The sequence below is a fragment of the Rosa rugosa genome, chromosome 6 (genome assembly GCF_958449725.1).
Source record: "Rosa rugosa chromosome 6, drRosRugo1.1, whole genome shotgun sequence".
Taxonomy (NCBI): Eukaryota; Viridiplantae; Streptophyta; class Magnoliopsida; order Rosales; family Rosaceae; genus Rosa; species Rosa rugosa.
In genome coordinates, this window is record NC_084825.1 from 27,384,504 (window position 1) to 27,456,592 (window position 72,089).

At 40.7% G+C, this 72,089-nt stretch overlaps 2 protein-coding genes and 3 pseudogenes across 2 annotated transcripts; 2 read left to right on the forward strand and 3 right to left on the reverse strand.

Annotated features, from left to right (window-relative positions):
- LOC133718012 (probable disease resistance RPP8-like protein 2) overlaps positions 1–2,170 on the reverse strand; it is a 6,868-nt pseudogene extending 4,698 nt beyond the window's left edge.
- A 2,869-nt stretch (positions 2,171–5,039) lies between these two features.
- Positions 5,040–8,543, reverse strand: LOC133713920 (cucumisin-like). The gene is made up of 9 exons (XM_062139947.1): positions 8,385–8,543; positions 8,031–8,232; positions 7,647–7,890; positions 7,026–7,536; positions 6,824–6,927; positions 6,341–6,574; positions 6,155–6,266; positions 5,838–6,036; positions 5,040–5,699 (listed from the first exon to the last, which is right to left on the reverse strand). The coding sequence occupies exons 1-9, from the start codon at positions 8,475–8,477 to the stop codon at positions 5,170–5,172; spliced, it is 2,229 nt and encodes a 742-aa protein (XP_061995931.1). The 5' UTR covers positions 8,478–8,543; the 3' UTR covers positions 5,040–5,169.
- Positions 8,544–9,162: 619 nt separating this feature from the next.
- LOC133716509 (uncharacterized) lies at positions 9,163–12,800 on the forward strand (annotated as a pseudogene).
- A 5,801-nt stretch (positions 12,801–18,601) lies between these two features.
- LOC133717505 (cucumisin-like) lies at positions 18,602–22,196 on the reverse strand (annotated as a pseudogene).
- A 43,264-nt stretch (positions 22,197–65,460) lies between these two features.
- Positions 65,461–70,099, forward strand: LOC133718054 (probable dolichyl pyrophosphate Glc1Man9GlcNAc2 alpha-1,3-glucosyltransferase). The gene is made up of 4 exons (XM_062144849.1): positions 65,461–66,295; positions 67,597–67,803; positions 68,388–68,625; positions 69,502–70,099. Exons 1-4 carry the CDS (start codon positions 65,537–65,539, stop codon positions 69,900–69,902), a joined length of 1,605 nt encoding a protein of 534 aa, XP_062000833.1. The 5' UTR covers positions 65,461–65,536; the 3' UTR covers positions 69,903–70,099.
- The last annotated feature ends 1,990 nt before the right edge of the window (positions 70,100–72,089 follow it).

Here is a 72,089-nt window from a genome sequence, read left to right on the forward strand (position 1 = left end):
TGCACCACATCCCACTCTTTTTTTTTGGTAAAACCACATCCCACTCTTGAATTGTGCCTTTACGCGCGAGCTAGAAGTCCTGCCAGCACGGTAATGGCTAATGGCAAACCAGCACAACGTTCAACCATCTTCTTTCCTAGTTCTTTCTTCCTTGCATAAATTTCGAAGTCTCTCTTTTCTGGAGGCTGATCTGAAAAATAACCGAAGAAAAACCTTAGCTGAACACACTTGGGTTATATTTGTTTCACAGGACTATTATACTCCACCTTAATTTCTATAATAGTCTAGGACTCCTCTAGCCTGACTTATGCTATCTTAATACTTGACCCATGTTTGGTATTGCGAAAGACTAAAGAGCAGAATAATCACAATAGTGATATCCCATGTTTGATAGAGTACTGGACTAAATTAATTTTGAATACCACAATATTTTTATTTTTGAGCAAAATATTATCTATTAATAAGAGACTATTTTTAATGTAATAAAATATCATTTTCATTGAACATTTTAACATATATTGAAAGTTTGGTGACTCAACTTTACAAAATATAAAACTGATAGCAAAATGTTCATATCTCCGAAAGGCAAGGGCCCATGTTCTTCCTCTTCCCTTTGAACTGAAATGGTGAGACCTCAGTCTCTTCTTTCGCACTTCAGTTACAGGGCCAATCTCTCTTAATGGCATCCCCATTAGAGACAAAAGCGTCTGAGCTTCTTAATCTGTCTTAGCAGTTGTTTTGATGCATAAAACCCAAGTCAATGAGCCGAACAAGGAATGCATACATCACCTGCAAAAAACAACAGTTGGTGCATGAGATTTCATGCAATTGGAATTATTAGATGACATATACATTATCAATGGATCTGATCAAGCACACAAATAAAGATTGAAAGAAAAAGATTTATCATATCCATTATTGCTCTCATGGGATGCAAAGTGTTGAGATGCTTTATGGAAATATGTTTAACCTTTATAATCCATCAGCAGAATATGTGCCCGGCCATGACAGGCAGCAGTCTCAGATTGGCATGAATGAATCGCAAATTGGACCAGCAGATGAAATCCCTACACAAACAGTAAGAAATGGAAATGAGATTACTGGAGGAGATATACAATTGTATGCAACCCATTTCAGAGTGAGCAAGACAGAACGGTCGATGCTAACTTTGGCTTTCCAATTGACAGCCTGTCATTAGATTATGGGGGACTATTTAATAACCCATTCCAACTTGACCTTGGAATTGAGAGCACTAGTTCATTAGATGACCTGAATGTGGACGAATGCATACTTTGCAGCATAACTTGTAAGATTTGAAGCCACATAGCTTAGATAGTAAGACATATTTCTCTCTTATATGCTACCTTTTATAAATTGTGTCGAAATTGTTATAAGCATAGGCCATTAGTTTTTGCTATCTAGAGGATGGGATCATAGGTTCAGTAAATTAAAGTGTTTCCAGCAATGACAGCTCTATCAATACGAAATTGGCAACACAACAGACTTCCTGAGCAACAACAAAACCATAGAATACTCTAAATTGTAATCAGTATATAGCAATCAGTTGAAAAAAAAAAAATATATATATATATATATATATAGCAATTCTAACTCGACGACATACAACAATTCTAACATTCAAATCAATGAACAACAAAAAGAGAAAAGCACATACGTGTTTAGAAGAAAACAAACCCAGTCATGAAATTGATCAAAATTCTTAACAGATCAAGCTACCAAGACACCAAATCCTTAATCAATCCGTATAATAATCACAACCCATAAACAAATTACAATAGATAATCAATCCATAGTCTTTGATAAAACAAATCACAGTAGACAGAGAAAGAAGAAGGTAGAGGGGGTTGAAGGGGAGCACTGAACAATGATCTACGCAAGAGAGAGAGTATGAGAAAGGATAGAAATTGAACCTGAACAAGAGCAATCGAAGGAGACTGAAGTGGAAAAAAAAATGAGGGAGAGTCGACGAGGCTGAAGCGAAGAACGAATGAGAAGAGAGTTTGCGTTGTATAAGACTGGCTTCGAGAGTCCGGTGAATTTTGGCGTCTTTGTGTAAGAAGGTGTAAAGGCAGATTTGGGGACTGCATAGTCTCATTTAAGTGAGTCCGTGTTTCAGCCAAACATGGGATATCTCTTATTTTAATAAATAAGACAGTCCACTCTCATCCAATCCCTTGTAACAAACGTGCCCTTAATTGTATGTTCGCAATTGTACAACACAAAAATATGACATCATCATCTTTAACAGAACTATATATAGAAGGATTTTGACAAGGACATTGTTATATATTCATGGGAGAGGATGAAAAGAGGACTATTGATAAGGATGGCAATGGGGCGGGTTGGGGATGGGGATCACAATACCATCCCCATCTCCAGGGTAATTCTCCACCCCCATCCCAGCCCCAATCCCCAATAAATATATATTGGGGATTCCCCGTCCCCATCCCCACTGGGGACGAAGCCTCCAAACCCACCCAAATCCCCAATAAGAATTTAAAAAATAGAATAAATTTTTTCTCATATTGCCTTTTTTAAATCAAAATCTACAACAAGTAAAATTAAAACATGATTAAATTCATAAATCATAATTCCGTGAGTGCAAAAGTCAAATACCATTAAAGTAAAAGTGTAGCAATTAAAGTAAAGTAGTAAATGTATATATTTGTGATTTATATTATAATAAATATATATATATATATATATATATATATATATATATATAAATTAAAATATATAAAAATTAAATATATGTATATATCATTGGGGCGGGTTTGGAGATGGAGATCATAATACCATCCCCGCCCCATCCCCGATCTTAGATAGCGGGGATTGGGGATCTCCATCCCCATTCCCCATTTGTCCCCTAATTATCCACCCATTAGGGGCGGGTATCCAACGGAGCTCCGCCCCGCTGGGGATTTTTGTCATCCCTAACTATTGATTTGGTGTTTAAATGCAACTTACGCGTAATAAAGGTTTGAAGAAGGGTGGTGCTATTCACACACCCTTTTTAATTTTCAATTTCTTTAATTCAATATTTTTTTATAAATTATTCTAACTACCCTCCCTTATAAATCTGTTTTTTTTTTTTTTTTTCTTTTTTTCTATTTAGCAATTCGATTATGTATCAAATATGATTATATATAATGAATCATTTTTTTTACCTATAAATGAAGGAAAAATAATACGTTTATTAAGTTAAATGATCTGTATTATTAGACAAAGAATATGCTAGTTCCCAGATAATCACCTTCACCCAACTAAATCCAAATTGTAAAGTCTGTCCTCATACTTTGTAAAATACCAAACTCAATGCTTGTTTGTTTATGACTCTTAATCCAGGTGCATCATCCTCAGGTAAAAAAAATAAAATAAAAATATGGAATCAGCGTTTTATCCACTTTAGCCACAAGGTTCTACACTGCAGCTTATGATGTACAAAAAAATTAGAGATGCTCTACATAATATTGAATGCAACGAGTTGCAATCTTCGTGTGGAGACAAAATTATGTTCTACTAGCATAATATAGTAGAACAAATCATGTTTATAATCATAAGGCCATCATTATTAGGCCGTTGTAAAGTTATATAATTGCTCAATGGATTCAAATACATCAAATAATTTCAGTTAGAATCTTATCAGGAATAATGAATTCAAAGGGGCTCGAATGATCACTGAACATTTTTTTTTTCCTTCCCATGTCGCCATTGCAAATCAAATGCAAAATTTTCTCAAAAGATGGGTCTAAAATTTCTTGTTCTACCATGATTAAACTTCAAAGGATCATATTAGAGAAATAGAATGACTATGCTAAAGAAGTTGTTGATGAAAAAGAAAAGAGGGAATCGAAAAGAGTTTTGAAATCCTCTGTGTATGCGGGAAAATAAAGATTTAGGATTTAAGAATGATTGACTTGTCAAATAGAAAAAATAAAAAGAAACATGATTATAAGGAAGGGTAGTTAGGGTAATTTTTAAAAGAAAATTGAATTAAAATAATAGTAAAATGGAGGGGGTATGTGAATAGAGAAAAATGGTGTGTAAATATATATATATATATATATATATATATATATGCTAAGGATATCCTTAACTTAGCTTACGGTACGGATTTCCATATTTTGACCACTTTTAGATCACATATTCACATCTTAAACATTTAGTTTTTAGATATATATATATGAGTAGATCACTTTTGCAAATTTTTCAGCAAAATTGATGATCGTTAAGGCATCCTAAACTGCAATTTACACGAACGGTTCAGGTTAGACAGATTCGGTTCGTTCGTGTAAATTGCAGTTTTGGATGTCTTAACGATAATCAATTTGGCTGAAAATTTGCAGAGATGATCTATACATTAGGATCTAAAAACTGAACAGTTAAGATGTAAATATGTGAACGAAAAATTGTCAAAATATAGAAATCCGTACCGTAAGCTAAGTTAAGGACCTCCTTAGCATATAAGGACTATATATATATATATATATATATATATCAGTCCAGCTACACTAAGGATGTCCTTAGTTTTTCTTAGGTACGAATTTCTGGTTTTCACCCACTTTCCGATCAAATTTTCACATCTTAACCATTCAGTTTTTAGGTCCTAATGTATAGATCACCTCTGCAAAATTTCAGCCAAATTGGTGATCATTAAGGCATCCAACACTGCAAATTACAACAATGTAAACGAACGGTTCCGGTTCGACAGATTCGGTTCGTTCGTGTAAATTGCAGTTTTGGACTCCTTAACGATCACCAAATTGGCTGAAATTTTGCAGAGGTGATCCATACATTAGGACCTAAAAACTGAACGGTTAAGATGTGAAAATGTGATCGGAAAGTGGGTGAAAACAGTAAATCCGTTCCATAAGAAAAACTAAGGACATCCTTACCTGAGAAAAATCCTATATATATATATATATATATATATATATATATATATATATATATATATATATATATATAAAAGATCTACCACTAGTGTATATGTAAAGATCTTCATACAATTATGTGGATACTCAAAAATGTTTTTATCTAATTAACAGTACATATACATATAAATTGACAAATATAGACTTGAAGCACTCTCCAAATTTAGCATTTTCTTTCGCTTACGTTTCAATTCTCACACCCCTAGCCTCTTGATTAAACTGTAACATAGACAACAATCGGGCTCCTGACTTGAAAATCACCATTATCCCACACCAAAGATGCAGAAACTATATTTGATTTCTCAATCAACCCTTTTACTATAACAACAAAAGATTTCTTCTGGCCGAGAGATGTGAATGATAGCACATTTGGATTCACATTGATTTCGAGTCCTGATGGAGCCACCACTTTAGCTCTGTATGTGGAATTTGACGATCCAACATTAGTGACAGTCCTATGGAAGACCCCATTGATGAATTCTGGATCCTTGATTGAAAGAGCAAAAGAAGGATAGTTCAGGTCATTGGCTGTTTCATTATTAGATTTTGATGAGCACCTACTCTTGTCGCCGGTTATGATTTCCAATAGTTTGCCACTGTATCCTTGTGAACACAAAAAATATAAGTAGTCTTGTTCATCAAGATCGTATACCAAACCAGGATATGGAGCCCTAGAAGGGTTTAGTAGGCCAGCTCCATATGCGAATTCAGCGTGCGGGCTAGTTTTGGCACTCATAGGTTTAGCTGCGAAAGATTGGAAATACACAAGAATGGTTAGGTCTTTTCTTTCGTGGTCCGATAACTAGTCCAATATTCAGCAACATAACAGTACTATCCCTACAAGAGATCAAAAACTATTCTTTGCAAATTACACAAACAAACCTGTAGTGATGAGAGCCGATTGAATAGCAGCCGGTGACCATTTAGAGTGAAATGATTTGACGTATGCAGCTGCGCCTGCAGCATGAGGGCACGCCATTGATGTCCCACTATCCAAATTATATTCAGTTCTGCTATCACCAACTACCAGTTGGTGATCATATGCTGCTAGAATGTGAGTACCTGGAGCTGCTAAATCTGGCTGCAAGGCCATATATAACTATTAAATATGTTTTGCTTCATCACTTGCAATATCATTCCACGTGCTAGAGTCTAGATATATAATTAAGATTTCATTACGATCTAATCAAGCTAGTCACCTTGAGAATGTTAGGATTCATCGGATTTGGACCCCTTGACGAGTAGGAGGGCACGTATGGAGCCAATACATCATTAATCTCTTCACTTTTGAAAATAGTTGCAATTGGGTTCCTATAAAGATCAAGATTAACATGCATATTGTAATATCGATGGTTAATTAAGCTTCTCCTTAGTTCTTGAATTACCTTGTTTCGCTTATGTATTTGTAAATTTTGCTGTTTTCTTCCAATCCGACGTGAGATGCAGGCAGGGGAAAAGGGCCAACCAGCTCCTCGGCAACTTTTACGCCCGTCAGAATAACTCCGGTTGCACCACCCTCTATGGCCCCATACCCATCCCCACTGCCATCGGGGCCTCTATCGCAAAGCACAATTTTACCTCTGATCGAATCATCTTTTAAGCTATTTGTGGAACAGAACCTGTAATTAATTTAGTAACATCAAATATCAAACAAGATACCTTATGTAGTTTTATGAATGGTCACATTTTGATGACATAAAATCTAATACATGATGTGTGGATGATAATTAGGGTCAGCTTCAATATATTGAACAACAATAACCAATTAAGTTAGAAACAATATTTACCCTTTTTTTTTTTTAGCAGAGAATATTTACCCGAGCTTAACAAGTCTTTAATGGATGACGTCCTAATTGAAATGTCAATACCTTGACATAGTCGCGTTACCACCTTCTGTTGTATTAGGTGCGTCTCCACCATATATTAAAGGATAGAATTTACCCTGGAGGTCATGTATGTTTGGTAATAGTCCCTGACAATTAATATACAAGCAAAACTTACTATAGTTAAAATGTAGAGAGTACTAATTAATTGTGAGTAGTAGTTGCGAAGCTAGATTTAATTAATTACCTCATAGACTTTTCCGTTCCCCAATTGAACTTTGGTGATGAACTGACGGTTTATGGTGGTAGCAGCCACAGAAAGCAACCACGGTGCAAAGTTTATCACAGTTCTTTTTTTCGGACCTTCGTTACCACTGCAAGTTGAAACTAGTATCCCCTTTCTGGTAGCGTGAAATGCCCCAATTGCAACTCCGCTTCGAAAATAATCATTTGGAACTTTGCTTGCAATGGAAGCAGAGATTATATCGACACCGTCAGCAACGGCGTCATCGAATGCCGCTAGAATGTCAGCATCTGAACAACCGTTCTTCCAGCATGCTTTGTACACCGCAATATGTGCTGATGGCACCCCTCCTCTTGCGTTTCCAAACCCTAAACCATTTATGCTCGTATTTCTCACTATGTTCCCAGCTGCTATTGATGCGCAATGGGTTCCATGACCTTCAGAGTCTCTTGGAGACTCAAGTTCTTCTTCAAAGGATCCCAAATGACGGTAATACCGTGCTCCGATAATTTTACTGTGCCGAGATAATAAATTATAAATTCATATAAGTACAAAGAGTACGTTATTTATTTACATGCAAGTTAGTATGATGAGTGTTTTATATGGATAAATTCATTAGCATACTTGTTACAAGTAAAGTTGTTATTGCCTTGACATATGCCTTTCCATTTCTTGGGTGGAGGACCAAAACCAACATCAATAAAGCTGTGCGATTCTGGCCAAATTCCAGTGTCGATCACACCGATAATGATATCTTTTTCAAGGTTGCTTCTTTTAACTGTTTCTGGAAACTCAAGGAAGTTCCATGACTTTGTTGTTTTGACGCTCATTTGTTTGCTTGGGAAGACAGACACTACACCATCCATTCCTGTATACATACATTGGATCATATATTTTAACACATACGTACATAAATTGTAGTATTTATACGTACGTACACTATGTCATCCATTCTCGTACGAGTACTAGTAATATTTATTCAAGGGAAGGTAGGGTTGCAGAGAATACCAGCCAGTTTTTGTGCTTCTTGTTCTGTGAGCATTGCAGCAAATCCATGGAAACTTCTCTTGTAGCTGTGAAGAAGAAGAGCTTCATGTGCAATATTATTATTAATGTTGTTGTCAACTACGTCTCTTAGAATATTCACATGAAGATCAGGTGTTATTGGCACCCCGTTCTTTGGCTTGTCGCCCATATACACAATATAAGCCTGCATCCAATTACAAGACCAATTGACTTTAAGTAATACGAAGCTTTGCAAGATTGACACAAAGTGATCTGATTGAAATTTTACATATTAAATGTATAAGCTAATATTAGTTAATTTTGCTGAATATGACTAATAGAACTTGGGAGATATACCTTTCGGGCATCCTGAGCAGCTGAGTGAGTAACATGAACAAGAAGTAAAATACTGCTAATGAGGCTGAGAAGGAGAAACCATCGAAGAGCCATGCTATTACTATATGTATGGTGCTACTAGAGTCTATAAAGGACAGTGCTTTTATCCAAGAACTTCAACATGTTTTTATAGCAGGACAACATCAAGCAAACATAATTAAGAATGTAAGCTAGCCTCTTTTACAATTTAGGACGCGTGTAATGATTTCAGAACAATAGTAAATATCATGGATGTCATAAGGAATTGGAGAAACTCAAAAGCGGTTCTTAATGCGAAATTGTTGCAACAAAACTTTGGGCATGTTGACCATTTTCTATCCACAAATAACAAAGATTGAAATTTCAATAGAGAACAGCTCATATAAGATAGAGATAAATCTACGTTTATTGAAAGTTAATAGGTTTAATATATAATAGTTAGCTTTTGGAACCAGCAAAAAACTATATGATTTATTTAAAAAAGAAGAAAAAATTTTGTATAGGTATAGCTATGGTATTGTCATATTTGTCTTGCTTAAATTGATTTCAAAGAAATGGTCAATTAGTTTAATTTTAGGAAAATTATTTCTCAACAACCAATCAGTCTTCTTACAACTCTAAGTTAGGTTTTGTTCTCTAATGGTCTTTTTCTGTTCATTTTTTTTAACTATTTTACCCTCTCCCCTTTTGTCACATAGAACGAGAGAGGGAGAGAGGGAAACGTCATCAGAGAGCTTGCTGAAGTTTGCCGGAGAGGTCGATGGCTGTCGGAGGTCACCGGAGAGGTTGCCGAAGTTCTCAAAGGTCATCGGAGAGGTTGCTGGACATCTCACCAAAACTTTTATTGACCCTCTGATTTAGTGCTCAAGTGCAACTTACGCGCAACAAAGACATGGTCATCAAAGAATTGAGAAATATTTAAACCCGGAAATATCGTATCTTGGGGATCTTGAGTTAACTCCAATCCAATAGTTTATGGGTCACAAAAATCACTCACTAAACTAAAAATAAAATTGGAAAATGGCTTAGGTCTCCCAAAGCCTAAAAGTAGCCAAGAACATACACTACTAGAATTATGCTCATAGACATCATGACAATTAAATCGGTGAGAAATACACGCGATGTAAAACAATGTCATTAACATCGATTCCTCAAAAACCGATTTCTATGCATATTACTAACATCGGTTTTGAAATTAGCCGGTGACAAAACTTTTGTTTGAATTTTGAGAAAAACGCTGAGCGGCTAAGTTAAAAAATTTTAAAGAAGCGCGGGGGAGGAAAATGAGATTCCCACACTTAGACATATTTGGACTAACATTGACTTCAGCTAGCCCTAACACTATTCGACCAAACCTCCATTTTCTCCTTCGTTCTCCTCCTCCTCCTCCGACAAAAACTGACCTCGCATTCTTCGTTCTTCGCCTCCGACCACAACCCTCCTCCTCCTCTCCGTTCTCCGGCTACAATCACAACCCGACCCTCCTCGTCCTCCTCCTTTTCCGCCTCAGACCAGCGCCTCTGCTCGAAGACGGTGAAGAGAATCAACCTCTTCGTTCTCCGGCCGCCTCCGACCACAACCCTCCTCCTCGTCTTCATTCTCCGGCTACAATCACAACCCGACCCGCCTCGTCCTCCTCCTTTTCCGCCTCGGACCAGCTCCTCTTCTCGAAGACGGTGAAGAGAATCAGAGATCGAGGTCGACCTTTTGGAGAAAATTTGAGCTTTTTGTCATAGGTAATTGACAAATTTGTTCAATGCATGTCTTCGAAGGATTTGTGAGTCCTTAATTCACTGATCTGATTTTGTTTCTTATTTTGCTTCCAAGGATTTGTGTTTCATCTACCGAAGCTTTGTGGGCTGCATTAGAGCTTTCTGGGCATTCAGGTTCTGAGCTTTCTGGGCATTCTCCATATCTGGTTTGCTCTCTCTCGATTCTTCTCATTGTTTGTGATTGATTTTGGTGGGAAATTTTTGCACTTTTGTTGAGTTATAGGTTTTGGGTTTTGCAGAAGAGGCTTCGAACTGTGTTATCTAGTCATGAAGGTTTCTGTAGCCAGGGCTTTGATGTTACTGTACTTGAAAATGATAGTCTTGATGATGTGGGTATCCATGGTAATCATCAACTTCTGTTTTTTTTTTGCTTTGCATTTTTGTTACTTTTTGGATTTTGGAATCTGAGTTATGCTGATCATGCATGTTTTTCACTTGCATGTTTTTACTGAAGTTGGTTTTACCAATACTTTTAACTTTGTTGGATTCTGATATATTATGATACTGCTGTTTTAGGTTATTGGTATCCCTACAGGAATATATTCAGCCTTGTTGATGAGCTAGAGATTACCCTTCACTAACTGGACTAAGTTTGCGCAATATTCAGCTGGGGGATTGGAGGTAATCAACACCTTTTTTGTAGTGGCATTTCTTGCTTACAATGTGATTTGGATTGATTTTAAAGGCTTTGAGATGTGTTAACACTGGCAAGAATGTTCTGCAGGTTGAATTTCCGGTATTTCGAGACCTTCCTCAGTTGCCAACTCCATTAGGAACCTTGTACTATTCACAGGTATATATTATTCGCTCACCCTCTTATGTGCCATTTCTAATTCCAGTGGAAAAGTTAGCAGCCTTTTGGTGATGAATGAGACGGTATAATGTGCATTTTGTGCAGTTTGTTCAGTTTCCGTTGGTTGATAGATTAACTTCACTTCCTTTAACGGCTGCAGGTATAGTTTCCCTGCTTGGTTTTAAACTTTCAATGCCTAATGAGCAACCAATTATTTGTTGAAGAATATTGTATAAAATCCTAGTGAATTCTGTTACTCATACATCTTCTATCAAAATGTTACTCAATTGTTTTATTTGGAAAGGCAAAAACTGATTGCGGCGTAGAGTTGCTTGTAGTGTGTGTTGAGGAAATTTTTGAAGGCATTTCATCTAATTCTTGTGAGTCATGCACTTCCCAACTCATAAGTGCATATTCTTTGCAGTAATTGACTTTGACAATACTGATACCGCCTGGAGAAAATATGACTCAAGTAAGGATCTCTATCACTAGAAGTAAGTTTCAGCATTTGGGTTAATAATTATCACATATGTCTGAATAAACAGAAGTTATTAAGAGGTTTTACTGGTAGTTATTTCAAGGGAGCTCTTTACGCAGTTTGGCTGCTCACAAAAGCTTTATCAGAAAGTCCTAGCACCATTGCTTCAAGTGGGTCTGTTTGCACCAGCAGAACAATGTAGTGCTGCTGCTACTCTAGGCTTGCTATCCTACATCCTTGCTTACCAGGTTTGATAGTTTTCTTAAGTGTTCAGAATTATTTATAAAGCTCTCACATACTATTAGTATTATCTTAGTGGAGGCTGACTAATAGTCATAGGAGTCCATAATGAGTTTTTGACATCAAATTCTACCATCTTTGGAAAATAAAGACCGCAGCAAACTATCACTCTTGGAAAAAAAAAAAAAAAAAATCATGACTCTCATAAAGTATCCTCTCTGAAGTCCTATGATATATTCCTTATTCCAAATACCACACAAGTCTCTACTTTACCTGTACAGGATTTCCCCATAATGAGATTTCTAGTACACTTAGCATGGCATTATCACGTCTTTTTTGTTATTGTAATAATTGTATTAAATAAGTCCAATCACTTGTCACTTTTCAATTGTATCTTCTCCTTCCTGATAAATGTAATCGTATATTTTTTTTCAGAAAGATTTTGATCTAGTGTTGTGTCGTGGAACAACTAGGGAAAAGATCTTTAAGCAGTGGATGGAGTCTATGACAACCAAAGGTTGCAAGTTTGAGAAAGGTCTAAGTGTAACAGACCTTTTGTTTAATGAGGAAACTGGCTGTATTTCTGAAGTAGTTTGTGGCAAAGAAATGTATAGTGCTGACGCAGTTGTCCTAGCTGTTGGAATCTCCACGCTTCATAAACTTAATGAAAATAGGTATTTTGTTATTGAATCTCAGAATGTTTTATGCAAATAGCTGTGATCCAATGTTTATTAGAAATCAGGGTTTTTTTTTATTGAAATCAAATCAGTTAGTATTACAAGACAGAATAGTGTTACATTTACAGTGAAACTAGGTTCGTCCTGACTATCATTCACATAGGGAAGTCCACAGATACTAGTTTTAGAGCTCATTTCATGTTTAAGACTGTGAAGTGCATGTTAGATCTTAAATTAACCCTAGCTATTCCTGCTATTTCTACCTTAATTGGCAGTACTTGAGTTCTGTATAGTGCAGTGTTGTGTACGAGGGAGGAATTTGTCAAGGTCTCGAACCTGGCTACCATTGATGTACTCTCCATTAAGCTCTGGGTCAATAGGAAGGTGAGTAGAGGAAGTTTAATTTTTAATTTTAACATCACTATCTAGCTTGTCTAAATGACTCTTCTCTACATTTTAACCTTTTCTCCTAATGTGAACTGGGGAATTTTACGAGATTCCTATGAGCCAAACGAAACTGAGCATGTCCTTTGATTCTAGCTTTTATTTCTACCATGCTTTAGATTTCAATTATGGTTCTAATACCTACTACATGTACACTTATTGCAAGCTTGGAATATTGCTGGAAGAGTTCCGAATGAAAACCTTGATATTGATGATTGGATTTCTTCAGAAGAGCCATCGGATATCTACATTTTCGGGTCAGTACTTTCTATCTTCCTTTTCATAATCAACCTAAGCACATACTTTCAGTACTTTCTATCCCAGAAAGGTATAGTTAAGTTAACCAACAGATTGTGTTATGGATGCTAGGATAGGAATGTCTTGTAAGGTCAATGTCTTTTTGTCTTTCCCTTTTCCTTTCCTTTCTTTCCTTCTGTTTTTCTTGTTATAGCTAATTGTTCATTTCATTTCATTTTATTTGCAGGTGAAAACAGAAGAACAAATGGGATATAAGTATGGCGAGGCTTGCTTTCGTTTATGTTTCTAGTATTATGTACCATTTAGACTTAAATTTTTGTGTTATTTCGACATGTTATGCATAGAAATACTTGGGATGTTGTTATGTACTTTGAGCATCAATATTGATCAAAATTTATTTACTTACGATATGTATTCTCATTAGATTTCCTAGCAATAGTTACAAGTCAGTTTATAACTATAAAAATGGAGTCATATAAGAACTAATACATCAGTTCTAAAAGAAAAAATTGATGTTCCATTAGCCAGTGGATAACAAAATATTAAGTAAGAAACGATGTAACACAATCTAATGAACATCGACTTATTAAGTAAGAAACGATGTAAAACAACGCAATGGACATCGACTTATTAAGTAAGAAACGATGTAAAACAACGCAATGGACATCGATTTATTAAATGAAAAACGATGTCTAGTATAAGTATAAACATCGGTGTCAACCTCAAAAACTGATGTTTAATATAAGTTTGGACATCACTTCGTAAAAGGAAACGATGTTTAACATAATAATGAACATCGGTCAAGTAATACAAAAGAATGTAGATTCAATCTTAAATAGTGTGATATATGGCAAGTACCCGTAAAGTTTATAAATAGCAGGCAAATTTCAAAAATACCGATGTGTAAGAATATATTACACATCGTTTCTAGAGTGAGTAACGATGTTAAAATGAATACTAGTGCTATTGGACCTATATTTCGTTAAGCATTAAATGCATAAATATGAAGGTTTAACAATATCTAAAAACACCAATTTGTGATCATAATAGCAGTTTAACATCGATTATAGAATCTAATCCGATGTTTATTGTAGTATGGGACATCGGTTTTTAACCGATGTCTATTTTTTGGCGATCTTTTACATCACCCACTAACACATGTGTACAATTTTTTTTTTACATCGGTTTCTGGCCGATGTATATGAGAAAAATTCTAGTAGTGATACCAAAATAAATTGGTAGGCTCAAAACCTTATGGTACTTACAATGAAAAATGTGAGCAAATATTTGGAGGAATCAATTTTTAGTTTCGTAAATTAAAAACTATGAAATTAAAATTTGCAAAAAGTAAAGTGCTAGAATTTAAACGCTTGCAAAACTATGACAGAAATTGGGCACTAAGGCGTCCATGCTAGCAATCATTTACCATGACAATACAATTTTGGCACATAACAAAAGGGAAATGGTCACAATCTCCAACTCTAAGCTGGACTAGGGCTTAGAATGATAATGTAAATCCGGACTAGGGCATTTGCATTCTCAAAGTACAAAAATAATGTAAATCCGGGCTAGGGCATTCACATTCTCATCACACACACATTAAGACCGGACTAGGGCTCCTAACATGCATATAATGACATTATGTTCAATTTGTAGAGATTAACATTTTGCTCATGACAACATGCTCACTCATAAAATTAAGCCAATAATTAAATGAATTTAATGATGAAGACAAGAACCAGTCATAAAATTGGCTAATTTCTATATCAAAGTCTCATAAAAAATTACGCAAAGTCATGAACAAAAACCAAAACACACTTTCATTAAGCACCAAAAATTAATGTCATTATATGGTAAAAATTGCTAGGCCTTCAAGCCCTATACCCAAATAAGAAACTACTCACAATCCATCAACATATCTACAGTGAAATTCATCAATTACAATAAATTAAAGCATGAAAAGAGGGAGAGACCAACACTAATCAATGATGAAAGTGAGCATGACTAGCTTGGAATTATACTCTCTCTTGTACCTAAACCGGATCTTTAACAAAATGATGAAATTCGATTGAGGAATGGTGATGAACTAATGACAGAAAATGGGTTGTGGTGATAGAGATAGAGAACAAGGCGGTGGTCGGCTATAGCTCAAAGAGAGAGGAAGCGTGGAATTTGTGTGGCTTCCCCTTTTTGTGGCCGAGAGAGAAGAAGAAAACGATCATGGTCATGTGCTGCACGTGACCAGAATAGAAAAAAGAAAGGAGAGGAAAAGAAATGGTCTGAACGTCCCACCCTTTAATTAAGCCTAATTGCTAGTGATGATGTCATCATTATTTTTCTTTCCCTTTTTTTTGTGTTTTTTTTCCTTCTTTCTCTTCTCTTCTCAACATAGTTCCACACATATTCTCGGAGGCAATGGGATAACGCTTCACTAATGCCATTGACCACGGTTGACCAGCACCAACTATTTTGTCTTTTTGTCGAAAACTTCGAATTGCTCCATTTTCATGTCATTTTCTCTTGATTTCCACAACTTCGCTTATTATCTATAAATAAATCAAAATAGATTAATTACCTAATAATTAACTTAAAAATGAGCTTAATTCTAGTACTTAGAGTGCAATTACGTGTATAGAAATACGTGTAATCAAATACTCATTTATCATTAAGCACCCATTTTGGTACTATGTGGCGACGCAATTGGCATATAAACTGTGCACCAAGATATGATTAAGTACAAGATATCAGGTTCGTATCTAGTCACTAGTTGTGATGCAGCAAAATGTTGGGTGGTTGTGGGTCGTAGACGAGTAAGTACGCCTGCATGCAAAATTGCATAACCCTAAGCAGAAATAGGGAGATTAGTGTGCATTACCAATGTCTTAACGACCATTTGAAGTCTCTTAATGGTGGCTTCTACGAGACCATTTTGGGTGTGTACATGAGGAATTGGATCCTCAACATTGATCTCAATGAACATACAATAATCATCGAAATTCTTCGATGTAAACTCTCCACATTGTCAAGGCGAATTGACTTAATAGGATGATCCGGGGGTGAGCCCATAGATGAATAATATGTGCTAGGAGTTTAGCATATGCAGCATTGCATTTGGACAAAAGCACCACATGTGACCAGTGTGTCGACGCGTCAATCAATACCATAAAATATCTAAATGGTCCGCAAGGTGGTTGAATAGGTCTACAGATATCTCTTTGGATTCTATGTAAAAACAGAATGAGTTCTTTCGTATCCTTTGATGGGCCGTAGAGATAACCAATGAGCGAGGATTTTGGTTGGGTTGGGCGCAATGATTAGCGTCGAAAGCATAATGGGATGTGTTAGTATAAGAATTTTATGTGTTGGCATTCCCTATACAAAACAATAAGCTATTGGAACATAAGATGAAGACCCACAACTGATCTTTGTGAAGCTCTTAAAGTTAAATCATTTGTTGCATATCATAGCATCCTTATTTTTTGATTATGTGTTGTCGGGATTAATAGTTCTATGTCAATCCCGACCATGTCTAAGTGGTGTCAATGCATTTTTATCAATAATTTCCAAAGGAGGACGTCTTGATGGTCAAGACTACCATTTACTGATGATTTGTTGGGTCGCATATTAATTGTTTTTAATTGAATAAATATGCATATCTTTTTATTAGGATAAAATCAGTTTTCATTGCATAATATATTTTAGGAATAATACTTTCCTAATTGAAGTCAATTAGGTTTAGAATTTTAATCATCCGAGATTTTCTAAGTCAATAATGCGCATACATGTAGAAGGAAAAATAACGTTTTCATGTGTGCGTTTCCATAGAATATTTTGAGTGTACCTTTCTCATTGAGAGAGTTTTCCATTGCATAGAAAACCTAGAGCTTAAATTGAGAATTGCTAATTTACTTGTTCCATGAAGTAAATTAGCAAGTCACACATGTACTTGCATCTCATTCATACTATAGTGCATATCCAAGTATCTCGCTCGCGAGTTCAGTTGGGTGTTAGTGGCAAATGAAGCATATGTAACAACCAAGGTACGTTAGTGCTATTCATTCAAGGAGATGAAGGGAGAGAGTTCAAAAGGTGAAGGTGAAGAACAACAAGGTGGTGATTAAGCAACTGTCTAGAGGAGTCTAGTTAGAAATAGCCGAGCTCAGAGCTATTCGTGTTGGTTGTAAGTCTATATGTGCTTGTTCATATTCACTTAGTACATTGCTTTTCATTTGCCATTCACGAGTTAAGGCATGCATTTTGAGGGTTTTACTGTGTCAGAAAACCTCTTGTGTCTGAGTTTTTTTATTTTCGCTATGGTTGTTGAATGTATGTTGCTCTCTTCACGGTTATTTTTGAAAAGTACTAAATTCGGGTCGCATGGATTGAGAAAACGTCTGCAATCCCCCTTACTGTAGTTTGGTAATTTTATTCAAGTTAAAATTGAGCATAATTTTTATCTAAGCCTATTCACCCCCCCTCTAAGCTTAAACGATATCCATCCTAGTAATTTCAGGATATGATGATGCCACTTTTTGGTGTCAAGAATGGAGTTGGACCGTAGGAAGATGGTGGCGGCGACAACCTAGGGAAAGGCAGTGGATGGCGGCAGCGACGGTTTGAGGGCTCCCATGAATCAACTTTTGATTGTTGCTTCTCGTAGCTTGAAAGAATGGATGTCCATGTGAAGTCTGTAGTATACGAATCATCATATCACGACTAGGATGTCCTACTCAATTGTGGTAAAGCCAATATGTGTTTGAATTTCATAGGTCATCTCTTATGACATTGTTAGATTTGATAGCTCGAATAGTGGTGACATAAAGTTTACTTGACAGACACATAAGTTTCTCTAAAATAAGGGAGGCTCCATCATTTCCCTCATCTTTTATTTGGGATACAAAAATGCTATTCTAATGTATAAAGGCTATGCTAGTATACAAGAGACTATTCTAGTTGTACAAAGAGGCTATTCATGAAGCAACTTGGTGAGGCCAGGAGGGTGGCTTCCCAGTGAGGTCTTGGCCGGCTTCCACCATAACTAAGTAGCTAGTATGTTGATCTTCGGGATCTAAGTCAAGGTCTGGCCCCACCATGACTCGTGGGCCCACTAAGAATGAGTCAATTATTCTTGTTGACATAACTATGCTAGAGGCATACTCAACACGAAGGCAAGGTAATCTGAAGTTACACAAGCATTTAGAATATAAAACCCTTAACACTTTTACTAACTTACCATCGAAGTCCCTTTGACCAGTACCACACCAATAGTCTCTCACAAAGGGTTTCAATAGTCTTTTCTTATTATGTAGGTAAAGAGGTCGACAAAGTAGGCGAGTTTCCAGCGCAACAATCATCACTTTCTCCATTTGCGCATAAACTACAACTTTCATTTTCCAATGCACCACCACTTACTGCGATCATTCATAACTCTCTTGGCCTTGTTATAATATTACATTTTCATTGTAGGGCAAGCATTACTTGAACACACACACACACACGTGTGTGTGTGTGTGTTCTGCCAATATCTACCACTAGTGTATATGTAAAGATCTTCATATAATTATGTGCATACTCAAAGATATTTTTATTTAATTAACAGTACAAATACATATAAATTGACAAATATACACTTAAAGCACTCTCCAGATTTAGCATTTGCTTTCGCTTACATTTTAATACTCACACCCCTAGCCTCTTGATTAAACTATAACATGGATAACAATCGGGCTCCTGACTTGGAAAGCACCATCATCCCACACCAAAGATGCAGAGACTATATTTGATTTCTCAATTGACCCTTTTATTGTAACAACAAAAGACTCCTTCTGCCCGAGAGATGTGAATGATAGCACACTTGGATTCACATTGATTTTGAGTCCTGATGGAGCCACCACTTTAGCTCTGTATGTGGAATTCGACGATCCAACATTAGTGACAGTCCTATGGAAGACCCCATTAATGAATTCTGGATCCTTGATTGAAAGAGCAAAAGAAGGATAGTTCAGGTCATTGACTATTTCATTATTAGATTTTGATGAGCAGCTACTCTTGTCCCTGGTTATGATTTCCAATAATTTGCCACTGTATCCTTGTGAACACAAAAAATATAAGTAGTCTTGTTCATCAAGATGTATACCAAACCAGGATATGGAGCCCTAGAAGGGTTTAGTAGGCCAGCTCCATATGCGAATTCAGCGTGCGGGCTAGTTTTGTCACTCATAGGTTTAGCTGCGAAAGATTGGAAATACACAAGAATGGTTAGGTCTTTTCTTTCGTGGTCCGATAACTAGTCCAATATTCAGCAACATAACAGTACTATCCCTACAAGAGATCAAAAACTATTCTTTGCAAATTACACAAACAAACCTGTAGTGAATAGAGCCGATTGAATAGCAGCCGGTGACCATTTAGAGTGAAATGATTTGACGTATGCAGCTGCGCCTGTAGCATGAGGGCACGCCATTGATGTCCCACTATCCAAATTATACTCAGCTCTACTGCCGCCACCAATCGGTTGATGATCATATGCTGCTAAAATGTGAGTACCTGGAGCTGCTACATCTGGCTGCAAGGCCATATATAACTACTAAATATGTTTTGCTTCATCACTTGCAATATCATTCCACGTGCTAGAGTCTAGATATATAATTAAGATTTCATTACGATCTAATCAAGCTAGTCACATTGAGAATGTTAGGATTCAACGGATTTGGACCCCTTGACGAGTAGGAGGGAACGTATGGAGCCAAAACATCATTAATCTCTTCACTTTTGAAAATAGTTGCAGTTGGGTTCCTATAAAGATCAAGATTAACATGCATATTGTAATATCGATGGTTAATTAAGCTTCTTCTTAGTTCCTAAATTACCTTGTTTCGCTTATGTATTTGTAAATGTGGCTGTTTTCTTCCAATCCGACGTGAGATGCAGGCAGGGGAAGAGGGCTAACCAACTCCTCGGCAACTTTTACGCCCGTCAGAATAACTCCAGCTGCAATACCGTCTATGGCCCCAGACCCATCCTCACTGCCACCGGGGCCTCTATCGCAAAGAACAATTTTACCTATGATCGAATCTTCTTTTAAGCTATTTCTGGAACAGAACCTGTGATTAATTTAGTAACATCAAATATCAAACAAGATACACCTTATACAGTTTTATAAAAGGTCACATTTTGATAACATAAAATCTAAAACATGATGTGTGGATGATCATTAGGATCAGCTACAATATATTGAACAACAATAACCAATTAAGTTAGAAAAAATATTTATCTTTTTTATTTGGTAGAGAGTATTTACCGGAGCTTAACAAGTCCTCAATGGATGACGTCCTAATTGAAATATCAATACCTGGACATAGTCGCGTTAGAACCTTCTGTTGTGCTAGGTGCGTCTCCGCCATATATTAAAGGATAGAATTTACCCTTGAGGTCATGTATGTTTGGTAAAAGTCCCTGATAGTTAATATACAAACAAATTTACCAGTTAGAAATGTATAGAGTATTAATTAGTTGTGAGTAGTATAGTTGCGAAGCTACATTTAATTAATTACCTCATAGATTTTACCGTTACCCAATTGAACCTTGGTGATGAACTGACGGTTTATGGTAGTAGCAGCCACAGAAAGCATCCACGGTGCAAAGTTTGACAAAGTTTTCTTTTTCGGACCTTCGTTACCACTGGCCGTTGAAACTAGTATTCCATTTCTGGTAGCGTGAAATGCCCCAATTGCAACTCCGCTTCGAAAATAATCATTTGGAACTTTGCTTCTAATGGAAGCAGAGATTATGTCGACACCATCAACAACGGCATCATCGAATGCCGCTAGTATGTCAGCATCTGAACAACCGTCCTTCCAGCATACTTTGTACACCGCAATATGTGCTGATGGCACCCCTCCTCTTGCGTTTCCAAACCCTAAACCATTTATGCTCGTGTTTCTCACTATGTTCCCAGCTGCTATTGATGCGCAATGGGTTCCATGACCTTCAGAGTCTCTTGGAGACTCAACTTCTTTTTCGAAGGATCCTAAATGACGATAATACCGTGCTCCGATAATTTTACTGCCGAGATAATAAATTATAAATTCATATTAGTACAAAGAGTACGTTATCTATTTACATGCATGTTAGTACGATGATTGTCTTATACGGATAAATTCATTAGCATACTTGTTACAAGTAAAGTTGTTATTGCCTTGACATATGCCTTTCCATTTCTTGGGTGGAGGACCAAAACCAACATCACTAAAGCTGTGTGATTCTGGCCAAATTCCACTGTCGATCACACCGATGATGATATCCTTTTCAAGGTCGCTTCTTTTAACTGTTTCTGGAAACTCAAGGAAGTTCCATGACTTTGTTGTTTTGACGCTCATTTGTTCGCTTGGGAAGACAGACACTACACCATCCATTCCTGTATTCATACATTGGATCATATATTTTAACACATGCGTACATAAATTGTAGTATTTATACGTACGTACACTATGTCATCCATTCTTGTACGAGTACTAGTAGTATTTATTCAAGGGAAGGTAGGGTTGCAGAGAATACCAGCCAGTTTTTGTGATTCTTGTTCTGTGAGCATTGCAGCAAATCCATGGAAACTTCTCTTGTAGCTGTGAAGAAGAAGAGCTTCATGTGCAATATTATTATTAATGTTGTTGTCAACTACGTCTCTTAGAATATTCACATGAAGATCAGGTGTTACTGGCACCCCGTTCTTTGGCTTGTCGCCCATATACACAATATAAGCCTACATCCAATTACAAGACCGATTGACTTTAAGTGATATGAAGCTTTGCAAGAATCAAGATCAACACAAAGTGATCTGAATGAAATTTTACATATCAAATGTATATGCTAATATTAGTTAATTTGGCTGAATGTAACTAATATAACTTGGGAGATATACCTTCCGGTCATCCCGAGCAGCTGAGTGAGTAACATGAACAAGAAGTAGAATACTGCTAATGAGGCTGAGAAGGAGAAACCATCGAAGAGCCATACTATAACTATATGTATGGTGCTACTAGAGCCTATAAAGGGTAGTGCTCTCATCCAAGAACTTCAACATGTTTTTATAGCAGGACAACATCAAGCAAACATAATTAAGAATGTAAGCTAGAATCTTTTACAATTTTGGACGTGTGTAATGATTTCAGAACAATAGTAAATATCGTGGATGTCATAAGGAATGGGAAAAACTCACAAGCGGTTCTTAATGCGAAAGTGTTGCAACAAAACTTTGGGATTATTGACCATTTTCTATCCACAAATAACAAAGATTGAAATTTCAATTGAGAAAAACTCATACAAGATAGAGATAAATATGCGTTTATTGAAAGTTAATAGGTTTAATAAATAATAGTTAGCTTTTGGAACCAGCAAAAAAAAAATGATTTATTTAAAACAAGAAAAATTTTAGGTATAGCTATGGTATTGTCATATTTGTCTTACTTAAATTGATTTTAAAGAAATGATCAATTAGTTTAATTTTAGGAAATGTTAAAGTAAAATGACAATTGAAATTGGTCTACTCATTTCATTTCATAGCCCCTTTATATAAGGAAGAAATTACAACGGAAATATTGATTACAATGATGATATTAAATGCTGATTGATCTATCTTTGATGTTGATTGATTGGTAATTACTGATTCCTTGATTCCCTCTTCATCAGTTACTTTGACGAAGGCACATAATGTTATTTTCCTTTAACACTCCCCCTTGTGCCAAGTCAAAGACGAAATGGTGCATGAGTTGTTGCCTCACTAAAAACCTTGCCAAGTAACAATAAAAACCCTGTGGGACAAAAAAAACACCTTGGTCGAAGGAAAAGAGCACAACGCACCTTTTACATTTGAGTATGACATGTGTGTGTTAGACTCCCCCTTACGTCCACACCTCCCCCTGATACTTACATTAATCATGGGAGCTTGGAAAGTCTTCGCATTCCTATGCTTTTCACATGTTTCTCAAATATGGCCTTAGGCAATGATTTGGTGAACAAATCTGCCACATTCTCCCCAGATCTTACTTGATTTACTTGAATCTTGAGGAGGGCCTGTTGTTGCTGATTGTAGAAAAACTTTGGCGATATGTGTTTTGTATTATCACCCTTGATATATCCTAGCTTCATTTGTTCGATGCAAGCTGCATTATCTTCATAAATGCAAGTAGGCTCTTCAGTGGTAGAACTCAAACCACTAGTCCCTCAAATATGTGTGATGATAGCTCTTAACCATACACACTCACGAACCGCCTCATGTAGAGCAATGATCTCTGAGTGGTTTTTTAGGAGGTAGCCACAAGGGTTTGCTTGGTTGATCTCCAGGATATCGCCGTGTTCCCAATGGTGAGTACATAACCAGTTTGGGAACGACCTTTATGTGGGTCAGAGAGGTACCCAGCATCAGCAAAACCAACCAAAACGTTATTTGGCGTTTCGGTGTAGTGAGTGGCGCTTTCGCCATCAACATTTCCTTTAGGGATTGCAGTTCCATTTGCGGTCCCTCTTGTCTCTTTGTAGGGAAAGAACAGTCCCAAGTCAATGGTTCCTTTTAGGTATCGAAAAATGTTTTTGATACCATTCCAGTGACGCTGCGTTGACGCTGAGCTAAATCTAGCTAACAAGTTCACTGAGAATGTAATGTCTGGTCGAGTACATTGGGCTAAGTACAATAATGCGCCTATTGTACTTAGATAGGGAATTTCAGCTCCCAACACCTCTTCGTCATCTTCCTTTGGACGAAATGGATCTTTCCTTGCATCCAAACTTCGACCGATCATGGGAGTGCTAGCAGGATGCGCTTTATCCGTGTTAAATCGCACAAGCATCTTTTGGACATACGCAGACTGGTGGATTAGTATTCCACAAACTCGGTGTTCTAGTTCAAGGCCTAGACAGAATCGAGTTTTCCCAAGATCCTTCATCTCAAATTCGGATTTCAAATAGCTCACGGTTTCTCTTATTTCATCAAGAGTACCTATTATGTTCATATCATCGACATATACTGCTACAATTGCAAATCCGAAACTTGTTTTCTTTATGAATACGCAGGGGCATACTTCATCGTTCTTATATCCTTTCCCAATCAAGTAGTCACTTAGACGGGTATACCACATCCCCCCGGGATTGTTTCAATCCGTAAAGTCAGCGTTTCAACCTAATTGCAAACGCACTCCGTGGTTTAGAGTCACTTGACTTGGGTAATGTAAGGCCATCAGGCACTTTCATATATATCTCTGAATCTAGATCCCCATAGAGATATGCAGTAACCACATCCATGAGTTGCATTTCCAATCTTTCGGAAACTACTAAGCTAACTAAGTAGCGAAACTTTATAACGTCTATTACGGGAGAGTATGTCTCCTCGTAGTCAATTCTAGGGCGTTGTGAGAAACCTTGCGCCACAAGGTGAGCCTTGTACTTCAGGACTTCATTCTTCTCGTTACGCTTTCTGACAAAGATTCATTTATGTCCTACAGGCTTTACACTTAGTGGGGTTAGCACTACCGGACCAAATACCTGTCTCTTTGTCAGAGAATCTAATTCTGCCTGGATTGCTTCTTTCCATTTAGGCCAATCTGCTCTTTGTTGACATTCTGCAACAGAGCATGGTTCGATATCGTCGTGCTCTATGATTTCTTGAGCAACAGTGTATGAAAATACATCATCAATGTGTATGGAAGATCTTTCTATCAACTCATACGCACTCTCATAATCCATTGAGATTTCTTTGTTCTCTGGAATCATTTCAAACATCGGAGCGTCCTCCAGACATAACTATAATCAGAGACAATCTCATGAGAGAGATTCTCTACATTGATGATTAATGGATCGGTTTGTGCCTTACTCGCCCTCTTCTTCCTTGGGTGAGTGTCAATCTAACCAAGTGACCTCCCCCACTTCCTTTGGGGAGCTACGGCCTCAACCACACCTCTACTAAGTGTGGTTGCAGTGCCTCTATCTACGGTACCGTGCCCCTTGTTGGGGACTTCTAACCTTGCAGGCACATTTGCAGCTAGTATATGTGATCTCGTCACTTTTGCGATATCAGTAAACGCATCAGGCATCAAATCTGGTACGTTCTGAAGATCGATTATTCTTTTCACTTCACTTTCACATTGTGAAGTGCGGGGATCAAAATGAGATAGTGGGGACAAACCACGACAATTCCTGTCGTTCCCTTGGAAGACTGTCTCATCAAAGTGACAATCCGCAAATCTAGCGGTGAAGAGATCGCCTGTCAAGGGTTCCAAGTAGCGGATAATTGTTGGAGATTCGTATCCAACATAAATACTTAATCGTCTCTGAGGACCCATTTTGGTGCGCTGTGGGGGCGCAATAGGCACATATACTGCGCAACCAAATATGCTTAAGTGCGAAGTGTCAGGCTCATATCCAGTTACCAACTGGTACGCAGAAAATGGTTGGCTAGCAGTGGGTCTGAAATGAATAAGTAAAGCTATGTGCAATATTGCATAACCCCATGCAGATATAGGCAGGTTGGTGAGCATAACCAATGCCCTAGCCACCATCCGTAGCCTTTTGATGGTGGCTTCTGCGAGACCATTTTGTGTATGCACATGGGGTACAGGATGCTCTACATTGATCCCAATAGACATGCAATAATCATCAAATGCTTTTGATGTAAACTCTCCAGCATTATCAAGCCTTATAGACTTGATGGGGTGATCAGGGTGGTGAGCCCTTAAGCGTATAATCTATGCTAGGAGTTTTGCAAATGCAGTATTTCTTGTGGACAATAAAACGACATGTGACCAGCGTGTCGAGGCATCCACCAAAACCATAAAGTACTTGAATAGTCCGCATTCTGGATGGATAGGTCCACAGATATCTCCTTGTATCCTTTGTAAGAATGGAATGTTTTGTTTTGTATCTTTAGCATAGGAAGGTCTCGATCCTGTTTTTGCTAAAGAGCAGGCTTTGCAAAATGAGTGATGTGCCTTTGAAATAGTCAATGAGGCGAGGTAGTGCTTCTGGTACTTCAGAAGGCAATGGCTGCATTTGAGCAATACTAGGATTGACACCTTGCAGTATGGCGGATTTTCCTCCCATTTTATTTTTCACTCGAAAGAAGGGATGTCTGTGTGAGTTCTTTAAAATACGGATCATCATGTCACGACCGGGGTGCCCTAGGGGGTTATGCCAAAGCCTGTATGAGCAGTGTCTCACATTTCATTGTTGGTGACAGCATATGATTCAATGATCCGAATCGTAGTGAGCTACAGTCTACTAGATTGACTCATAAGTTTCTCTAAAATGCGTTTCCTTCCACATTCATTAGAGGTAATATAAAGGTATTCAGTTCCATTCTCACAGTGTGTTTCTACATGATAACCGCTGACATGAATATCATTGAAACTTAACATGATAACCGCTGACATGAATATCATTGAAACTTAACAAGGTTCGATTAGCTCTTGGTGCATATAGAGCGTTTGTGACTTTAAATGTTGTGCCATTAGGTATCAAAAATTTGGCATTTCCTCGCCCTTTTATTACTTGTGATGATCCAATCATCAAATCACAGAGGAATTATAAGCTATTAATTCAATGAATAATTGCCTATTCCTTAATATTGTGTGGGTAGTCCCACTATCAACTAAGCACTCAAGTTCTTCTCGATTCATTCCTACAAATAAATGGGAGGTATTATTAATGAATTTAGAAAATATAACTCATATTCTTCAGAGCATGTCTATTTTAGTAGAATGATAATTTTTTTTTTCATTCTAATAATTTTTTTTTTGTTCTAGACGTATTGCTTTACATCTTTATAGTGCTTTTTCGAACCATGTGAAGATGTGTAGTAAATAAAAATTGAATAAATTCAATGCTTCAAAATAAAATCCGAAATTTATTAATAAGCCAACGATAATCAAATCAAGGTCTTGTTCAGAAATCTAATTCATCAAACTATTATTGAAATAAACTTTAAGACCAAGTAATAGTCTAATTAAAAATGAGGCATTATGCCTTCACAACTGTTTTTGGAAAATAAAATAAATAAAGAAGATCAGTCAAAATCTGAAGCATCCATTGACTGAACAAGTTTTTGTTGCCATTGAAGTATGCAATTGTGAGGTTGACGTCTGGGTCATGGCCTCCTTCTTCCATATAGTGAGCCTCTTGTTCTTTAGACTCGATATACCTCTTGTAATTGGCTGCTACTCTGTTGCTTGCTTGGCAGTTCTTGTACCAATGCCCCATGACTCCACACACCTATAGCATGGTTCATTGCCAACTCTACCCTGTTTGACTGAAGGGTTCTTAGGTGCCCTTTGCACCTTGTTTCCATGACCACTAGGTCCAGCACCACCATCTCTGCACCACACATTGGGAGGGCCTCCACGGCCCATACCACGACCCTCACGTCCCTTGCCACGTGGTGCATTGTTGCCACGTGGGTAGGGATCAGCACGTCCAACTCCCTTTGCATTGGGGTTCTTTCCACCTTTCACTTTGCCATAATTAGCTTCGGAAATTTTCTTTGTCCCAACAAGCCTGGCAATATTGTTGTTCAAAAGAACCTCATTATGCCTCTCAGCCACTTGCAGTAGGTTGATCAGCTTATTGAAGGTTGTGATTCATTTGTTGTCATACTCCAGCCTATACTGGTTCGCTAGTATAATTGCTGAAGTAGGAAAAGTGGAAAGAGTCTTCTGGATCATATCATCTTCTGTGAGTTCCTTTCCACAGAAATTTTAGACGTGTCTTTAGGCGCAACATGTCCTTGTTGAAGTCATTGACCCTTTTGTAGTCAAGCAAGCGGATTTCATTCCACTGAACGGTCAGTTCTGGGAGCAAGGTGTCATGAATGTTCCCAAAACGTCCCTTAAGGGCATCCCACAGTTCTTTGGGTGTCTTCAACTGAAGGTATTCCCAGCGTAGGCTAGGATCAAAATGTCGCCTCAAAAACATTAAGGCATTTGCTTTCACCTTATCAGACGGTCCATCTTCTTTGGGGTCAGTGGGAGTTTTGATGGTGGCAGTGTAGTCTCTTGCCACAAAGGCAGTTTCTACATCGGAAACCCAATGGTGGTACTCAAGTCCTTCTGAGTCCAAGATGTCAAATTCAGGTTGTGTTGGATCAGCCATCTACATAAACAAGAGAGAATAAAGAAATTACACAGTCATAAAGACATCCACGTGAATTATTTTCCAAACGTATGAATTAGATTTCAAGACCAAGATTCGTAATGGTCACATTTTTTTTTTTCGATGCTATATGAAAATACTTTATCACAGTAAGTGTGTGTACAATGCACATGAATTTTCATTATCATGGCAAAATGGAATTTATATGTTGCATTACAAAAATAACTATAACACATTTAATAATAATAAAAAAAAAACATAGCATATATAAAAATAAACTATATGACATGCTCAAATTGCACAAATATACAACAAAATATATGCTACATATATCATGCGTAAAAATAAAATATAAATAATAATATAAAGGCATGCCTAGGAATAATTATATAAACGTAAATAAAAATCACAAAACATGCTCAAAATTTCATAAATAATATATAACAAAATATAAACAATAAAATATATAATCATGCTTAAAGATAATCATATAAAGCATAAATAACAAGACATACTTTAAATGATCAAAATTATCTAACTAAACATGCTCAATAACAAAATATAATAAAGGTATAAACAATAAGGTATAAAGCATGCTTAAAAAATAGAAAATATAAATAAAATTCACATGCTTGATTAAAATCATAAAATAAAATAAAGAAAACATACTTGATTCGAGAAAATAAAACAGTCCTAGCGCACGCGCGTGTTGATGCAGGCGTGCGTAGCGATGTTTTTTTTTTTCGGGTTCTGCTGGGCCTGCTGATTTGGGCTGAGAATTAGCACTTTTTTTTTTCTCTGGGCCTGATCTTTACTTTGGGCCTTCTCCTGTTTTTTTCTTTTCTTTCTCTGTTTTTTTTTTCTTTTTCTTTTTGTTTCTGGGCCTACTTTTTTTTTTTTTGACAATTGGACCGGGTCAGTTTTTTTTTTTTTTTTTTTTGGGATTGGACCGGGTCCTTTTCTTTGGGTCGGGTCACAGTTTTTCCTTTTTTTTCTTTCTCTCTTCTCTCTTGAAGTGCAGGGGGTCTGGCCGGCTGTGGGATGCACGCTGGAGGCCAGTGGGCTGGAGGCAGCGACTGCAAGGTGGGGCAGCGAGCTGATGGGCTAACGCCGATTTGGGATCGAAGTGATGCAGCCGGGTCTGAGATCTGCTGCAGGGTGCGGGGCTGCTGTCCGGAAGGAGGATCTAGAGGCCGGTCTGGACGGTGGTGCACAGCAGTGCGTTGGGTCGGGGGCGCTGGGATCCGCTGAGGATGCTTTCGGCTAGGCTGAGCAGGTGGGAGGCTGTTGCTGCAGTTCGGAGATCCGGCAGTGGAGGCGGCGCGCTGGGTTGTGCGCAGGTGAGGCCGGTTCGGGGCAGTAGAGAGGTGGGTTTGCGCCGGTGGGCAGGCTGAAGGGCGGTGCAGCAGAGCCGGTGGAGATGCTACTGTGACTGGGCTGCTAGGCTCGGTGGTGGGTTTAGGCAGCGAGCCTGTGCGTGCTTGGCCGGGTGCTCGGCCGGAGAGGCCTAGGGAATTTATTTTTTATTGGTGGCGGCAGAAGAGAAAAAGGAAGAGAGTTTTTTTTGTTCTCTTTTAGGGTTTGAGTTCATTTTTCAACGGAAAGAAGAAAGAAATTAGAAAATTATTTTTTTCTTGGCTATTGGCTCTGAGCGTGCTGATAACGTGTTAAAGTAAAATGACAATTGAAATTGGTCTACTCATTTCATTTCATAGCCCCTTTATATAGGGAAGAAATTACAACGGAAATATTGATTACAATGATGATATTAAATGCTGATTGATTGGAAATCACTGATTCCTTAATTCCCTCTTCGTCAGTTAGTTTGACGAAGGCACATAATGTTATTTTCCTTTAACAGGAAATTTTTTTTTATTTTTATTTTATTTTTTTGGTACATTAAAAGTTTAGGTAAGAGGGAGGCTTCCCTACATTACCAGGGTCAGGGTAAACCTATGACCTCAACCCAACAGGACTTACGAAACTGGCCAGTGTCCCAGCCCAGCCCATTGGTATGGAATTATGCAGGACATTTTCTAGATTGCCAGCCAAATGAGAGATTGTTGGTAGCGGGGATCGAACTTGTGTGGGTTTACACCTCACGTCCAATCAATCTTCTAGATTGCCTAGGAAAATTATTTCTGAACAACCAATCAATCTTTTAAATGTTCTGATAACTCTAATTAAGCTAGGTTTTGTTCTCTAATGGTTTTTTTTTTGTTCATTTTTTGAACTATTTTACCCTCTCCCCTTTTGTCACATAGAGAGAGAGAAAGAGAGGTCATCGGAGACCTTGCTGAAGTTTGCCACAAATCTTGCCAGAAAGGTCGATGGATGTTCGAGATCACCAGAGAAGTTGCCGGAGTTCTCAAAAGGTCATCGTAGAGGTCGCTGGAGATCTCACCAAAACTTTTATTGAGCCTCTGATTTAGTGCTTAAGTGCAACTTACGCGCAACAAGGACACATTCATCAAAGAATTGAGAAATATTTAAATGCAGAAATATTGTATCTCGGGGATCTTGAGTTAACTCAAATCCAATGGTTTATGGGTCACAAAAGTCATTTACTAAACTAAAAATAAAATTGGAAAATGGCTAAGTGAGACACCAAACCTCACATATACACAGCTTAGGTCTCTTGAAGCCTAAAAGTAGCCAAGAACACACAAAAATAAATTGGTAGGCTCAAAGCCTTATGGCACTTACAATGAAAAATGTGAGCAAATATTTGGAGGAAACAATTTTTGGTCTAGTAAATTAAAAACTAGGAAATTAAAATTTGCAAAAAGTAATGTACTAGAAATTTAAAGGTTTGGAAATCAATGGAAGGAATTGGGCACTAAGGCGTCCACTCTAGCAATCATTTATCATGACAACACAATTTTGGCACATAACAAAAGGGAAATGGTCACAATCCCTAAGTCTAAGCCGGACTAGGGCCTTAGAATGATAATGTAAATCCAAACTAGGGCATTTGCATTCTCAAAGTACAAAAAAAAATGTAAATTCGGCCTAGAGCATTCACATTCTCATCACACACACATTAAGACCGGACTAGGGCTCCTAACATGCATATAATGACATTATGTTCAATTTGTAGAGATTAAGATTTTGCTCATGACAACATGCTCACTCATAAAATTAAGCCACTAATTAAATGAATTTCATGATGAAGACAAGAACTAGTCATAAAATTGGCTAACTTCTATGACAAAGTCTCATTCAAAATTACGCAGAGTCATGAACAAAAACCACAACACACTTTCATTAAGCACAAAAAATTAATGTCATTACATTTTAAAAATGGCTAGGGCTTCAAGCCCTACACCCAAATAAGAAACTACTCACAATCCATCAACATACCCACAATGAAATTCATCAATTACAAGAAATTAAAGCAAGAAGAGAGGTAAGAAAAGAGGGAGAGACCAACACTAATCACAACTACACTAGAGAGTGAGTATGACTAGTTTGGAATTATACTCCCTCTTCTACCTAAACCCGGATCTTTAACAAAATGATGGAATTTGATTGAGGAATGGTGATGAACTAATGATAGAAAATGGGTTGTTGTGATAGAGATAGAGAAGAGGGGGGTGGTCGGCTATAGCTCGAAGAGAGAGGAAGCGTGGAATTGGTGTGGCATACCCTTTTTGTGGCCAAGAGAGAAGAAGACAAGGATCATGTTCATGTGCTGCACGTGACCAGAATAGAAAAAAGAATGGAGGGGAATACGTCCCACCCCTTAATTAAGTTTAATTGCTAGTGATGATGTCATCATTTTTTTTTCTTTCTCTTTTTTTTTTCTTGTGTTTTTTTCCCCTTCTTTCTTTTTTCTTCTCAACATAGTTCCACACATATTCTTGAAGTTAATGGAATTACGCTTCACTAATAGCATTGACCACGGTTGATCGGCACCAACTATTTTGTCTTTTTGTCGAAAACTCTGAATTGCTCCATTTTCGTGTCATTTTCTCTCGATTTTCGCAACTCCGCTTATTATCTATAAATAAATAAAAATATATTAATTACCTAATAATTAACTTAAATATTAGCTTAATTCTAGTACTTAGAGTGCAATCACGTGCATACAAATACGTGTAATAAAATACCCATTCATCATTAAGCACCCATTTTGGTACTCTGTGACGACGCGATTGACATATAAACTGCGCACCAAAATATGATTAAGCACGAGATATCAGGTTCGTACCTAGTCACCAGGTGTGATGCAGAAAAATGTTGGGTGGTTGTGGGTCGTAGACGAATAAGTACGGCTGCATGCAAAATTGCATAACCCCAAGAAAAATAGGAAGATTGATGCACATTATCAATGTCTTAGCGACCATTTGAAGTCAATTAATGGTGGATTCTACGAGACCATTTTGGGGTGTGTACATGGGGAATTGGATCCTCAACATCGATCCCAATGAATGTGCAATAATGATCGAAATTTTTCAATGTAAACTCCCCACAATTTCTAGGCGAATTGACTTAATAGGATGATCCAGGGGTGAGCCCGTAGATAAATATTATGTGCTAGGAGTTTAACATATGCAGCATTTCGTTTGGACAAAAGCACCACATGTGACCAGCGTGTTAACGCGTCAACCAATACCATAAAATATCTAAATGGTCCGCGAGGTGGTTGAATAGGTCTACAGATACCCCCTTGGATTCTATGTAAAAAGGGGATGAGTTCTTTCGTATCCTTTGCGTAGGACGGTTTTGGTCCTAATTTCTCTAAGGAACAAGCGATTGGCCTTAGAGATAACCAATGAGCGAGGATTTTGGTTAGGTTGGGGCACAATGATTGGCTTTGGAAGCATAATGGGATATGTTAGTATAAGAATTTTATATGTTGGCATTCCCTATACAAAACAATAAGCTATTGAAACACAAGATGAAGACCCCTGATTGATCTTTGTGAAGCTCTTAAAGTTAAATCATTCATTACATATCATAGCATCTTTATTTCTTGATTATGTGTTGTATGTTTGAGTGGTGTCAATGCATTCTTGTCATCAATTTTCAAAGGAGGACGTCTTGATGGTCAAGACTACCATTTACTGATGATTTGTTGGGTCGCATATTAACTGTTTTTAATTGAATAAATATGCATATCTTTTTATTAGGATAAAATTAGTTTTCATTGCATAATATATTTTTGGAATAATACTTCCCTAATAGAAGTCAATTAGGTTTAGAACTTTAGTCATCCTAGATTTTCTAAGTCAATAGTGCACATACATGTAGAAGGAAAAATAATATTTTCATATGTGTGTTTCCAACTTTCCATAGAATATTTTGTGTGCACCTTTCTCACTGAGAGAGTTTTCCATTTCATAGAAAACCTAGAGCTTAAACTAAGATTTGCTAATTTACTTGTTCCATGAAGTAAATTAGCAAGTCACACATATACTTGCATCTCATTCATACTATAGTGCATATCCGAGTATCCCACGAGTTCAGTTGGGTGTTAGTGGCAAATGAAGCATATGTAAAACCCAAGGTCAGTGCTATTCATTCAAGGAGATGAAGGGAGGGAGTTCAAAACGTGAAGAACAACAAGGTGGCGATAAAGCAACCGTCTAGAGGAGTCTAGTTAGAAATAGCCGAGGTCAGAGCTATTTATGTTGGTTGTAAGTCTATATGTGCTTGTTCATATTCACTTATTACATTGCTTTTCATTTGGCCTTCACGACTTAAGGCCCGCATTTTGTGGGTTTTACTGTGTCAGAAAACCTATTGTGTCTAAGTTTTTTTATTTTCGCTGTGGTTGTTGAATGTATGTTGCTCTCTTCACGATTATTTTTGAAAAGTAGTAAATTCGGGTCGCATGGATTGAGAAAACGTATGCAATCCCCTTACTGTAGTTTGGTAATTTTATTCAAGTTAAAATTGAGCATAATTTTTATCTAAGCCTATTCACCCCCTGTTCGCTCAAAAATCGTCTTGGCCACGTGTCACTCGACCGAGGTCTTCTTGACTGACACATGTCCTTTTGGCTTGGTGATGTGTGCGCAAGCGTGCCAACTTGCGGCCAAGAGACCAAGCGAGGTTTTGATCTAAGTTACTGAGTTTGCGCTGGTCTACCTTCTTATTAATTGATTGTGGGCCGAGGAATGATCAATCTTGACCGCAGGGTTCTCTCGACCTTGGATGCAAGGACTTTACACGTGTCGTCTTTTCTAGCCAGAGTGTTCGTGATGTGCAACTCGGTGAGTGAATGTGAAAGTGCGAGTGATAATTGATAAATCTATGGGATACAGATACTCACAAGTCATGGTAAAAACAAAATCAAAATAGGGTTTTTTACTTCAATAGTGTCTGAATTCTTCGAGGACTTTTGAAATGATACCTGAACTTTCAAAGTTATCAATGTGATACCTCAACTCATTTTTTAGTATCAACATGGTACCTGTGGTCGATTTCCGTCACAGAACCGTTAACTATGACCACGTGCCCAGCACGTGAGGCACTTAATGAGATTAAAAGACTAATTTACCCTCAAAAGTATAAGGGTTTTTTACTTCAATAATGTCTGAACTCTTCGAGGACTTTTGAAATGATACCTGAACTTTCAAAGTTATCAATGTGATACCTGAACTCATTTTTTCGTATCAACGTCGTACCTGCGGTCGATTTCCGTCACAGAACTGTTAACTGACCACTTGCCCAGCACATGAGGCACAAAATAAGGATAAAAATGACCTTCCTCACTTCCTTTAGTTCTTCACGTGTCCCGTCGTACCTTCAGTTCTTCTTCTCCATTTCTATTTCCTTTTTCATCTGTAAAATGCAATCAGATGGGATGATGACATTTCCTAGCAAAATGCAAAACCCAAAGCAAAACTTGAATCCAATTCTTTGATGGAAGGACACCGCCGGGGACTCCATCTCGTCGGAGTTCTCCAAGCACAGTTTGCTCGACGGCTTTGCTTCTCTGAATTTATCGCAGGCCGGAGTGATGTAGACGGTTTCACAACTCTTGGCCTCCAGATCTGAGACTTGGAATTTACCTGAGATTTCAGACAAAGGGATCAGAGAGAGAGAGAGGATATCGCCGACGGCAATCCATACCTTCTTGTGCAGCTTGCCGGAGATATGACGGAGGCGGGCCACGCTGTCGTGGCACTCGGCTTCCTCACCTCAACTAACATCACAACATATGTTCATGAATTTCAAAAATAGTCCGTGTTTTTGTAATTGAATCAAAATCTGCAAAAGTGAAGGAGACTGAGAGTCTCTCTCTTTCTCTCTCTCAACAGCGGCGAAAAGGTGAAGGATGGTGATGATGGGAGAAAACCCAAAACTGATTTTTCCACGACTGCATGTCTGTGTATAACTATATCTATCTGTATATGATTTATTGAACAATGGGGCAATGATCATTTCACTGATTCCAACTTCTAATCAATTTGTCCAAAAAAGAACCGGCCTTTGATTATTTGCGGTTGTAATATCAGTACTTAGTGGGAGCATCGGACTAGGTACTCCGGCGAGGCAATCAGCGGCGGTCGGGGCGGGTGAGGAACAATCTGAGGGTTTTACGGAGGCGGAGGTGGATGACGAGGCTGGCGGATGGGCTGCGCGTGGGGCTTCAGGGGACGACGGGGCATTGAGTGGCGAGGAGCTTGAATTTTTGCAAGGTAGCCATATTGATCTAGCTGAGTTCAATGTGGTTGTAGTCAAGTAGTGCTTGGAAAGGGTTGGGTGGTTGAGAGAGAAGGTGAGATCTGATTTGCGGCCATGGCTTCCAATCGGAGGGGACAAATCAGAGGGAATAAGACGTCAAAAAAGAAAAACAAGAAAAAAAAAATTAAAAAAAAAAAAAGCAAAAAAAAATAAAAAACAATACTTTTGAGGGTAAAATAGTCTTTTAACCTCATCAAGTGCCTCACGTGCAAGGCACGTGGTCATAGTTAATGGTTTTGTGATGGAAATCGACCGCAGGTACGACGTTGATATGAGAAATGAGTCCAGGTATCACATTAATAACTTTGAAAGTTCAGGTATCATTTCAAAAGTCCTCAAAGAGTTCAAACACTGTTGAAGTAAAAAACCCCGTGGGAACTAAAGGAAGTGGGAAAGGTCATTTTTACCCTTATTTTGTGCCCAGTGTTCTAAAAATCGGGCTAGGCGGCCGCCTAGGAGCTAGGTGCCTCCACCCCATTCCGATTCTGGCCTAGTCGATCGAGCTAGGAGTTGGGCAGAAAGTCGGCCGCCTAGGCGGTGCTGGGCGGGTCTCTCTGGGCGCTGAGCGGTCGGCAATTAAGCGTTTCTGTGTTTTTTTTTTTTTTTAAACTCTTCCACAAAACACAAAACCAAACCCGATCAGAAACCTATACACCAACCTCGCTGCATAGCCTCTCTCCCTCTATTCTCTCTCTCTGGCACGGTGCTTTGAATACTTTCTGGGTTTTCAAGTTTCAGTCTTCAATTCTTCAAGCAGCAAAGCAGACGTCCTCAAGGCTCAAGAAGATTTCTGGGTTTGATGCTTTTATTTATGGGTTCGATACTATGTCTAACAAGCAACCTAGTATTCAAGAGATAGAAGAGAGTAAAGAAAGAAGAAAGATGCAGAATGCAGACCAAGAGATAAAGAGAGATGCTGGAGATGAGAAAGAAGACTAGAAGAGAGTTGAAGAAGATGAGACGTGTGGGGTGGGGGTGGTCTGTTTTTATTCTTTTTTCTTTTAAAGAAGTGATGTAATGGTTGACAGCTAGCTAGAGCTTCATATTAAATTATTAATTGCCCACTTTTTTTAAGTTTCATTATTAATTAATATGAGAAAGCATGAGATAATTCATGCATATTATTATATTAGGTGATTAAAAATTATTATTTATTAAGTATATGTCATAAAATAATTATAAAAAAAAAACCCGCCTAGGCCCCTAGGCGCTAGTCCCTGGGTCACCGCCCGACTAGTGCCTAGCGTTTTTTAGAACCTTGTTTGTGCCTCACGTGCTGGGCACGTGGTCATAGTTAACGGTTCTGTGACGAAAATCGACCGCAGGTACGACATTGATATGAAAAAATGAGTTCAGGTATCACATTGATAACTTTGAAAGTTCAGGTATCATTTCAAAAGTCCTCGAAGAGTTCAGACACTGTTGAAGTAAAAAAAAACCCAAATATAAGGTGTTACCCTGATTCCTTGATTCAATACGGGTGCGGACGAAGAAACGCATGAACCCTATAAACTTGTTTATATAATTTTTTTAATATGATTTGTGAAAAAGTAAAAGAAGGAAGTAGATGCAAAGAAATTAAGTGTAGAAAAAATAATGAGCAAGAGATATAAAGAACAACAAAATAAATTTGCAAGAATGTAAAGTGCAAGAAAGACAAGAACAATACCAGTAAGTAAAATAATGGACTAAATACTGTTTAGTCCCTGAGATTTTGATCAAAAAACATTTCAGTCCCTGACCTCTGAATTTCACACGTTTAGTCCTCGTACTTTGAAATTTAGGACCAATAGGTCCTTCCCGTTAACCGTCTGTTAAAAGCTGCCGTTAAGTGGCTGACATGGCGTTTCCTTCCATGCCAACTCAATTGCTGGCATGCCATGTCACTAGTAAATTGTCCAAATTGACCCTTGCTTCATCATCCCCCATCTGCAGCTCAAATTCCCTTCAAATCATACATATATATTCCCCTAAAATTACTCCTCCAAATTTTGCAGAAATCTGCCAATTCCAAGAAAAATACCATACTACCACAAGAAAAATCCTTATAGAAAAAAATCACCAAAGTATGGAAAATACCATAATCTGCCAATTCATTCATATTAATCCATAAAATCTGTAGCAAGCCAATGAAGAACCTCTAGTTTACAAAAAACAAAAACTAGAGCATTACATCCTCAAGAACTGTTCTATTATGCATATACTTTAGCTCTAATCATCTTATCAAAAGATTAGAACTAGCAACCAAGTGGCACAACACAAGGTTGCACAAAAAAAGGATGTCTAATTTCATTTGCTTGGCAGCCTAACACTTCATCAATTTGCAGACCTATTTTCCATTTCCTTTACCTGAATTTTCTCTTATCCTTTGAGATGATCTTGTTAGTGTTGCAACTTGCTTGGTTGATGGAGCTTGTGGAGGCCTTGAACTTGTGTTGGTTGAGGTAGCTTGAACAGTTCTTGAGGTAGTTGGGGCAGATGTGGCTTGTCTAGGCCTCCCTCTTGTTGGGGCAGATTTGTTTGCTGCCAAGCTTGTTGCCTTCATTGCAGCCCACTTTTTCTAGACACACAAGAAAAAAATAGATTGAATTTAACTTGAGAATGAGACTTTTAAGTGCAATAGATAGTAAAAATCGCATGCAACATACCCTTTGATATTGAGCTCTTTCCTTCACTTTCTCCCTCAACTCATTGGCAGTCATAGGACCCTTTTTACCTCTCTTGGACTGCAGCAAACATTAACCATATGAAATAGCTTTTTATCACACAATTAACTTTTAAACTTTGCAATTGAAACTACAAAGAAAGTGCAATGAAAAGTTGTATACCTGATTTTCAGAACCTTGACCAGCTTCATTATTTGCCTTCCTCTTCCTAGAAACAGCAGAAGTCTTTCTCTCCTTTGGAGGCAAATGCCTTTGACAAGTTTTGAGATTATGTCCTACTTGGTTGCAGTTGCTACACTTGAGTGACCTTTGCACCTTTCCAAGTTTCCCAACACCATTTTGAACCTTTTCATAAGCATCCTTGATTCTCTTAGTCTTTGGCCTGCCCGGTTGCCTTGAATATTGAGGAGGTAAGATGCTTGGTTCTTCACTTCTTGACCACATATCCATGCTATTAACAGGCATTATCACATTGGAGTAGATACTCATATATGTACTCTTGAGGTAGCAATCGGCCACTGTACCTACATGTACGTTGCAAAGCATAATTAGCTATAATCAGACACACTCATCGTACCGCCAGAGATACCAACTACCGTCAAAGGAGTAACCCACAGATAGGCAGCCAGGCGGGCCACGGCCTGAGCACAAGCGTTCCCCGGGATCAACGCTGACGCGCCGCCACGCACTCTGCCAAGACGGCATCAGAAGCTACTGGAACTGGGAAACTGAAGCATATCAGTCCCACATCGAAAACAAGGGAGAAGATCAGACCTCTCCTCACCTATAAAAGGTCCTCTCTTCTCCCTTCATTACGGACGCATTAACTACTCATTTATTATTATTGCCTATATGCATCAACTGACTTAGGCATCGGAGAAGTGAAGACCGCCCAACGCGGTCTCCCTCTGACGCCCTGTCTTTCATTTGGCAACCAGCAGGAATCACCAAATATACAGAGCAGCGGTCCGCCCGCCGGACCCGCGTTAAACGAAGGCTTGGCTACCGCCAGACTTTGAGCATTAACATTGGCGCCGTCTGTGGGAATCCTTGAACAAGAGGTCATCCCATCACAATTACCATGACTAGCGGTAGCGGGGGAAACGCCCATGAGCAGGCAGACCAATCCGCCATCCCCCAACCATCCAATCCAGCGGTAGGTGTTAACCGCGCACTATTCAACACCCCAACTAACCCTGGCGGTGAGACGGATCCAGGCAGCAGCCGCCCACCAGGCCAGGACCTCGCCGCCATGTACGAGTTGGCACTGGCAGACCTTCACAAGGCAAACAGAGAACGTGAAGAGGAGCGCAGAGAGAAGACCGAGGCCCAAAAACAGGTGGCTGCGCTGATGTCACGTTTTGATGACCTGAAAAGGACGTTGGAAAGAACCGCCAACCCGGTACAGAGCGAGCACTCGCATAGCACAAGGCGTAGTCATCCCAACGCTGGTACGTTGGGACCAGAACCAGTCGTACAGATGCAGGTCCCGCTGGACCCCCCCCGAACTACTAGGGATGAGACCACCGCCCGTTCCCCAACTCATGTTGGAGCAGGAGGCAGGTCGGTACCACGCACCAACCGCTCGGAAATTAGGGCAAGAACTGAGGGTGATCCGCCTGCGCCAAGGCATAGGCAGACCCAGCGGAGTACATACGCCGGACCCGCCGGCGACGCAACAGCCCAAATCCTGGAGAGGATGCAGCAGTTGGAACAAAGGTTGGTCCGGGCAGAGTCGGGCGCCGCGCCGTCAACTCAAAGTCCACTTTTCACGTCCAGACCAGGGCCCTTCACCGCTGCAATCCTACAAGCTATCAGGCCTGCGTACGCAAAAACACCAAAGATGTCGCATTACAGCGGTACAACCGACCCCTTCGTCCACATGGACACCTTCAAAAAGGTCACCAACAACAAGGGATTTGACGACCTCACCCTCTGCCACTTGTTCAGCGAAACACTGGACGGAGAGGCAATGAATTGGTTCTTCGAATGTCCGCCAGGATCCATTGACTCATTCAACGCACTGTCACATACCTTCCTCTCCCGGTTCATCTTATTGTCCGCCGGACATCATAACACGAGTCAGCTGTTCAGCGTCAAACAGGGAGAGAATGAGTCACTCAAGGCATTCGTCACAAGGTGGCGAGCGGCGGCATCTCAGTGCCGCGATCTGGACAAATCGATGGCATCGGCGGCCTTCAAGCAAGGACTCCTCAAAGGGCCGTTCCTCTATCACCTCAACTACAATCACCCAAATGCGGCATATGACCATATCATGAGTGAGGCGGTCATTCACGCCCAGGCGGAATTCATTACATATGGAGAAGTCCCACCGCCACCGGTAACGCCAGCAAAGGCCACACAGCCTACCTCCAGTCATGAAACCGTTAATAAGGCACCCGCCGCATCACCAACTGACAAGAAGAGGGAATGGCCACAGGGCCACTACCAGAACAAGCGGCAGAAGGATCAATACCACAAGGGAAACAGCCCAACCCAGGAAGATAACCGCAACAGACAAATGGAGTCTTCTCAACGGTATGCAGTGTTCACGGTCCTCACAACCTCGTACGAGGAAATATACAATCAGTGCAAGGATCAGATCCCGCCACCTCCTCCAGCAAAATACCCAAGGACGGGCAAACCCAAAAACACCGGCAGATGGTGCAAATACCATGAGGACAGCGGCCACAATACCAACAGCTGCAACGCACTCAAGACGGCAATTGAGACCTTGTACCGTGAAGGCAAGATGGAACAGTTCAAGGTGCGCCAACCGCCACCAGTGATCGCCAACGTAGAGACGTTGGGCCGCATTAACACAATCGACGGCGGTGCTCCAATCACGGGCTTGTCTCACAGAGCCAGGAAGCGTTACGCACGCATTAATCACCCAAAGGAAGTCTGCAATATCCGTTACGAGAGATCCGCCAAAATCCCAAAGGTAGGTTGGGAACCTATTACATTCTCTGAGGAGGAAGAGCGCGGGGTGCACCTACCCCATGATGACCCCTTCTTGGTCGACGCCATTCTTGGTAGGTTCTCAGTGGGGAGAATATTGGTAGATAGCGGGTCCGCTGTCAACGTCATCTTCAGCGGTTGCTACAGCCATCTCAAGCGGAATAACAAGTTGCTCCAGGATCATGAGCCACTGCTCAGCTTCTCTGGTGACGTCACACAGCCGCTCGGTTCTGACCATGCGGTTGACTATTGGCACTAGTCCGTGTATGGCGGAGGTACATACAGAATTTATAATCGTTGATTGTCTCAGCTCATATAATGCCATCCTCGGACGACCGGCGCTCAACAAGCTTAAGTGCATTATCGCCGGATACATGCTTCTCATGAAGTTCCCCACACCTAACGGCACAGGCAGTGTGAGGGGAAGCCAGCAGTTGGCACGCGAGTGTTATTCAACGACTATGGCACGGTCAACACGCCGCCATGATGTCCTAACGGTGGGAAACCACGCACCGCCACCAAATATCTTCGAGGACCCTAGGGATGAGGAGGAGAGGTATGTGAGGAAGGAGCCGGTCAACCCGGACACATCCTTGAAAGTTGTTTGCATCTCGGACGAGCACCCTGAGAGGACAGTCCGCATAGGCGCCCAACTAGATCCAGAAGTAGAGGCAGAACTCATTCAATTCCTACGTCATAACGCCTCCGTCTTTGCATGGTCCTACGCGGACATGCCAGGTATCTCCCCTGAGATTATCACTCATAAACTGACCATCAAACCCTCTTTTTATCCCATCAAGCAGAAGCGGAGGGCCTTCGATGAAGAAAAATACCGGGCAATCGGAGAAGAGGTCGCCAAACTCCAGGACATTGGATTCATCCGCCAAGTCGTCTATCCCCAGTGGATCTCAAATTTGGTGATGGTCAAAAAGCCCAGCGGCAAGTGGCGGATGTGTGTTGACTTCAAAAACCTCAACAAGGCATGCCCAAAGGATAGTTTCCCGCTACCCCGTATCGATCAGCTGGTCGATTCCACCGCCGGACATGAGCTCCTCAGCATGATGGACGCCTTCTCCGGGTACAATCAGATCAAAATGCACCCCAGCGACCAGGAATGCACAACCTTCACCACCGACAAAGGCCTCTACTGCTACAATGTCATGCCTTTCGGTCTGAAGAACGCCGGTGCCACCTACCAGCGGTTGATGAACGCCATGTTCGCGGAGCATCTGGGAAAAATCATCGAGGTCTACGTGGACGACATGCTAGTTAAGAGCATAAAGGCCGGCGGACATGTGGCAAACCTCAGGATCATAGTAACCATTCTCTTGGCCTATGGTATGCGCCTCAACCCGGAAAAATGTTTCTTCGCAGTCACCGCTAGCAAATTCCTGGGATACATTGTCAGCGAGCGGGGCATCGAGGCTAACCCAGACAAGGTCCAGGCCATCCTTGACCTGGCGGACCCTGAGTATAAGGTGCACGTCCAGTGCGTCCAGGGCAAGTTAACCGCCCTTTCTCGGTTCATCTCTCGACTCACTGATAAGTGTGCCCCATTCTTCAAACTCCTCAAAACAACGCACAAGAAGGTCATCGACTGGAATCCAGAATGTCAGGCGGCGTTTCAGGGCCTGAAGGAATATCTGGCGGCAGTCCCACTCCTCTCCGTCCCTGTCCAAGGAGAAACCCTGTTCATATACCTAGCGGTATCCGTATCAGCGGTAAGTTGCGCAATTGTCCGAAGGGAAGGCCAAGATGAGCTCCCGGTTTTCTACGCTGGCAGAGGCATGAACGGAGCGGAGACAAGGTATCCTCCCTTGGAACAACTGGCCCTTGCACTTATCGTTGCCGCCAGGCGCCTCCGCCAGTACTTCCAGGCCCACACGATCCATGTGTTAACAAATCAACCGCTGAGACAAGTAATGCAGAACCCTGAACACTCGGGGCGCCTCAGCAAGTGGTCCATCGAGCTCAGCGAGTTCGACATAGAATACAAACCAAGAACCGCCATGAAAGGCCAGGCAGTGGCGGACTTCATCGCTGAACTCACCGAGCGTCAGCCTGAACTTGGTGTAGAGATGGTACCCGGAGCGGAAGTGATAACCGTCGGGGAGGCAAATCCCCAGTCGGATTGGAACCTACATGTGGACGGATCCGCCAGCGCCAAGGCCAGCGGCGCCGGAGTCATCCTAACAGGACCCGGGGGACTGAACGCGGAGTACGCGTTGAAATTCAACTTCAAAGCCTCAAACAATGTGGCGGAGTACGAGGCACTGATCGCCGGTCTACTTCTCGCCATTGACTCAGGGGCTGACAGCGTCAACATATTCAGCGATTCTCAATTAGTCGTTAACCAGGTCAACGACAGCTTCCAGGCCAAGGACCAGCAGTTAGCGGCATACTTGGGATATGTCAAAACGTTGCTCAAAAAGTTCAACTTTCACACCATCACACAAATCCCCAGGGAAAAGAACGCCAAGGCTGATTCCCTGGCGAGACTGGCAACCGCCCAGCCACATCAAAGTCCAGCGGACACAAAGGTGGAATGCCTTGACAAGCCAAGCATCACGAAAACCCTAGCAGAGATCTTCAACATTGAAATCAACCCCAGCTGGATGGACGAGATCACTGCATACAAGCGTAGCGGCATACTACCAGAGGATAAGGTCAAGGCACGCCAAATTCAGCGGAGAGCAACCCGCTACAATATCCAGCATGGCAAGCTTTACCGACAGGGGTTCACTCACCCCAACCTCCGCTGTTTAACCCCGGAGGAAGGAAAGGTCGTGTTGGCAGGAATCCACGGCGGGGAGTGCGGAAACCACTCGGGCGCCAGATCCTGGCCAATCGTACAATGCGACAGGGCTACTTTTGGCCTACGCTTGGTGAGGACGCCCGGCAGGTGTCAAGATCTTGCCACAAATGCCAGCAGTTCGCCGATCTCCCGCACGCGCCGGCTGAACCACTGTCAGTCATCATCGGTCCATGGGTCCACTCTACATGGGGCCTCGACTTGATGGGAAAATTCCCAACCGCCAAGGGACAGTTCAAGTACATCATTGTCGCTATCGACTACAACAGCAAGTGGATAGAAGCAGAGCCACTGACGGCCATCACTACCGCCAAAGTCATTCACTTCCTCTGGAAAAACATTTACTGCCGCTATGGTGTCCCACACACAATCATTACAGACAACGGCACACAGTTCAACAATGAGGAGCTCATTTCATTCACCGCCAATCTGGGCACCAGGATGAGCTTTGCCTCTGTCGCCCACCCCCAAACCAACGGCCAGGTCGAAGCGGCAAACAAGATAATCAAGAAGCTGCTAAAAAAGAAACTCGACACTGCCAAGGGCCTGTGGGCGAAAAAGCTTCCAGAAGTGCTATGGGCCATCAGAACGACTCCATCCTCCGCCACTGGTGAAACCCCCTTTTGTATGACGTTCGGAACTGAGGCCGTTCTGCCTGTCGAGGTAGCTCAACCCACCGCTCGGGTCGAGTGCTACCACCCAGAGACCAACGGCGATGGCATCAACCTGGACTTGGACCTCCTCGAGGAAAAACGACACAAGGCCCATTTGCAAAACCTGCAAAACAAACAACGAGTTTCGCGTTTCTACAACGCCAGAGTCAAGGCCCGGAACCTCCAACTGGGGGACTGGGTAATGAAGGAAGTCATTCCAGCACCAACAAAACTCCGCCCAACTTGGGAAGGTCCATATAAAATAGTAGAAGTCGTTAGCCCAGGCACCTTCTACTTAATGGACAAGGATGGCGTCACTACGACCCACCCTTGGAATACCGAACACCTTCGGTATTACTACAAATAGTCATGTCGCTACCCAGGAGCATCTTGACTTAGCTAAATTTTTGTTCAATATTTAGCTAAGGGAAGCTACCCAACGGGTACACCCCCACTTTTGTTAACGCTGACCAGTCAGTTATCAATGAAACGAGGAATTATTCAAACCATTGTTACCAAGTCTAGCACTGAGGGCAGCTGGCAACGCCGGCAATCGTCAGCGGACCTCGTCCGCTACGTTGTGCACTTGGACCAATCTTAATTCCTTTAATTTTTCATTGATTGCAAAAGAAAATCCCAAGTCAAAACTCTAGCGGTATGGGCATGTCATCACACAACGTCAAAAATCCCATACTTCATATATTCAGGGCTGGGACTCCCCACCCAAAAATTGTTCCTTACATTCAAAAAAAAAAAAAAACAAAAGTACATGATATTTTCAGCCTCAGCGGCTACAGTCAAAACAGAGCACGTCCGGCATGTCAGGGGTTGGCCCCGGCGTCGCCTACTTCGGACTGCGACGGCTGTCCGCAGCTTCCTTGGTCAGTCCCTCGAGCGGTGGGACTTGGCGTCTCTATGGTCCCATCCGCCGGAGTCTGATACCCGCTGCCGCCACCTGCTGGGGGACTGGGTACTGGCGGGGGTTTCTTCGTCGGCGCTGCATTTTTTGCTTGCGGCGCCTTGGGCAGGGACGCCTTGGCCCAATCAATGGCACCCTTCGCTCGCAACATCTCGACATTCGCCAGGGCGCCGGCCTTCGCCGCTTCATTCATCGCATGTTTGTATTCCGCCGACTGCTTGAAACTCTCCACAGCGGCGGCAGCGGCTCGGCTTCCATCGTCCCTCAGCCGGGTCACCTCACCCTCCAGTCTCTTCACTTCCCCTTGCCTGGCGGCAGACTCCCGCTGCAGGATGTCAATTTTCTTCTCCTTGGCGGCCACACGCTCTTGCAGCAAGGCCTTGTCTTGCTCCAGCTGGGAGACTTGATCATTTCGTTCTATGTCCCGCTGGATGGCCACGTCTAGCTTGCCTCGAGCGTCCGCCGCGTCACAGTCCGCCTTCATCAGGCGTCGCTCCACATCCGCCAGCCTGTCCTTGGCCTCCGCCAGCTCCCTCTCCAGCCTCTTAACCTCCTCCCGGAGCTATCCCTCAATTCGGGGTTGCTTGGAGGCCGCCAAGAACATTTCGTTCAGCCCAACCACCAAGTGCCCAAAGGCTGAGCTAAAGGGCGACTGCTCGATGGCCGTTGGCCGCGTCATCCCTGCCAGACCGCCGAACCCCAACCGCTCGCACAGGTGATAGAGAAACTCCCGCTCACTGTCGGTCATGAACTCGGTGAAGGCAGCGAAGGAGTCCAGATCGCTCGCGGGCATCTCTCTCTCGGCCGTCACGGGGGCCTTTGACGGGTCTGGTCGGCTCTTCTTCTGCCTGTGGACCTCGAGGATCTCGTCCTCATCCTCCTCCCCGGCCGAATCACACTGGCGCCGCCTCCGCAGGATCGACCGGGTATCTCCAGTGGGCGCAGCCCTGGTCCCCTTCGGCGGTTGTCTCCCCACCGCGGTAGCGGCAGCCCCCACTGGCGCCACGACCTTTTCTCTCTGTGGCCCACGTCGAGTGGTAACCACTCTTTCCTTCTGCGGCCCGGAAGAGGATCCCTTTTTCCCCCCGCCCGCTTGTCCATCCGCCTGCACGCTGGGCAGACCGTCGGCCCCTAGGTGCGAGTGGTGCGGCATGGGCAGCGTCACCGGAACCTCGGATGCGCTCACCTCCAGCGTCTCCGGGTTCACAACTGTCATCTGGGCCGCCTCGCCTGATGCATACATTGTCTCCAGGAAGTTGTCTATCTCCGCACGGTCCATGGCTTTGTCAAAGGCGTCGCGGTTCGCTTTGTTGCCTGGCGGAGTCTCTGAGAACATGCAAACACCTGTCAGCTTTAACCAAGTTATCAAGAGATACAATGCGGCGGGGGTCTCTTACCAATGGCGCGCGTTAGCTGCTGATCGACCAACAGCTCCCAGCCGGTGAGGAGACGGAAGTCCAGCAAATTGCGGTTCTTCCAACAACCTTTGATACGCGCAACCCGGCACTCTTCGTCACGCGTCAGATTGTAGCGCAGGCCCGCTGTAAAACAACAGAAGGTGTCAGTCAAACGATTGCAACATATATACCATAAACCGCCAACTATGTTCAGCGGAGATCGACGGACAACCTCGGATTGGCTGAAACTTCGACTTAATCCTAAACGTCGGCTCCCCCTGGTTGGACTCCGCTTGATACTCCCACCCCGTCGTTGCCACGCAAAACGTCCCCCGCCAGTAGGACATCGAATCCCTCAAATTCTCTATCAGCTTGGGCGCTCCCTGCCGGCGGCTCAAATTTACTTGCCCCCTACAACCTTGGCGATTAATGTACACCAGTTCGTAGAAGTGCAAAACCTCCGCCACCGTCGGCCCCTCTCACCCGGATAGCCGCCACAAGGAGTTCATCGCCAGCATCAACCGCCACATGTTGGGACAGATCTGCCCAAAGGCGACGCCAAACTCGCACACCAGGATCTGGAGGTTGGGTACAAGCGGCAACGTCACTCCTTGGCGGAATATTGCCTCGTGAACGGCGGCGAACCCCGCTGGAAGAATTGAGGCCTTTTCGTCCGCAGTCGGTTGACGCAGTTTCACTACTCCCGGCAGCCGGTATGTCCGTTTCATCCGGTTGACCGCGGCGGCAGTCATCCGCCCTCCCGCCTCGTCAACGGGGGTCCCATCCGGGAGCACCCACGCCGATTCTGTTTCCTCCCCCGTCACGTTTCCCCCGCCAGCAGAACCACTGGCGGCACTATTACTTGCTAGCCGCTCCTCACTCCTCTCCCGCGCAGCAGCTTCCTCACCCGCCCTAGAACTCTCCGGACGCGACGTACGGCCCATGACAACTTCCCAGGGTATGGTTTGTAGCGGCTCGATGTCTAACGGCTCTGGCAGTGAGGTTCCTGCACGGGCAGACGGACGCAACGAGTCAATAAAAACCCTATCCGCCGCACTGATTGACACGTCAGACCCGGAGTCCTCACTGCTCGAGATCTCTACGACGTTGGCCATCCCAAAACCCTAAAACCCAAATCAGTTAGCCCACAGAAGGATCTAACCTATCCCTATATCAGGCATAGCAAAGCACCACGAACAGCTACCCAGAAAATACCAAAACATGAACAAACCCCCCCCCCCCCCTCAACCCAGATTCAACCATCTAGCAAAACCCTAACTGTCAACTCTCTGTCAAAGCACCGTAACCTACCTCAAATCTCACCTTACACCCCCGACGAGCATCAAGAAACCCAGTTCACACACCAATCCCAGACACAAATACCAAACCCACAAATCAACAAAAACACAAAACTAAAGAGGACAACCAGAACACTAACCTCAGTCGTGAACTCGCCGGCGTACTGATGCTCGCTATGCCCCGACGACGGAAATTTTCGTCTCTCCGACCACGAGAACTCCACCAACGCACGGCACTCTCTGCAAATCTCGGCTGGGCAGAGCTTGAAGACGACAAACAGTTCGAATGAATTTTCTGATGTCCCTTCTCAATACGTTCCCCCCCTTTTATGTCAACGTCAGAGGCTTTTGGGCCGTCCGCTAGAAAACGACATCACACCTCAGCCGTACACGTGTCCCCTGTTCGCACTAACCCTCCGGGTTAACCGAGGCGTCGCCTCGGTTACGAAATCCATCATTACTCGCATTAATGACGAGAAGACGGCCGGACTGAGGAGACGCGTCTCCACACGCTAACCCTCTAGTTCTTTGCCACGTGTCAAGGCGTATCACGGAAGCAATCCAGGGTACGCCCTTCTCCAAGTGACGGTCTCCGCTGAGCAAAACTCCGCCAGCGGAACTTCTCACTTGTCCTTCTCCAAGTGACGGTCTCCGCTGAGCGAAACTCCGCCAGCGGAACTTCTCACTTGTCCTTCTCCAAGTGACGGTCTCCGCTGCGCGACCCCGCCAGCGGAACTTCTCACTTGTCCTCTCCTAGTGACGATCTCCGCTGGGCGGAAACCCTCCAGCAGAACTTTTCACTAGCTGTTATTTACGAAGTCTCCTAAAAGCGGCACTTCTCCCTTGTCATCATACAAACGGGGCACCTTCCGCTACGCACCTCTAGCGGAAACTTCTTTTATCTGGCAAGTCGCGTACTTTATTCAGCGCGGTACCGCTCAATAAAGTAACGCCAAGCACGTCCACTGGACGCTGTTTACTGCTATGAACCAGCGGGGGGACTCCCGCCAGCGGCGGATCCCGAGGCCACGCCTCATTCTGACAAATGACCGCCACGCGGCATTCCAGTCAGATTGTCCCTACGGGACACGGGGACTAGTCAACAGTCTACGACGACCCTGATCAGGTACGTTGAACCCCGTCACTCGAGTCCTAAAGATTGGGTTCGCTACCCAACACCCTCTGCTCCGTGCAGCTCCCCCTCACCAAACAAATTTTGCGACCATCCGGAAGTCCATCTTAGCCGGGGAGTGGGGGACTCCCTGGGGGGCCTAGCAGGGGCCCACCCGAAAGGGTATAAAGCGTTTGCTCAGTAATATCCATGGTTGACAACGCACTGACGCTAATTATGCTTTTGCAAAAGTCTAGCGGAAGAGAACGCTTCACACCGCCGATCAACTCCCCAACCAAGATTGCCCTCCTTGACTGGGGACTTGGGGGACTTGTACCTACATGTACGTTGCAAAGCATAATTAGCTATAATCAGACACACTCATCGTACCGCCAGAGATACCAACTACCGTCAAAGGAGTAACCCACAGATAGGCAGCCAGGCGGGCCACGGCCTGAGCACAAGCGTTCCCCGGGATCAACGCTGACGCGCCGCCACGCACTCTGCCAAGACGACATCAGAAGCTACTGGAACTGGGAAACTGAAGCATATCAGTCCCACATCGAAAACAAGGGAGAAGATCAGACCTCTCCTCACCTATAAAAGGTCCTCTCTTCTCCCTTCATTACGGACGCATTAACTACTCATTTATTATTATTGCCTATATGCATCAACTGACTTAGGCATCGGAGAAGTGAAGACCGCCCAACGCGGTCTCCCTCTGACGCCCTGTCTTTCATTTGGCAACCAGCAGGAATCACCAAATATACAGAGCAGCGGTCCGCCCGCCGGACCCGCGTTAAACGAAGGCTTGGCTACCGCAAGACTTTGAGCATTAACAGCCACATATGCATCTACATCCTCCCTCTTTCCAAAGATGGCAGAAATTGCATGCTTACATGGGATTCCAGTCAAATCCCACCTCCTGCAACTGCATGTCCTTGCAGCAAGGTCAACAACATTCTTGGAACCCTCAATGTTCTCCAATTCTGCTTGGTCCCCACCATTGAATGTTGAAATGCCGTCTTCAGCAGCCTTGATCTTATTCTTCTCTATAATATTTCTGGCCTTTGGACAGATAGTTCCTTCATAAGCTGCCATCTTGTCTTTCCTCATTTGAACCCTCCTCATTAACTTTATCTGTATCTCTTCAAACATTGTGATAGATGGCTTACCCCTTGCATGTACAATAAGGCCATTAAAGCTCTCACACATGTTGTTAATGAGGACGTCACAATTGTTGCCTGGTCTGAAGTAAGCTCTGGACCAATGTTTGGGTGGCCTCTCGAGTGCTGCAAATAACAATCAAAATCCTTAACTAAAAATCACAAACAGTCCATTAAACATTATAAACAGAAACTTAAGTGGAGACTAAGTACCTGTCAACCAATTATAAGCATCAACATCAAGGGACTTCATCTCCTCCATTTCCTTTAGAAAGTAAGGCAAAGTTGTTGACTTTGCTGCTTTCAACATCTGATCCTTCATAACCTTTCCAGGAAACAACTTGGTGAAGTTTGTCCATAAATGTCTTGCACAAAATCTGATTTGTGCAGATGGGACAACATCCTCAAATGCAGGTTTCAACCCCTTTTGTTTATCACTAATAAAAGTCCAGCCTGCACCTTCATTCTCAATACTCAGGTCCTTCACCAACAATTCAAGAAACCAAGTCCAACTATCCTTGCTTTCCAGCTCCACCATTGCATATGCCACAGCCCAAGAAGTGTTGTTGGCATCAATTCCGACAGCCGTTAGAAGCTGACCCCCAAAACAACTCTTAAGATGTGCTTCATAAAGTCCAATAACTGCTCTACATCCAGCCTTGAACCCCTCCTTTAAAGCTCCTAGGGTACATTCTTTTGAATATGGGTAGCTTCTTCCGGTTGTTGAAATCACATTTTATGTCTATTGCTGTTGCTGGATCAACCCTCTGCAGCTCCATCCCATAATCCCTCAGCCTAGCATACTGCTCTCTAATGGATCCCTCAACCTCCAACATGGCAGCTCTTTTAGCTCTATAAGCCTGGGACCTTGAAACTCTAGCTCTAATGGTAGCTGACATGGTCTTAGCTAGAGAATCTGCAAATACCAAATAGAACTAATAGTTAAAAAATAGAAAACTACCATAAATAAGTGGTTAGAAACATGTCAGAATTAATAAACCTGGTGTTATCTCTTGGTTAAGAGCAATCTGGTCCTTGAACTTTGCAGTTAGTATCTCATCCGAACCATGCTATTGTTGAACTTTCTTGTACAACTGTGAGTTGGTACATACTCCTTCATCTGAAGAGTGCTTTCATGTTGCATTTTTTAGGCAAACAAAAAAAATGGGCAGTTATCCTCCTTGCACACCACCCTTAACCTGGTCTTATCATTCTTGATATAGACATATTCCCATCCTCCCTGAATTGCCATCTCTCTTAAGGCATCCCTCAATACCTTTACATTTGCAAACTTCATTCCCAAGCAAAACTTTGGTTTTTTCATATCAGTTAGAGGGTTGAATTCAATGCCCACATCCTCTAATTCTCCATTAGAATTAATGGCATATTGCAGTTGTTCATCATCTGAACCATCCTCCCTAAACATATCCTCATCATCAGAAAAGTGCCCTAAATCCTCTTCCATTGTTGACAGTTGACCCTTTGATCCCACCCTTGAAGTATTGCCTTTTGAAGCTGCCTCCATCCCTGCTTCTTCCAACCAATCTTCATCCTCAGTTCCATAGTGGTCATAATCCTCATCATCAAATTGAGGATCATAATCCTCATCCTCACTTGAATCTTCCTCCTCACTGCCCCCTTGTGCAAAACCAACATCCTCAATGTCCACATCAGCCTCACCACCACCAAAGGTTTGAAGATAGTCCAACACATCTATATCATGTAGACCAAAATCATCACCATCTATACTACTTGTCCCTTGCACCACACCTGACCCTTGCACACCACTTGTTGAACCAATACCACTACTCCCTTGTCCTATACTTGACTGGCCCCAACCACTTGATGCTTGCTGGTCACCTTTTGAAGGTTTTTTCCCACTGGAATGGTACTCTAAAAGCTTATGTTTTCCCTTATGTTTTGGATCCAAACCTCCAGCTTGGCTTGCTTGAGTTGGTACACGGTTTTCAACCTCTCTAATCACAACTCCTTTGCTTGAATGTGGTCTGGGCTCATCCGGTAACTCTTTTATAACAACACCAGTACTCTTCTTTCTTGGTGAGTCAGGAAGCTCTTCTATAACAACACCACTCTTACCACCTTGACTAAAGAAGAAATCTTCGTACATGAATACATCGTCATCTGAATCCCCGAATAATTCATGAAGCTCAACATGGTCTAAGTACAGTATGATAAGCCTCCATGCCGGTATTGAACTGCACATGACAACCACATCCTCATCTGTATCCAGCTTCATAAGTGTATCATGCTCATCGCCTACCCTATACCAATAGTCGATTCTTTGCTGTCCATAAGCCGGGTTAAGTTGCCTCACCATGTTATCTACCTCCACCAATGACATCCGATCTTTATCTACATTATCGTAGTAGTCAAACTTCCCTCCAACATAACACTCCTTCTGTATGCAGCCTCCATGGTACACTTTTATGGTGAAATAATCGGGGTGAGCTGCATAAGGATTACAACAACATTAGTGCTAACTCCCAAAGCAAGAAAACATAAATGAACTTGCAAATTAAACACAAGCCACTGTACATGCAAGAACCAAAACACAAATGTCCAAAGTGAATGCCTCCATAAAGAGGTAAAAGACAAACAAACCGACTTTGAAACATTGTTTAGGACTAGAAATGCCATTCTTCACACATGGGAGACAAAGACAAAAAATAAATTTCTTTACTGCCTCTAATGGACCACTTTCAGTGCTTTCAGTACTATATTAAAAGCAAAAGCAGAAAACTCACCCACAACTCCGACAATATTAAAAGCTAAACCCAACCTTCTCAACAAACACTCCACAAATTTGAAGCACTTAAATACACAACACACTAAACCTGAAGTAACCATGTTCACAAATACCACAAACCCAAAATAATGTGGAAATCCCAAAACTCAAAAACCCAAAAATCCATAAAACCCAATTTCGATTTTCAAACCCTAGAACTTGAAACTTCCATTCCAACATAAAACCTTTTACAAAAACATCAGAAACAACACAGAACTACCGAAAAACAACCCACATACCACCCCGAAAGACACCCCCAATTTTTGTTCAAAACCCTAAAACTGAAACCATCCAAATAGTTCGTCAATTAGTTCAATTCGTCATCATGTTGTTCAAAATGGAAAGAAAACTCACTATATTCAGGGATGTCCACTTGCTCGTAGGGGTGGGCATAAATGACTGAAAGACCCAAAAACCCGGAGGAACCGATCCGGACCGGCCGGTTCGGGTCGGGTTTTAGACTGAAAATAGTTACTTTCGGGCCGGTTCGGTCCCAAACTCATTATTGCCGGTCCGGTCCCAGTCCCTGACTTCTGCTGACCTTTTAGACCGAAGAACCCGAACTTCACTACACAAGTAATATTTTTTTTTATCTTTTGTACTTATTCTCTCCCTCTTTTGATGTGTCCTTCTACTTTTTACTCTTCTCAATAATACCTACCACTATCATTCTTCTTTATTCTTCTTTATTCTCTCTGGCCCTCTGTCTTCTTTCTTCTTTCTCCTTCTTCTTCTTTTGTTATATTTTTTTATCATTCTTCTCTCTGGCCTTGCGTCTTCTTTCTCCTTCTTCTTCTTTTTTTATATTTTTTTATCATTCTTCTCTCTGGCCTTGCGTCTTCTTTCTCCCTCTTCTTCTTTTTTTATATATTTTTTTTCGATTAACCTTTCTTCTTAATTTCTTTCAGGTTTCCTCTCCTCTCCTCTGCTTCTTTCTTCTTCAGTTCTTCTTCTTCTTCTTCTTCTTCCTCAGCCAGTCAACCCCAAGCCCCCAACTTTGCTCCTTCTCCAAAAACTAGGGATCAGCCAGTCCATTATTCCTCATTTTCTCTACCTCTCGCTCTTCAAGTTCAACTCTGGCGCAGTCATCGTGCTCGTTCTCTTCGTCCTCTTCCGCTGTCGTCGCCACAGTCGCCGCAAGTCGTGCACGACATCAGGAACTAAAAAAACCCAGGACGTTTCTTCTCTTTTCCCAGCAATCCAAATATCTTCTCCCTTCGATTTTTCAAAGCCAAAAACCTTTCTGGCTTTCTTTTCTTATTAATCTTTTTTTTTTCAAGGACGGGTTGGGCCCGAAAGCCCTAAAAAACCGGCCCGCTTGTCCCGATCCGGGTTTAACTAGGTCCCCATTCTCTGGAACTGCAAGCCCGGCCCGAAAAAAGATAGCCGGTCCCGGTCCCGGTCCCTTCAAATCCAGTGCCGGTCTGGGACCGTGCCCAGCCCTACTTGCTCGCCGTCTTCAACTCTTGGAACCCAAACATCACCGTCGTCTCCAGTCATGTCGCCACCTCTATATCCAGCTTCTTCTACTGCTTCAAAACGCCTGGGATTAAGGTTCAGTCCCCCGATTCAAAAGATTTTTCCTTTTTCTTACTTTGGGGTTTTTGATTTTGTGGGTTAGGGAATAGGAGAGCTCGATCGATGACTTTGATAATTAGGGCTGTTTTGGGAGAATGGGTTGGGATCGGGTCCTAATCGATCGCAAAAAATGACAGGGGCATAATGGAGAATTTGCCATCCATCTGGCTTACTTAGCTTTTAGTTGGCGTCCGCGTGTGTGCCAGGTCACCCACTTAACCGAGAGATTCGACAGAGTGGACCTATTGGTCCTAAATTTCAAAGTACGAGGACTAAACGTGTGAAATTTAGAGGTCAGGGACTGAAGTATTTTTTGATCAAAACCTCAGGGACTAAACAGTATTTAGTCCTAAAATAATTCACGAGAGATAGTGTAAATTGATAGAGTGTAGAGATGCGATAGAGAATTTGAGAATGTTGAATTTGTATTGAGCTATTGTGTTTTTGGTCGTGGTCCTTTAACAAAGATGTCTACGGCCCCTTTTATAGTATAAAACAAATACAATCTCAGATTTAATTGTTGAGACTGGATTGATTACAAATTGAATTCTAAGAATAAAATTTCTTTAATGTGCATAACTGGCGATCAACCATCATGGCTGATACGCTAAAAGCAAGCACGCAATTTATCCCTGCTAAATGTAGTTGTTAGTATAGAATAAGTAGGGATCGTTCTAGCCAGGGATTGAGGGTACACATGTAATTGCAAAAATAAATAAAGAATTATAAGAATAAAATAAAAAGTATTATGTACAAAAATAATATAAAGAATAGAAATATATACAAAAATAATATAAAGAATATAAATATATACAAGTGAACACAAATAAGGGGGTTTTGGGATTATAAAATTGGAATTAAAATTAAATGAAATAAAGAAAATGTAAAAACACATTTACAAGGGTGGAACACAAGGAACAAAGATCAAAACCAATTCCATGTAATCAAATTCGATTCAAACCCTATAATTGATCATCCAAGTCATGAGAAAGAAGTTGATCATGTGAAACATTCGAAGCAAATGATTTCCCATATTTTACTTTCCTTAACTAATTAATCCAAATGAAAGCACCTAGATCAATCCTATTAAACATGCAATCAAAATCTAGAAAGCTAGCTAATCAAAACATGTTCAACGCAAGAAGCATAGAGAAAGGTTATCAACTTAAGTGCATAACCTAGTTATGAATAAGTTCACCTATTTGCAATCCTCTTCAATTGAATTCGACCTTTGTCCAAAGCCTATCTACTTGTGATTTAGGTTCACCAAACTATTAGATGAATCGTTTACCAAAATCTAGCACCAATTACATGCAAATCCTATAAGTGTCGACCCAAATAAGATAAACATATAAAACTTTTCTGTCAAGCAAATTTAATCGAACAAACTCACATAAGCAACTTAGAATCACAATTATGGAATTCAAAATCTTTATTCAAACATAGAAATTGGGCTTAAACTTTGCCCCAAACGTTATTGTTAACTACAATTCATAGTTCTACAAATCCAAACAAAGAAAACCAAAAAAAGTTACAAGGAAAAAGATAGAATTACACCGTGATTTGGAGATGGAGATTGAGAGCTTGAGACGTTGATCTTGAATCTTGAAAGCAAGACTTCACTATCACGGCACAAGGTGGATGATGACGACTAGGAGGCTTCATGGCTTCTTCTTCTCTTCTTCTCTTTGCTTGAAACTGCAGAAACTTGAAACTAGAGGATGGAAAGAAAAATGGAGAGGAAATGGAGAGACAAAGAAGATGAAATGGATGAAGGAATGTGTTAAGGAAAATGGAGAGACAAAGAAGATGAAATGGATGAAGGAATGTGTTTTTCTTCTTTGTTGTAGCCTCTATATATAGGCTACCAAGCAACACTATTTGGCCTTAAATAAATCATGATGGGTTAGGTTTGAGCACTTAAACACTAATGGAATTTGTTAGGTTTGAGTCACTTTCTGCTCATTTTTCCTTCAATTAATTCACCACCAAGACTTCAGATTTTTCCCATGACTTCTTCATATGAAATGATCCACCATGAGTGTAGATCATTCTATCAAATTTTCAGAATTTATTTCCATGCCATTAGTCCAGAATCGCTGCTGGACTCCTTACAGGTCCAGTTTTTTAGTTTTGCTTCTGCAGAAAATTGGACTGACTGTTTGAAGGCCTTCCACTTCTATCTAGCTCTTGCAGTCTTCACAAGAAATGTTTCTTAGGATGTCTAGAATGGATCTGGAAGGTTTCAGCTAATTTGGAATTCAGTTGGTCAGGTGGTCGCTCCTTCTTCCTTGCTTGGTTTGGTTTCTCCTAGCCAGAGTAAGAAAATGTGTAAAGTTGACCTTTTTTTAGTGCATTTCCATTTTTCTCCATCATTTCTAGGTAATTATGACCTAACACTTATTTCATCATCATCTACTCCAATGTACCTAAAAATAGAAATTGAGTTATTAAAAATTGATTCGTTAAGGAATTAACTAAGCAAAATGTGAGGAATTAACTATTAAAATACCACATTAAAATGCTCCTATCAATGACTCTTCAATGCTTATTTTTGTAACAGCCACACTTAATGCTGTAATGTCTCTGAACGTAGAATTTGGCATTTAGTAGCGCTTTTATCTGCTCATAATGTCCCGTCCCTGACCAACTGAAACTGGCATTGGATAGGACTTTCTCAGCCACAAGTAAACCAGACCCCGACTCAGGTGAGCCGGACCGCGGCTGAGGTGAAGTGAGCCGGGCCTCCACTAAATACTTATTATATCATGGCCCACCAATCTTGCCTCCTGTGGACCCTAGCTTAATTTTCTGCTACGTGGACCTTGCCAAATTTAGGTTCAAATAGAGGCTCCCCAGTCCCTTGAGCTTCGGCTTCAATGCCAAGTGGTTAAGGGATTGTAGGATTACCCATGTACTTTGGTTTGGTAAGGACGTACTTGATCTAACTCATCTGCTCCAACTAACACCATGCCATGTCCGGTATGCTTACATTCTTGATAATTAACTCAACTGGGTTGTCACCTATTCGGCCTTACTTGGCCATAAGTTTGACTTCACTTATTGTTCCTGGGCCCAATTTGACCATGAATTTTTTCTTCTTCGAACCTCAGCTTCAAAAAAATAGCAAGCCAAGTTAAAATAATTTATAGATCTCGGCTTCATGAATCTATCCAAAGGTAAATACTTCTCTGAACTTTGGCTTCATAAAAGCTAGCTGAGTCAAAATAAAAATAATTTATGGAGCTCGGCTTCATGAAGTCTAGCCGAGGTAAAAACTTTCTAGAACTCAGCTTCATGAAAGCTAGCCGAACTCTCATTTCCTTCTATAACTCGGCTTCAAATCAAGCCGTGGCTTTCCTTTTTAAGGTAATTAGGCCTCAAGGTACTAGCATAGTAAACTTTGATATAGCTCAGCATCATGAACGGTAATTTTAGTTGAGTCTTTCTATTTTGTTTTTTTTTTTTTTTATCTCGGCATAAGCCGAGTTACGAAATTTTTTTTATAAATCTTGGCCTTAGAGTTTTTCGAGCATTCCATAACACTACTATCATTTTTTTTTAATTTTTTTTTTATCTCGGCATAAACCGAGTTACGAATTTTTTTTATAAATCTCGGCCTCAGAGTTTGCCGAGCATTCCATAACGCTACTCTTGTCTTTCAAGGAAACGTGCATGCATCTACTTTCCTTCCCATTAATTAATTGGATTAATTCAAGCCCATGTCAAGTGATATCGTAGACTTCCCTCCCTAATTCCTTGAGCCTCGGCTCGAGCTGAGTGGTGAAGGAACTAGTAAACATAGTCGTCCTCATTGTCGAATGACAATCAAATTTTTTCCAGCCATGATCATAGAAATATTTCGGCCTTACAGTTTCGTGCCTACCGAGCAATTGAACGGCTCCCAAAAATCACAACTTTTCACTTATTTTATCTTGTCTTATTTTATTTTTTGCACAAACTAAAGCAAGAAAACAAAATGTAAAAATCTTTTGTGCCCAAGTTTGGAAGATTTTGTATTCTTGGCATGAATTTCAAATTTTTCGAGGCCGATCTTCATTGACCAAAGGGAATGATTGAGATTTGTTTTCTTTTCGGCATTCATGTGAGCCAAAATTATATGCCCTTCAAATGTACTCGGTTCCACTTTATCTGACAGTGGCTTCTCCAAGTCAGCTTTATTTCCAATAATCATGTCAACATGCATGACATCTTGAATTAGATGATCATCACCATTGACCACATTATGCTCAGCGAGCCGACATTCCTTGGCTACAAGATTAAGATCTTCATCAAGCCATAGATTGTTGAGGTCGGCTTTCTTTTCGAGAACCATATCCATATGAATAGTCTCGTTAATTGTACAGTACTCAACCATGTGATGGTCATTCTCCTTGACATTTTGCAAATTTTGGCCTACCATGTTTGCCTCCAAATTTGAAGGAAGAACAACAGGCGGCCGAGTTTCCATATGATCATCAATGGATACCTCTTTTTTGAGGTCATGGTCGTGGTTACAGTGGCATGCCTTCTTCAGTATTTTTTGATGTCCATTCAGGTGTGACTTCATCTCTTCTTTGAAAATAGAAAATTGTGTGGCTATTTTTGCCACCCTTTTTTGAATGATCTTGTTCACATTTATGGCTTTTTCAAAAGATTTTACACCACCTCCCCAAAAGCTTACATTTTCTTCGACCATTTGATTGTGACCAACTTGTTGATCTTACAAGGGCTGTAGCGCTGCTAGTCGAGTCTCCCATACAAACTAGCTACTCAAGCCATCAAAATTGTCGTAGGGCCCTATTTGGTTGTAGCCGTCTTGGTTGTTATGATTATAATTTGAATTATAACTATTGCATGGTGCATTAACTGTTTGGCCACAATTATCATATGCCTCGTTGGCCGGCCCATAACCATGCTGGCTGCCATAGCCATTTCGGTGATCAAAGCCATATTGAGGTAGTATTGTGGGATTTTGTTGATCCCAAGATGCATGGCAGTTTAAATCAACAAAACTTTGATAAGCATCATAGCTATATCTGCCATCATAACCATAAAATTGATCTTGGCCATTGTAATTATTTATTAAAATAGAGCCGTGTAAATTCGGCTCATAATAACTCATTAGTGAAAATACATAATATTTAATGTTTCACTTAATGGTGTAATAATATTCACCAAATGTGGTCCCATTGGGCGTGCCAAAAGATGTTTGCTCAAAAATCGTCTTGGCCACGTGTCACTCGGCCGAGGTCTTCTTAACTTACACGTGTCATTCTGGCATGGTGATGTGTTTGCGGGTGTGCCAAGAGGCCAAGTGAGGTTTTGATATAAGTTATTGATAAGAGCATTTTAATGTGGTATTTTAATAACTAATTCCTCACATTTTGCTTAGTCAATTCCTTAACTAATCGATTTTTAACTCAATTTCTATTTTTAGGTACATTGGAGTAGAAGATGATGAAATAAGTGTTAGGTCCATAATTACCTAGTAATGATGGAGAAAAATGGAAATGCACTAAAAATGTCAACTTTACACATTTTCCTACTCCGGCTAGGAGAAACCAAGCCAAGCAAGGAAGAATGAGCGACCACCTGAACAAATAAACTCCAAATGAGCTGAAACCTTCCAAATACATTCTAGACATCCTAAGAAACATTTCTTATGAAGAGTACAAGAGTCAAATAGAAGTGGAAGGCCTTCAAACAGATGAACTTTTTCATACTAGGTTGTGCATTTTGGTTGACATCCTTTCTTTGTTCTTCATGCATTGAATGTGTTCTTGATTAGCTAGCTTTCTAGACTATGATTGCATATTCGATAGATTTAATTTAGGTGCTTTCACTTAGATTAAATATTGAAGGAAAGTAAAATATGGGAAATCGTTTGTTTACTAACGTTTCACATGGTCAACTTATTTCTCATGACATAGATAATCAACTATTGGAATTTTAATTGGATTTCATTCATATGATTGTGGTTTTGATCTTTGTTCCTTGCGTTCCACCCTTGTATATGTGTTTTTACATTTTCTTTATTTTAATTTTTGATTTTAAAAATCCTAATCCCCCCTTTTTACATTAACTTGTATATATTTCTATTCTTTGTTTTATTTTTGTACATAATACTTTTTACTTTATTATTTTAATTCTTTATTTGTTTACACAATTACAGGTTTACCCTCAGTCCCCGGCTAGAACAATCCCTACTTATTCTATACTAACAACTACATTTTGCAGGGTTAAATTGCGCGCTTGCTTTTAGCGTATCAGTTATTGAGTTTGCGCTGATCTACCTTCTTATTAGTTGATTGTGGGCCTAGGAAGGATCAATCTCGGCCGCGGGGTTCTCTCTGCCTTAGATGCAAGAACTTTATACGAGTCGACTTTATTAGCCGGAGTGTTCGTGTTGTGCAACTCGATGAGTGACTGTGAAAGTGCGAGTGACAATTGATAAATCTATGGGATGCAGATACTCACAAGTCATAGTAAAAACAAAATCAAAATATAAGGTGTTACCCTAATTCCTTGATTCAATACGGGTACAGACGAAGAAACGCATGAACCCTATAAACTTGTTCATATAATTTTTTAATATGATTTGTGAAAAAGTAAAAGCAAGAAGTAGATGCAAAGAAATTAAGTGCAGGAAAAATAATGAGCAAGAGATATAAAGAACGACAAAATAAATTTGCAAGAATGTAAAGTGCAAGAAAGACAAGAACAATACCAGTAAGTAAAATAATTCACGAGAGATAGTGTAAATTGATAGAGTGTAGAGATGCGATAGAAAATTGAGAATGTTGAACTTGTATTGAGTTGTTGTGTTTTTGGTTGTGGACCTTTAACAAAGATGTCTACGACCCCTTTTATAGTATAAAACAAATACAATCTCAGATTTAATTGTTGAGACTGGATTGATTACAAATTGAATTCTAAGAATAAAATTTCTTTAATGTGCATAACTAGCGATCAACCATCATGACTCTTCAATGCTTATTTTTGTAACGACCACACTTAATGATGTAATGTCTCTGAACGTAGAATTTGGCATTTAGTAGCTTTTATCTGCTCATAATGTCCCGTCCCTAACCAACTGAAACGGGCATTGCATAAGACTTTCTCAGCCACAACTCAGGTGAGCCGGACCTCGGCTGAGGTGAAGAGAGTCGGGCCTCGACTGAGGTGAAGTAAGTCAGACCTCAACTAATGTGAAGTGAGCCAGACCTTGGTTGAAGTGAGTCGGGCCTCGGCTAAATACTTATTATATCACGACCCACCATGACCCAGTCCTGCCTCCTGTGGGCCCTAGCTTAATTATCTGCTACGTGGGCCTTGCCAAATTTAGGTTCAAACACCCCCCTCTAAGCTTAAACAATATATATATCCTAGTAATTTTAGGATATGATGATGCCACCTTTTGGTGTCAAGAATGGAGTTGGACTGCTGGAAGATAGTGGCGGTGACAAACCTGGGGAAAGACGGTGGATGGCGGCAGCGACGGTCAGAGGGCTCCCATGAATCAACTTTTGATCGTTGCTTCTCGTAGCTTGAAAGAATGGATGTCCATGTGAAGTCTGTATTATACGGATCATCATATCACTACTAGGATGTCCTAATCAATTGTGCTAAAGCCAATATGTGTTTGAATTCCATAGGTCATCTCTTATGACATTGTTAGATTTGATAGCTCGAATAGTGGTGACATAAAATTCACTAGAGAGACACATAAGTTTTTCTAAGATGCATTTACATTTGCAATCATTAGAGGTGATGCAAACAAATTCATTCCCATTTTCACTTTGTGTTTTTGCATGAAATCTATTGGCTCGAATATCTCTAAAGCTCAAAAGAGTTCTTTCGGCTCTTGAAGAGTAGAGAGCTTCGATGACTTTTATCAAGGTGCTATTGGGCAAGAGGAATTGTGCCATTCCACGACATTGAATTAAATTGGATGAAACTGCCATCGTAGTCATAGATGAATGTGTATGCAACTTCTCCAAAAATAATTGCCTATTTTGAAGTATCGTGTACGTAGTCGCACTATCTGCAAGACATTATAGTTTGCCGAAATCCTTTCCTAAAAATAAAAGCTTGAATGAATAAATAGAATCAAGAGATGGAATAAAACATCAATTTTATTCATTACTAAAGTCAATCATTACATAAAAGTTTTTGACCAAAGAAAATCTAATCCAGAGAGAAAATAAATTCAATCAAAGGTCATTACTCAATTCTTTCGATAACTCCAATTAGCTACGACCAGGTAAGATGAGGTGAAATTTTGGTGGAACTAAACTCACTTGAAAACACTTCTATCGTCCAAATCTTTCCTAGCCATCACATTTAATTGGATGAGTCTAATCGTAAAATGTTGTAACCAATGATTTACTAATAAAACTATGGCAAATGACATTGCAATAATCCTTGGAAAATAAAAAGGTTCTAGCCATAATTAGCAACATCCATGCTGTTGACATTGACAGAACCAAAATCTGCAACCTTGAGCTCGACATCTTCACCAGTTCGATGTGATGGGATTCTCTTGCATTTTTCATTATCTTGTATGCGTTAGACACCACTTTTGGTGCTCTATATACATTTGTCCACTGACCGAATGCTCCACATCAAAAACACACCTCTTTATTCATTGAATTTTGGCACGGACATGCGTGTTTGCCTTGACCCCTATGGCCGGTTGGTGGAAAATTCTCTATGTTTATGGCGGGCCTCCTCATCTGAGGCAATTGTCATGCTGGTTGTTCAATGGTTTCCTTCTTACGCTAACCAATCACACTGACCAAATCGTCTGGATCGTTTTCCCTTGGTTTTAGGATTTTTCTCGCGACGACCTCCATTCGGGGCATTATTATAATTTGACTATGGAGTAGTCTTAGTTCCAACAAGTAGGGAATTGTAATTCTTCACGAAAATATTGATGTGTTTTTCAGCAATAGACATTGTTGAAATCGACTGATGATGAAATCTCGTTATTCATCCGGCTTATATATCAATATGATATTGCCTAGCTATCATTATAGCAGAGGTAGGGAAGGTAGGAGAGTTTTCTCAATCAATTCCTCTACTTTTGATTAAATTTGATTACAAAATTGCATCAATGATCTGATGTGAAGGACTTTCGAATTGTAATCAAGCACAGACTTAAAGTCAACGAAGCGGAGATTATTCCACTTCTCATGGCGTTAGGGGAGTTGGTAGTCTTGGACATTCCCAAAGCACCCTTCAAGCACAACCTATAAATTTCTAGGGTTATTTTCAACCATATACTCGAGTAGTGTCCAAATGTCCAATGGGCTGAAGTTGAGCTAGTATTTTGGAGCCTTAAATGCTTCCACGAAAATAAAGTAAATTTCTAAATGCAAACCGCTACCAAGAAATTAATTTTCAAGAGTTTTGGATAAGACCGAAACAATTATGTTTTAATGGTCGACCATTTTTAATGTCTCTATGAACCTCTTGTTTAGAGTGGCACCCCTACAATTCGGCTTAATTATCCCACTTTATAAGAAAGGTGGGGAGGTAGAAGAAGGGATATTAGAATCCCCGAATATAGAAAGTGGAAATTAAATTGAAAGCAGCAACGTTTAATAAAAACTTACTTGGAATAAAGTTGCTTGATTAATTGCTTTTGAAAGGGAAGCTTGATGTAACAGTGCAGTAGCTTTCAGCGGTGGAGCAGCGGTGTACGGTGGTGTTGTGGTAGCATAAACGATGACGCGCAGTGGTGATGCTCACGGAGGGTAGAAGCCGTGGCAGGGGTTCTAGAATTTTTCTAGGATTTCGGTTATTTGATTGAGGGTTAGAACTTCTTGCTGATAACTTGTTGTAGAACAATTGCAAAGAGAAGAGAGATTCAAGAAAAGTTGTATTGTTGTATTCCATTGTATTTCAATGTGGTTCCGACGGTATAAAGAGACTGACTGAATCACCGGTATCCGCTTCGTAGACCTGTACATGAGAGAAGTAGGTCAGAAGAGAGACTAGGGGGTGCACCGGAACCAGAGACTTAGATGACACTGCTTGGTGAATTTGGGATTACGATTTTCACTCTCTGTAACTCTAATACTGTGTGTCCATGACGTGAAATTTGGGGTATGTTCCAGTGTCAATAACCATACGACTTAATACATACAGTAAAATCTTTAAATGAATAATTTTAGAACTAGGGAAAATTATTACTTTAAAAGAGTTATTATATCGTGAGGAAAATTGTTCCTGAATTGAAATCTCTGGTTCCCCCTGAGATTTTCCAGGTCCATGGAATCACAAAGCACCCAGAAGCTGAAAAACCCTCCAAAACCACCCCACAATCCCATCTCCGAGCTATGGTGGTTCTTCGCCGCTGCCACCTGCGTAAAGCTGCTTCTGATCCCAGCCTACAGGAGCACAGACTTCGAGGTCCATCGCCATTGGCTTGCCATAACTCACTCTCTTCCTCTCTCTCAATGGTACTTGGACGAGACCAGCCCTTGGACTCTGGACTACCCTCCATTCTTTGCCTACTTCGAGCGCTTCCTCTCCATTTTCGCAAACCTCATTGACCCACAAATGGTCCACCTCCAGAATGGCCTCAACTACAGCTCAGACACAGTGGTTTACTTTCAAAGAGTTTCGGTTTGTGTTTCGGATTTGTGTCTTTTGTATGGGGTTTATAGGTTGACTAGGAATTTGGATCCGGTGAGGCGAAAACTGATCTGGGTTTTGGTTGTTTGGTCTCCAATGCTTGTGGTCGTGGACCATTTGCATTTTCAGTACAATGGGTTTTTGCTTGGGGTTTTGCTGATTTCGCTTTCGTATTTGGAGGAAGGGAGGGACTTGATGGGTGGGCTTGTGTTTGCTGTTTTGTTGTGTTTTAAGCATTTGTTTGCGGTGGCGGCGCCGGTTTATTTTGTGTACTTGTTGAGGCATTATTGCTGGAAAGGATTGGTGAAGGGCTTTGGGCGTCTTTTGATATTGGGGACTGTGGTTGTGGCTGTTTTTGCAGTGGCATATGGTCCATTTGTTTATCATGGGCAGGTAATCTCTCTGGCTATGATATTTTGTTCTGAAGATAGTTATTGGTGTTCGGCTTCGATTTGTTTTGGTTGATCAGATAGACTACTGTCTTTCCTTTCATCCTTTGTTAACATAGTTTGTCTATGCCCATATTTTTCATATTAGCATTGTAAAGGCATTGAATCCTAACAAATAGTTTAAAAGCTTACAGTCACTTGTTGTCCAAAAAATGTCATTTAGAGAGTCAGAGACTCCATTTAAAATAGTGACTTGAAGAGGAGTAATGTCAGAAAACACTCGCATTGCTGTTTGAAGAGCAAGGGTGGATTCTTTCTGCAATGAGAAAAGCACATTAAATGTCCGAGGTGAGCAGCTTGATAAGACTGTTAAGTAGTTGGCTGCTGGCTTGGCAAGTTAGAATCTTCAAATGGTTCAGGAGATTGTGAGCCACCTCCGTCTGACCTAGAACTTGGTTTCGTCGGTGATTTTTGAGTTGAGTAGATAAACTGTGATGATGGAATGTGAGCTACTATAGTAGCAATCAAGCAACAGGAAACTAACTTTTTATTCTTTTCTTTTTGAGAGTGGGTTCGAGTCACTTAGTTAGATTATATCACAAAAATGATGTTAAGGCAAAGACAATCTTGCAATGGGCTTTCTTGGTTTTTGGTACTTCAAATACATTATGTTTCTTTAGAGTTCATGACTGAATTCTTCAATAGAAAATTTATGCATCGTGCATTATAGATCCATGATTTACAGTCTATTCCTTATTTTTGGTATAGTTGCTTCTGTGATAGTCTTCTCAAATACTATACCACTAAAAGCTAGTGTAACTTTTTCTATGAGCATATTGGCTGCGTATATCCTTCTGTTGACATTTCTATGTGATAGGTTAGAATGCATGCTGTAGTAGAAAAGGCCTTATAAATCCTCCCATCCCCCTCCCTCTTCCCCTACTTTTCTTGAATTACCCTTTGTTCCATGTTATGAAGTATATAGAATTAGAAAGGAGCAGGCTGAACACTGAAACATCTGCTGTGAAAATCCTTGCCTCAGATTGTTGAATAAAGATTAACTTTGGTTACACAGATATTCCACGCATTCTACAATAACTCATATTTAACAAAATGAAGCAACTAATGAATAAATAAGCTAGATCAATATAGCTGTTTATTAGTGTTGCTCCCTGGTCTTTTAATAATATGGCATTTGGAACAGACCACTTGCATCTTCAGCAAATCATTTAAATTTCTGCTTTCTGATAATCGGTCATCTTATATTCAGGCATAATGAATTGATTATTCAACATTATCTTGCAGATAAAACAAGTCATCCACCGCATGTTTCCTTTTGGCAGGGGACTTTGTCATGCATATTGGGCACCAAATTTTTGGGTGTTTTATATCTTACTGGATAAAGTTATAGCTTTCTTTCTTGGAAGACTTGGATTTAAAATTCAGGCACCAGCAGCTTCATTTACTGGCGGACTAGTTGGTGATTCGTCCCCTTTTGCTGTATTGCCTCAGGTACTTCTCAATCTTAAACCCAAAGGGAGTATATATATTAAGATGTTAATATTTTATGTAACATGATTCTGTAGTTTATTAAAAAGGAAAAAATGTTTGTTTGGATGCTACTGCTTGTTTGATGGTACACAAGATGAGCCTCAGTCCAACTGCACTGTGTCTTGATTGTGGTTTTACCACAACATTATGACCTAGTAGGTGACTGCTTGTACGTACAATTATGTGGTAGGTATGGGATTTGAGGCTGGTTTGGTTCTTGCAGTAGATCTACCAGAGCTATTGATTAGTTAAGAATGCCCAACTCAATTGGGTGGCACTGTTTATCTAATTCGCCACCAATCACCCTGAGTCTAATGCAGGGTGTCATTTTTGAGTTTAAGCTTGAACATATGACTGAAAGGTAGGATGTATGCTTTCTACCCGCTGTTTCTAAGTGGAATGATGTTAATTAGAAGTTGGATGTTTCCATTTATGGTACAACAGACTAGGTTAATTCTCTTGATAAATACAGTTTTTGATTTCTTTAGTTTCATCTTTTTTAATGTTTGTCGGACCTAATTGTACTTTAATTGCTGAAATGATAGATTACACCGGCGATAACCTTTATCATGGTTCTGCTTGCATTATCTCCTTGTCTCATCAAGGCATGGAGAGATCCAAGACCAATGATGATTACAAGATGGGTAGCCTATGCTTACACATGTGGTTTTTTGTTTGGGTGGCATGTTCATGAGAAGGCATCACTCCACTTTGTCATCCCCCTTGCTATCGTTGCAGTACAGAATTTGGATACTGCGAGGCATTACTTCTTTCTATCAATTGGTATAATTCTACCTCCATTGTCATTCATTCACAGAGCAACTAAGTGGTTGTCTAGAGGGGATTTTTTTTTCTGAGAGGGTTAATATGCATGGGATACATTTTGAGCTTGTGTCTTATTTTTTCTTTCTCCCCTGTTCACCCCCCTTTTTTTATGCCCGCGTTTTTCTTTTCTCAGATTTCCAATTTTATTTATCTTTGTTTTACTTAATCTGTGTATTTCTCACCTCTCAGGTTTGCATTGTCCTTCTGTTAGACTAGATTTTGCAACTCATATGTATCCTAGATGACCTAGACTTAAGAGGTCAGAAGTTTAAGCCAGCTGAAGACTTGTTAAAGAAAATTCTTTTCCATTCTTTCAGCATTGGATATTTGTAGCTATTGTCAGCACTAAATTTTTTCCCTCCGAAATACAGCAGATGTGCAACATCAGTTTTGAGTGCAAAAAGACTACTCGAGATTGAATCTTATTATACATATGAAACTTGTTTGGGTTCCATTTGGGATCCACTAGGAAACCTTGTTTCAATGTTTTTTTAGGTCTCAATTCAAAGATCATCACTGCTAGGATCAAATAAATAGACCTATGAGTCCAGTATTAATGTTTTATCATCATATTGATAATTCCCATTTATTAATGTATGGTTTTTGATTTAGCTGAATTTTTGTAAATATGATCTTTAAATCAAAACCTTAAAAACTGAAATGGAATGGATGCTATAATGAAGAGACCTCATATGGGATATCTCAAATAGAACCAAAGAAAAATGCATTAATTTATGTGGTATTTATATTTTTTCCCCTTTTATCTGTGTTCTTGATTCTTAATTTCCTTATACACATTGTACTAACATATTGTATACCATGTTTGTTGTGCAGTGTCATGCTATTCACTGTTCCCGCTGCTATTTGAATCCCAGGAATATCCAATAAAGGTGCTGTTGTTATTACTACACTCCATGCTAATGTGGTTGGGTTTCTCTGCACAATTTACTAAGGATAAAACACTGGAAATGGCACCATCTGGAAAGAACAAAGATAGTCATTTGGAATTAAACAGATCCGTTATAGCTGCCCAGAAAGGAGGCTTTGATATTGGGTGGGTGGTCTGGAGCTATCTGGTTGGTCTGTTGCTTGTTGAGATTTGGGGCCAGTTTCTGCATCCTATTTTTCTTGGTGCTAAGCTTCCTTTTTTACCCCTTATGCTGATCTCTGTATACTGTTCAGTAGGGGTCATGTACTCTTTCCTTTGGCAGTTAAAACATATCCTTGTTTCATAATTTTTCAGGTTTTTACCTAATCCCCTTTATAGTAGTCTGAAGTGAACTTTGCGTTAATCGTCGACATTGTTCTCTCTCTTTGACCGGAGTTTGTGAAAGTACTGCATATCTATAGGTACAGAAATACACGTATACCCTGACAAATTGTAAGGTACTCTGACTGGATAGTTATGGCAACATATTCATATATGATTTCACTTGCTGATATTCTTATTTGACTGTTTCACAACATAATCCCCCAGATTTTTTAACAAGAGAATTATGTTTACATCGATGATCTATTCATGGTGAGCTTTTGGTGCTACTGGCTTAGTATAATAGAAATTCTTTTGATACATACATATGAAAGAGTGTAATGATGACCTTTAAAATAAAGACTATGAGGACTTTTGAATCAACAGTTGTGAGATTCACTTTTCGATAATATTTTCAACAAATCAACGGTTAAATGTTTAGATTGTTCAAGTAAATTCAGAATATGTGTCTGGCCCAAACTCGATGTTACTTGCTCTAGTTGAAATAGGGTTTATATTAGAGATATTCTCGGAGAATCTTAGGAGATATCCAATCAATGTACGATTATGTTTCCATGTACAACTCTATCTCTATGCTTGTAATCCTCTATATAAATAGGCCCCTATTATCAATGAAAGCACGACTCAATTCTCTCCCAATTCAGTTTTCCTTAAACACGTTATCAGCACGAAGCCCTAACCCTGAAACAAATAGCCAAACTCTGATTCAAGAAGCTAAAAACCTTGAATCTGAATACAAAACATTGAAGCATTTTCTGCCTCCAGCTCACACCTTGAAGCATTCGATCCCAGGAGTCCAAAACCGGTGGCGCCACCCCAAAAACAGGCCGGAAACATACCGAACCGGCCACCGAAAGCTCCATACAACCCGCAGCAAATATTCCACCGGTTCACCATCTTCCGGCCACCAAATTTCAACCAAATTGTGTCACCAGATACCTCTCAATCAAAAGATTCAGGAACCGGAAGAAAATGCACAAAAACCGGCCTAAAAGTGAGTGAACCGGAAGACTGAATCTTCCGGCAGAAAACCGGCAGAAGGAAAAGAAAAGAAGCCTAGAAGCCCAAGCCCAAAGCAGAACAGTCATTCGCCACGTCAGCATCAAGGGGACCCACTGCCACGTCAACATCAGCCACGTCAGCATCTGGGGACCCACCGCCACGTCAGCATCCGGGGGACTCACTGCCACGTCAGCTCGGTCAGCTCCTGGTCAACAGTCAACGCTCGTTGACCTTTCCGGCCACTTTTCCGGGCACTTTTCAGGCAACTTTTCCCGGCCAAAATTTCCGGCGACCTATTTCAAGGTATTTTTTACGGGAGAGGATCCTCTCCTAAGCTCCTTATCTAGCTGAGCTTCCTAAGCTTTCTACCACGAACTGACACGTGTATATACATACATCTAATGGTTTATATTGACTCCCACAAGTTTTTTCAATCCCTGCGGCTAAAAAAGTCTAGTCTCTCTCTCCCCTTCTCTCTTTTTCTCTCTCATCTTTTCTCTAGAACTCCTTCCAGCTACTTTGATTCCTCCTGCTTCTCTTCACAAACTTCACCATCTACAACGCTCTGTGCAGCCACAAGAATTGGCAGCGATTTTTCTTGTGTTTCGGTAGAAAGCTTCTTGGCAGATGAGAGAGAGAACTATGGTAGAGAACTATGATGGTATTTGCGATTGATTCGATTTGATTAGTTCATTCCATGATCAGAATTGCTACTCAAAGCCTCTCTAAAAGAAAATTTCATGTTCACTCGACATCAACACAAGGGTCTAATAGATTGAAATCCATTTTGCAAAGAAGGACAAATAAGAGAGAGAACTATCAATTTACCAAGGCGATCTAGAGCTGAGGGGTTGAAAAAGCCTGGATTTGAACTTAAAAAACACGAAGGAGCAGTACTTTTTTTGAAAGCATATATAGAATTTTCAATGCGATCACCAAGAAGAACCTCCCCCAGATTTTCTCCACTGTTTACACTTTACAATCTCTTTGGGATTACAATAATTTAAGTAGTAGTACTCATATGGGTGTTTTGTCTTGTCAAGAAACTCAGCCAGTTAAATTGCCTAATCAGCCCACCATATAGATAAATTCCATAGACTCTGTTTTGGGTTTCCAGAGTTCATTCATCTCCCTGTTTCAGAAAGTTTCT

Coding starts and splice junctions, on each gene's coding strand:
- LOC133713920 (XM_062139947.1), bottom strand. CDS start 8,477: ATGGCTCTTCGATGGTTTCTCCTTCTCAGCCTCATTAGCAGTATTTTA. Junction 6,267..6,340: donor AAATACATAAGCGAAACAAG/GTAATTCAAGAA, acceptor TGATCTTTATAG/GAACCCAATTGCAACTATTT. Junction 5,700..5,837: donor ATCGGCTCTCATCACTACAG/GTTTGTTTGTGT, acceptor AATCTTTCGCAG/CTAAACCTATGAGTGCCAAA.
- LOC133718054 (XM_062144849.1), top strand. CDS start 65,537: ATGGAATCACAAAGCACCCAGAAGCTGAAAAACCCTCCAAAACCACCC. Junction 66,296..67,596: donor CATTTGTTTATCATGGGCAG/GTAATCTCTCTG, acceptor ATTATCTTGCAG/ATAAAACAAGTCATCCACCG. Junction 67,804..68,387: donor CTTTTGCTGTATTGCCTCAG/GTACTTCTCAAT, acceptor CTGAAATGATAG/ATTACACCGGCGATAACCTT.